Below are 72,089 nucleotides of genomic sequence, written 5' to 3'. Positions count from 1 at the left end.
TATTCCTTTCTGCAGAAGCAGAAATACAGAGCCCATTTTGATATTCTTCTTTTTCAATAAATACCGAATTTGAGAACCAGAAAGTTACCTGAGTTTTGTTAAACATTATGTGGTTTTCCACTTAGACATGTCTGTACTAACTGCTCCTGATCTTCTATTCTGTGTTATGCACAGAGGAATAGACTTCACATAACTGTAAGTGAAAACAGATATTTTTTTAACCATGGTTGAATTTTATATGTCATAGCTTTTGGAGAAGCAAATAGAAAGTTTAATTAAAACTGAGCTCAGTCATGTTGAACCTGCAACCTTTGAAATAAGTAGGGGTTTTATCCATTGGCTACTTAGTCTCCATGGGATTGCATATATTTATATATAATATATATTTATATATATGGGAGTTTACTTGCTGCACTTATGTTCCCTGAGAATAATTGCAACCTGTATAGAATACAACATTAAAAGTCATTTTCAAAATCAAATATAAGTAATATTCAGCTCAAACAGAAACCATTCTGCAATTTATACAAGTGCATAGAACATTTAGTGAAGGTTAGATTTGCAGTAGTGGTCTATTATTTTGCTTGAACCAAAGATATTTGAGTAGTTTTAAGGGCAAAACACTAGCACTATTCAGTACATTACTTATTGATTTGAATGGGATCAAGGTTTAGCCCCCATGGCCTATTTTCAAATTCAAATGAATTTATTGTTTGACTACTTTGAAAAGTCTCTTGTCAGTGAGCTGTTGCAAACATAATGGTTTGATAATGAAGGGGCATTTTTCCTCTCTATGCTGTACTGTCTGTATTTTCAGCTATTGTGGAATAGAAATATTATTCAGCAAAAGAACTGTATTAACATTTTGGAGGAAAGTTAATTAAAAGTCAGCTGTAAGTGCTGAGTGCAAACACAACTCAGTCCTTACTTTTTAACTTCATATGTAAACAAAATGTAACAAAAAGTGAAGCTAATCTACTATTTTATTTTATCAGAAAGAACTCATCTGAAAATGAGTTACATACTTCTTTAATTCTTAATCCATAAATATATGAAGAAAGATGATACCAATAAGGTGACTTGGGGAAATGGAAGTGAATGCGCCTCTGCAAGCCCATCAAGGGACTAATATTTAAGAGCTTGGTATTAAAGTTTCCATCTGAATATAAATTATCCCTGGTATGTCAGACAATATTTAAGGCCTAGAAAAGAGTATATATCCATGCATATCCTAGCTTCTAATTTTTTTTGCAGTGACACTGCACAATATCGCCTTTTATAGGCAAGAGTGAATCATCACAGATGAGAGTGAAAATCAACAGATCCCATCTCTAAAGTGAATTAAAAGAGACATCTCAGTAGGATGCTGAATTTAAAATAACGCTAAATGCTTGACAGCAGTCTTACACATTGTTGCAAGCTATGTTGAGGGAAAAAGTGATGTAAATTATGCCAAAGTTAAAAACAACATATATACCTGCGCATTTAAGCATGAGGGCTGGCATGCCTTTAAAATGTCCGATCCCAACATTTGTGATGCGTCTTTGGACAGACCCCAACTCTCAATTGATCTTGGGTCTTCAATTCAAAATTATTCTTGAAGAGCCATATTTAACAGCTCAGCCTCCAACAACTCAGCCTCATATCAGACTGTCTCCTCACATATATGACATTGGTCTCTATCAAAAATACAGGTCAACAGCAAATGTTAGTCAACGCAACATGGTCTCTCAAACAAGTTGAGCTTGCTCACTATTCCTGGAAACCTCTTATGCAGGATGCACAGCATAAACAGGCCCTCACTTCCTCCAGGCAAACCAGGAGAGATGTGACTGGCATCCTGGGAACAGGAGTGGAAATTTTAAATTATATAGAGTTTGAAGTATCAAGCAAACAACTAGTCAGTGACACCTAGTCACCTGAATAAACTGAAACACCCTCTCTGATCTTCCCTTTTGGCTTCGGGAACTGGTTAATGGTTTCTAACAGATACATTATCTCAGTGGGAGGGAATTAATGAAAAGGACCATCAGTTGATCACAGATGCACTTAACATAGTACAAAATAATGTTTCTTTAGCTCTTAGTCATATCCAAGCTCAACTGTGGATGCAAAAAACACCAGATACTCCATCAAGTATCATCTTGCCTACATCATATTCATGAAACTCCCTATTTAGCTGCAATCAATCATAACTATGCTGAGACAGATATGTGTTAAAGTTTAGTGTATGCTGATGGCTACTAATTTCAAGCAGCCTCTCTGACATTGCACCGTATGTATGTTTAACCAGGGAATTTGGCTTTCACAGCAGCAATGTGAGAAAGGTAAAAGAGTTCATTTTGTCCAAGTGGGAGCTGCTGAGTGAAACACACTCCATGTTCACTCTGGTAACTCCTCAAATGAGAGAGTCACAGGATGCTACCATTTGCTATGAATGCTTGTTCCAGCATGTTTCAGGAGAAATCTGTTCATGTTTGCTGACTGACTTAGGCCACTTAATGAAATTCTTTGTGTGTACAATAGCCCTCTGAAATGATATGTAGAAAAAGGGAAGAGCAGCTCAGTGGAATTGCCAAAAAAAAGCCAAAATAGTTGTTGTGCTTTACAGTGCATCAGGAATAGCTGTAGGTGTTTCTCATTTATATATGCCATGAAGAAATTATGCCATGGTGGACAGGTCTTGAAATATAAGGGAAGGAGCCATAGAACTGACAGTGATGTGGTTTTGGGGTTTTAGTAGTCCATGCCTCAGCAACAGCTCCATTGCAGAAGTTGGGCTATTCTCATAATCTTTTTCAAAGGCATAGGTTTTATGTACCTCAGTCTTCTCCCCTCAATCATTTGAAGTCTAGCTAACTTCTTGTGACGCTGATGAAATATGATTCAGGCAGGCTGAAAATGTCACCACTTGCAGCTGGAATAGTGGTCTTATTTTAACTTACATTTTAGTAGTAATGGTGTTCTTGCTGATAGCATTAGGACAGTTAGCACCAGAACTCCCACCCTCTCTGCAACCCTTCTGCAGAGCACTCAGCAGCAGTAGGTGACAGGGCACAGAGATTCTTTGCCTATTTTAACTATATAGAAAAGTAAATATATTCTTGACACATAACCTTGTCATCATTGTAGTTCAAATAGTGCACTTAAATTATGGAAAAAGAATTCTTCTTTAATAATTCCTGAATGACAACACTCAGAGATGAAGACAAAAAGTTATATATTTAAATTTATCTGTCTTCAACTATACTGCAAAACCAGTACTGGGATGTTTTTGGAAGTAAATATTCCACAGACCCTGGACTGTAAAATCAGGCCTGTGATAAGTTAGACCATTTATAGTTACTTTCTCCATTTTCTGCTATTAGTCATCTTCTACACCTCTTCTCTCACAAACCAGCAATGTACTGCTGGTAGCAGTGGGTGAAAATGAAAGAGAAAGCACCTTAGTAAACATACACTTTAATGATGCTTACAAAGGCTCCCTAAACATTTGCGCTGTGCTTCTCCATAATTTTTAATACGGACAAAATATCTAAGAAAAACATCTGGGAAAAAAAAAAAAAAAGAAGCAGCAGAGTACAAAAGCCTCCTGATTGACTGTAATCCTGAGATAAATTACACGTTTATGCAGGAGGTCAGTCACTTCTTTAGCAGAGAAAAGCTAAATATCTGGTGAGTCAAGCATAACAATTGTACTCTGAACCCTTGACAGTAGATAGAATTCACCATTTGATAAAACTGTTTACTCAAATTCACTTAGTAGGAATAGCCAGTATTTAAGTGAGGCTACATCTCACAAGAGTATAATCTATGGAAATGTATGTAGTATTCCATGAATACTAAATAAATTCATTATGATCAGCAGTATTTTCAAAGAATGTGTGGTGATGGAATCTTTAAATTAAATTGTATCTCTTGTTTTTTTTCTGTGTAATCAAGTTCATCAGCCCGTTCTTTTTTTTTTCCTTATTTAAGTCATCAAACCCATGAGCTCATCAACATACGAAAGCACATCTGAGTAGCTCAGCTCAAGACCAAAACGGAGGGAAGGAAACAAAGGAGTCATTCTTCACATCATGGAGCACCAAATTCTTTATTGTAAAAAGCACAGTGAAAAGAGGACAGGGATTAAGAAATACAGAACCAAATACTGATGCCAGAAAAATAGAAAGGACTCAATTTCCTAATCCCTATTCTACAAAGGTATTGTAATGCTTAAGAAGGATAAAATACCCTCTGACACTTGGAACAGTCAGCAAGATTTCTGAAAGACAGTTGTTATGAACCTTGACCAATTTCCTCGTAATGAGACAAGCTCCCAAATTATATGATAACAGAAAAAAAAAAAAAATTTTTTTTCATCTGTCTTTCAAACTTTTACCAGGAGCACCCCAGTGGTGCCATCAATAGACTGTCTGCATTTGCACTGGTCAGGAAAGAATTTTCTTCCTCTGATAGCAAAGTGGTTTTTTTAATTTGGGTGAATTATCTGCCAGAACACTTATCCAAGTGAAATATAACTTCTTTCATTTCTTCAACATTACAGTGGAGTCATCAGAGAAACAACAAACGATCATTTTAACTACTGTTCTAGTACGATAAGAAACCTTACTCTCCTTCATCTATTAGTGATGTTCCTTGTGACATCATATTCCAAACAGCACATTTCACCAGCTGCGTTATTTGCTCTTACAGTGCTCAAAATCTGTAAACAGTCACCAAAAGGCAAACCTACTAATTCTGTCTAACAGTTCTGAGATTACGCCTTCATATTTCTGTGTTGCTCCCAGTAGAATAATAGAACAAGTCAGTGTCAACACTCTTGCTTTTATCTGAAATGGAGAATATGCATAAGAACACCTTGAGCTTTAATGTCTTACATTTTTTTAAAGAGCACTGCCATCTGGAATGTATATTTTTAAGCAGAAAATTCTTCTGTACCTAGTAGAATTCTTGAAAAGAGCATTTACTGACAATAAATGACAGTATTTATCAATTTAATTGTATCAGTAATCTCTATATAAATTTCAATATTTACCCCAGTGAATACCTTCTCAGATTCTTTATTTCTCTGTCAGAAATTAGTTTGAGTGCTGTATAAAAAGTGTGATTTTATTCTCTCTATCCAGTGCACAAGCATATTTTAAAACAGAGCATCTCACTTCAGTGTATGTAAATTAGAAGTAGTCAAGGAATCAGAGAAACTTGATGTCGTTGTTGATGACAAGTGGTATTGATAATTTTCAACAAGTCACAACGGAATTGCAGCATTCTTATTAACCAGCAGGTCACAGTGTGCGCATTTTGCTATGTCAGCATTTAAAACAACTCTGTAAGTAGGTTTCCTGTATCCAATTTTTCATGTATTAAAAGGTAGAGATGATACTTTTTCTTTTAGTAAATGTACTTTCATTTCTCACAAATATTCTTTGGTATGTGTATAAGATACATAAAACTATAGACAGGGTTGAATTAAATTCCTTTGGAAATAGAAAAGAATCTTTAAAAAACTTTTTCTTTTTTGGTATTCATTTAGCTCTCTTACAAACATGGACGTATCTTCCTGATTTTTCATTTATCTAGTTTCCTATTCAATACAGATATAGAGAAGGACACCATTTGTCATATCAAATCAGCCCTGAGGTCCATCTAATAGTGTATGTCTTCAGTTGGTATGATAAATGTTAGATGCACCAGAGAAAGTTTAGGCCATGACTGAATAAACTGTCTCTTGATGTCTGTTAATGGAGACTGACTAAAATCTTGAGGATCAAGATAATATCCCTTTCAAAATTTATCACCACTTTGAAGTTCAGTGAGTGACTCAAATGTTCAAATATTTCATCACCTCTTCTAGCTAAAACAATGCAAAATCCTGAAAAAATTACCATATTTAATACTGTGGGCAGATGTCAAGTTGAGTTCTAATGTACTTGGTGTAGCCAACACCTGCCATCTCCTAAGTTCACTGAGCACTCTTCAAACACTCATGCTCATGTACCTTTGATTTGTTTTACTCTGTTACATCTCCCTAGAAGAATTAATAGGACAAAAAGTGTTTAGTGCATTGTGTGACCTTTCTCTTTCACTCTGGAGTGACTGCATTAAACACATATTTACAGAAAGTAGGTAATACAACAACAGAGCCGAGATATGTCACTGCAAATATAAGTGGCTTCATGAAATTACTTCTCACTTTCAATTGTCCTATGAGATACTGTGTCAACACAGATTCCTGCTCATCAGCATTTCACTGCTCTGAGTGTATTCTTCATTTTAACATGCTTTCTCAGTTTGGGCAGATGTGTATTTTCAGCAACACTATATTCAGCTATTGAAGTCCCTACGTGTGGCAGCAAAGCAGCATCTAGGCTGCCTGTGCCTAACTCTACACACAGGCCTGGATTTCTATTGCTGGCAAAGAAAATCTCCTTTTGATCATATAAAGAAAACAAAGCAATCCTTAATAGACTTAGACGCTGTACAGTTTCCATTAGCATTTATTAAGTCTCTCATCCAATACCCATACAAATCAGTAGTCATTTTTCCTTCTTTGCATATCAATAAGCATTTGGGTAAGTCCCAAACACATCTGTTCATCTTTTCTCAAAACTGTTAACTACTATATCACAGAGAATGTTGTTTATAGTGCTACATTATTAATATCTACAGAAGTACCATGGTGGATTTGACATGGCCCAAACAGAATGAATGATATGGAAGATGTTTACCAAGCCATAGAGTATACCTTTTTACACAACAAATATTCATATTAATAAAAAAAAAATTAAAAAGGTCCTTCAATCTAACACAAGGTTCTTTAGCATTTACTGTCTAAAGACATTCCAGCAGTAGTATTGACATGACTGTTCCAGATTCAGAGAAGGTAAATCTTTGAAATAGATTTATGTATACAAAGCAGTCACAAGAAGAAAAGTATTTGGAAGGTTTTGATTGGCAGGAGTTGGAAAAGATTACTATGTTTGACTAGTGGCAACTGATCAACACCTTTACAAAGGTAAGCATCAAATTTCTGTTAAGATCGTGATGGTAGAAAAATGTAGTATGAATAAAAATATTAAAAGTTAACTGAAAGCCAATTATACAATCTCTTTAAAAAATTTTGTGTGTGAGACTTCACTTGGCTTTGACTCCTTGAAAAGGTGTGCTGCTAAAATAGAAGAACCTTCCACTTCTTTAAGACTAAAAGTAGCCTTTTTGGTTTTTTTTTTACTCAAAAAATCCAGTGAACACCTGAGGAGGAAATCTTTGAAAAATTATATTAGTTGTAAAAACTTCTCAAAGTAGTTGAAGTATTTCAGGATATGATTGATGAACCCATGACAGCCTGAGTACTTTGAAGGGATGCACAAAAGCTAGATAATAAGTATGCGCAAGTGAGGTGTCCTATAATAAGAGAAAAGGTCCCCTGAGTCTTGCCTTTATCCTACCCTTCTGAAATGCCATAAGAACTCCCCCATTTTTAAAGAAATCCTACAGACACCAAGTATTTATGGAGCCACAACTGTCTCCCCAAAGTTCTTGTTGTCTTCTGAATAGGCAAAATACTTGATTTTTCTTGTAGTTCTTATGACTGTTATCTTCCTTTTCTTCCTTAACCATCTTGTTATCTTGAAATTTAACCAGAAACTGACATAAAGTTTGCCAGTCTACTAGCCTCTGATATTTTCTTCTAATTTAATAACCAAAATTTCAGAAGGCAAGAAAAGAACATACTTGTTTCAAAATGAAGGCCTTCACCAAGAAGCTTCTTTGCCTGTTATGTAAGAGGAAATATCTCTGACATACTTAGAAATCTTTACAATATCTTAACTGAAAACAAGTTGACAAAAGATTATATAAAAAGCAAAATAAAAGAACAGTGTTACAGCTCAATGTCACTTACTGTAGTGTTTCCCTGAAATGAGAACAATGATTGGATGCAAAGTTTATTTACACAAAATGATAGCTATCTCACCAGTGTATCAAGTGAGTTAGCATCATGGCACCAGAGAGAGTGGACTGATGTTTGAACTGAACTCAGAATTCCTTGTCAAGTTCAGTTAAAAAAAAACCCAAACCAAAAAAGGACATTGTGGCTACTGCCAGGATCATCCTTCTTATTATTATTGTATCCTTATATAAATACCTATATTTGGCCTTAGCAATAATGAAGATGAAATTTCAAGATAAACTAAACTGAGCATATGTATTGCTACTGAATCAGTGAAATGGTCATCATTTTTCAATTTGTACTGTAAACCCATCTCAGCTGGGTGAAACTCCCTGAACAAAATTGCATTTACACATAATGTCTTGAGTTATTTGGCACGTAGTTCTTTTCAACTGTTTTTATTGTCAACAGGCTAAAAAGTCCTACCCAGCAATATGCATACACAAAATTTCAAAAGGGTCTTAAATATCTCTCTTGAAAATATCAGCTATCCCTCAAAGGCCACCAAGTGTTCCTCTTAGATTAATTTTTGCCCAGTCAAAAATGTCCAGTTGGTTTACACAGGGAGCCACAAAGACTAGCAGTCACTGAAGCGATTTTCCTTTGAGCAAAAACAACTACAGGAATTGCACAAAACAGGCAAGAATTAGGTTCCATGGTACTGAATTATAAAGAATTTTCAATCAAACAAACAATTGAACAAATATTTGAACAAACTCTGTACCCTACCTTGCAGGAGGTTCCAAACATTTCATGGAAACAACAGAAGTACAGTGCAACTTTGAAGTTGGTTCTATCCTGAGGAGGGACTGGACCTCCAGAAGCCCCTCCCAGTCCAAAATGACCTATGATATTGCATATCTGTTGTTCTGAGCAATGAATGACAGCTGTGAAACCAGACATCTCATTTCTAAACCCTTGAGGAGTCATTATTTGCTGTACAGCTCTGTAACTATCCAGGTAACAACTGGAAGAGCTAATGTCTATGCATCAAAGTTCTGTTTTCTCAGACAAATATAGAAGGAGTCTGAAAAACTGTAATGAGACTACTTGACTCTTCTTTGTTTAGGAAGTCACAGTGTCTTCAGGAGATGACATATGCAAAAGGTATCTTGAAAAACAAGCTACTTAAATAAAATTATTTCCCTGGATTAAGTCATTTATTAGTATAGACATTTAAACTGCAGATCCACACATTTTCCTGTATGCCAGTCTTCCAGATGTTTGATGAGGTCTGCTAGTTGTAAGAGGATAAGCAACTGAATAAATATTAATAGAATTAAATTATTGCCACAATGCTAGATACAAATAAATGTGCACCACTTTCTAATTATAAACATTCAATATATAGAAAATAAAATCTATTAAAATAGGTACTCTTCTTGGCTTTTTTCTGAAAAAAAAAAAAAGAAGGGAAGCGAAAACAGAGGAGTAATTTTATTTCAATGCATGATTTAGAATGCAATATTGGAAGAATTTTTTATAGCCTGTCCTATACGAGAATAAAGCACCCTTTTTCTGTTTTCCAGCATGCACTTTTAGTGCTGATTGGAATGACTACAGTCATTCAACCTAATAATACAGCAAGTTATTAAATACTGTTTGCAAACTGTCTTGATCTGTGGCCTCCACGGGTCCCTAGCATTGTAAAAACTTTCTCTCCCTTTCTCTCTTTGTCTACTGTAGCTTTTCCCAAATCATATTGTGCTAATCAGTTGTTCTGTAAAATTTTAGATATTTTATTGTAAACTTATGGCAATTTTCAAAGTACTATTTTTGTAACTTTTGCTTTGGCCAATAAAACTCTAAGGAAACACAGCTAATGTCTCTTTCCAAATAATATGGCTTTCACTGTCATGTTATAGTTTTTTCTAGCAGCAGTTAATGTAAATATGCAAGTACTCAAGCTTTTAACTAATTTCTCATTTAAGTCAAATTCTAATGAATGCATCAAATACTATCACAATTGCTATAACATTTCTAAGTATCCTTTATTTAGTGGTCTCCTTTGAGTAAAATTCATGTTTTTTCCTAGGTCTCATGGCTGGTTAGAGCAATGGCAAGAAAGAAACAGTGTTAGCTCTGGGGTGTTTCTCAGCATAGCAGATTGCTACAGCAAGAGGCATCTACCTCTTCCATCTTACCCCCAATAGTTTGGGGACAAGAGGAAGGAGGGCAACCTGAGAGAAGCAAGCCACCCTGTAGGAAACAGCACACCTCTGGAGTGGCTCCCTGCAAGCCAAAAGAGGACTTGTTGCTCTGCAGATGCTGCAGGCTGCAGCTCTCCAGAGGAGAAAGGCTAACACTGATGAGGGGCAGGGGATTTACTTTGTCCCTATAGGGTACTAATGTCAGTGGGCAGTCCAGGCCAAAACAGGTAAGAGTGGAACACAGTGACGTCTGGACCACAAGATCTGTTTTGTTCTTCCTCCAGGGCAGTGGAATATAACTTTTACCTACACTACTGAGAAGACCTTAGCAAGCACTTCTCCTCCATGCTAATATAGGTGTTCTCTACACAGGTTTGAGTCATACTAGAGAACAACAGCTGAAATAAGAATCACATAATGTTATGCTCCAGAAAAATTTTTTGAGGAGGTATTTGCTTTCACAGTTCTTAATATTTGCTCAAAACAGTCTGATCATTATTTCTGTGTTCAGTCCCACCCTTAAGGGGAAGGGAGAACCCAAGATGCATAATGCTTGTTGTCAAAAGTAGCAACAAATGTCAGATGGTCTGCAAAAGCTTACTAAGTTCTATTAATAAATCACACACTTATCATGGAAACTGCTGTAAGTTAGACCCTGACTTCCTATATGAGCACACAGTAGTAGGTTTTGGATAAAGGGGCAGGGTGAAAGGGCAGAGAGACAGAGAGATGAATTAAAGATGGGGAGAAAGAAGGAGATGGAGAGAGAGGAGAAAGGAAGAGATGGAGAAAGAGAGATCACCAGTCCTGGCTCTATTGTCAGTCCAACTGATGGGGTGTCCCCAAGGAATACACATGCCTGGACTTTGTGTGGGCACCTTTTTGTAGATAAGTTTTCCCCACCCTGGAGATAAGTTTCTCTCTTTATATGCAAATCAATTACCATGTGCAGTCCATTGTTCTAGGCCTCTGTGGAAATGGTTCAGAGGGTTTTGGGGGTGGTTAGTGGTCCTAATTCCCCCTTACTGGGTCAGTCTGTGGTCGACAGTCCATGCTCACTTCTTGACCTCATTCCTGTACTTGCACTATACTGTGTTGTGCTTATGTCCAGCATCCAGAACTAAGACATTTGTCCCAGAAAAGTGCTGCCCTACCTCCGTATGGCCCCTTCTCCAGCCACATCCTGTTCTTTCTCACAGTGTGTTTTTACCAACAATCCTTGTTTTGCTCCACAGCTATCCGGCTACTGGTGTTTGAGACATACACACTAGCCCCCTTAACCTCTAATCTTCTACATTGTGTGAGCAAGAATGAGTGTCAGCAACCATTCACAAAAAAAAAAAAAAAAAAAAAAAAACCAAAAACCAACCAAACAAACAAACAAAAAAACCACAAGTTTTCTAACAAAAGAAAAATCTTTCCTTAACTCTATCCCTCTGCACTGGGAATGTGTGCGCAGCAACTGTTCAGACTCTCAGGACGACAAGCAGTCTAACATCTCACATTGCAGAAAAGAGTAGCAAGAGGTTTATTAGACAGTTCTGCATGGAAGAGATGTTTCTACGTGAACTCTTTAATGTTCAAAGATCTGAGTTAAAGTTTAAGTTGTGCAGACCCTGATATCACAGGTGGTATCAAGCTACATTAAAATGAGCAGCTTAAATGTTTCTTCTTTTTCAACTGCCATGTTTGTGAGGCACAGAGAGGATTGGTGGTGGTCTGGACAAAAAAAGACAAGAGTATTGGAGAGGCCAGGGAGTGTCATGGAAGACCAAAGAAATTGTAACAGATGAGGCTTGACTTTGTGAGGCAATGTGCTTCAGGAAATCTTGTATTCCTTGAGTTTTCTCTGTTTGCAGGGCTAAGTGTAAAATTTTCTATCCTGCTATTCACCAGTAAAGCATCATATTAGAACTTATAGCACTTTATTAATATGTCAGATTATTCCATTCAATAGAATGCGATTTCTTTCATCCAGAAAAAAAAAATGCATAGTATCCTACATAGGACAATGCTAGTAGATTTTAAATTCTAACTCTGTAGAGAAAATGTAAAGTCTCTTTTCCTTCTTCCAACTGTTGGGTGGGTTATTTTTTCATCACTGTTACTCTGTCTCACATGTTTATTACACATTCCCCCTCTTTTTCTGAAAACCCTGATTGCCTTCAGCTGTTTGTTGTTGTTTGGTTTTCTGTATCACCCTTCCTCTCTCTTTTTTCTATGAGACAAATTTGCTTTTCCTCTCTGCATTTGCCTTTCTCTTAAGCACTCCTCTCTTTTTCCCTCTGTTTTCTTTTATTAAATATTCTTCCCCCATCATGCGTTTACTACCATATGGTACTAGCACAGAAGAAAGTTATAAGACTCATTTATGGCTGCCATGTCTTATACAGTTGGAGTGAGAGGGCCTATGGTGGATTCAGGAGTTACTACTGTCATATGGACTGTTGTCCTGGTTCTTTGCTGTACATGGCCCAGGTACAAGATCTTTTCTCTGTACTCTGGAGTCATCACAGAGAATCTCTTCAGGAAGTCCTTGCATGGGGGACAAATGTCAGAGACATAGACCACTTTGGCCCTATATCTCTAACAATTTCCCCATTTGAGTCAAGGGTATTTGAAGTAGTAAGTGATAAAAATTTTGCATCTTCTACTCATAACGTAAAAAACCCTGTGCAATCTGCAAGTATAAAGAGATAGCACAATAAACAGAAAAAATACCAAAAGTAAATACCAAAAATGCTGGCTTCAATCAGATTCTTCCTGCCACTTCTTTAAAGTATCCTGCAGAGGGGACTTAGGGGGAAAGGATATGTGACTGCTGCTCCAGCCAGCAGGAGCTTGGTTGTTAACAACTGTGGGCTTTAACAAAATAAAGTACTTCTGCTACTCATTTTCTTTTTCCTATTGGCAAATAACACATATAACAAACATTTGGCCCCAGTGCTCTGTTTATCCCATCACTTTTATGCATTTCATTCAATCTTTTTTGCAGATCGTTGCTAAATGAAAAGGCAGTGGAAGTACATGCTTCCAGAGATCAAACTTTCCATTGTTCTTTGAATAAGAGATTGCATTTGAGTACAGAAGTTTGCATAAGAATTACTCTCCTTTCTTGTATCAAGTCAGCTATTTTGAGCGCAGTGTAGCAATCTTTGATTTCTTGGTTGTAACTATGGCAATAAGATTAGATAGTATTCAGTAAAATTCGTTTTACAAATTAACATGGGAGGGTGCCCGTGACTGTGATAGGAGAGATGTAAAAACATTGTGGAATGAGTTTAAAATTAAACCAGAACTCAGAATACTCCTCAAAATAATGATTCTCAAACTCATCCAGCACCATCTGGTAGTTTGTGAATGATTTACAGTTAACCACAATAAACATGATGGGATCAATGGGCCTGATGGGGGTTATATTTCTTACTCAAAGCCATTTTGAAAAGGCATTTTAACCCCATTTTGGGTCGGTGCTGAATTCTTTGATCTGGAACTTTTGTAACAGTAGCAGTCAAATCAATTTCAAACACTTTCAGTACAGTACAAATCTACAAAGCTCATTATGGTTTGAGAAGAAAAGAAAAGAAATAAAAGTCATCCTCTAGGCCTCAGGCCATGTTATAATGAGAGTAAGAATGAGCAGTGGTAGATACTATTTTGGATTCTGCCTCTGCATTTCTGCTGCATGGTACAGTCCTGTCAATTCACCAGAACAGCACACCTTAATTAGCACTCACTAAAGATGGCTTCCTGAAGTTTTGAATCATTTTCAATAAATCTTAGTATTAATTGTATTTCTTGTCTAATGAGTCTCCTGTCAATACCTAGCCTTTGCTGTTCTTAATTATATATCCCATCAAAGTCAGAAGGTAGTTAGGTTTAGATATGGTTTTTTTCCCAGAAGTTTAATGAACACCTTTTTTATTATTATTTGCCTTTGTCCCAAGGAAATAGTTACCTTAATAAGAAAAGTATTGGGAAAAAAGTCTTTTCAGAAAATAATTGACTGGGGTTTTTCTGTTGGTATGTTATGATATGATATTTAACTTTATATATCTGATACTGACTTAATATTGATAGGTTTCTTTTATTGTATATTAAGAAAATACCAAATTTCAAAAAATAAGTGGGGTTTTATTTTGCTTCTTCTTCTTCTAAATACAGTTGCTTAGATTAATCCTGCAGTCTTACACAGGAAGACAGTAGTATTGCATAAAATTTCTTCTCTCAACACAAGTTAAGACCAAATTACATCTTTCAGTATTGCATAAGTCCTGTACTAGCCCTCCATAAAGTGAGTTGTCCTCACAGAACAAACATATTCAAATTGCATAAAAAGAATAGGTAAAACAGAATTTTACCTTTATGAATAATATGCAGCAGCTCCGGATTCACAGTCTGTGCTGGTCATACTACCAAATTGCATTCCCAATTTACAGGATCATGGGTAGCTGAACCTGACCCTTCAGGAGGAAGGAGAAATAACAAATTATCTAGACTTATGCAGGACTTTAATCTCTGTCAGGAAAGGTCCTCTTCAAGTATTTTCTCAGTGCTCAGTCCAGACATAGCAAAGATCTTAGAAAGAGCACTCAGAGCCTTTCAGGATACAGCCATTATTTCCTGTTTGACCATTCTGGGCGTTCCCAAAGCAAATGAATGTTCAATTATGTTTACTACTTTTTTCTTCTAATACCTTCCTTTGAAGTTATTTAATTGCAAATCCTCACTGAAAGCTAGAAACAGGGACATTACTTCAGTAGACACATCATACATTATCGAAATTGCTTTGGGGTGGAAATTTACTTGCTCTCACTATTGGTTATCTGAGTAATTGTTTGCTATTCTAAATGAAAATAAATGGATGTTTGTATACAAATAATCATAACCCATTTTCTTGTTAGCAATACATACTCCAATTGCTGGTATATAAACCATCAGTTGCTCCGTGGCTCAGAAATTACTGTGCCTTTTAAAAATGGTCTGTTCTGCAGGATAAAACAGTTTCTAACAGTATAGGCAAGAGCTTACAGTCACAGTTTTAAACCCTCCATGCTTTTACAGCTCGGAATTCAGCAGTATGCTTAGTTTGTTGTGAATTTCTGAAATAAATCACATCATGGCACAAATCATCTTATACAGGGTATGCATTAAAACCAGGGGATAAAATGCAATTTGACAGCAGAATGACAGTGCACATACCAGATTACTAAAATCTGTGTAATATGCAGTTCTCAGTATAATGAGTTTAAATGAAGCAAAACAGTGGGAAAACTGAAATCAAGTACTGTAATTGAGGAGACGACATGACATCCATCCTAATTTCAAGAGCAAAAGGTGAAAGGATCAGTTGGGTAGGCCTGTGAAGGCTGGTCTCTTCCCAAGTAGGAAGAGTATCAGTTGAGGACATAGTTTGTCAGGCAGCAATCTAGGTGAGAGGAGTGGAATGAGACCATATAACACACGTCAAAGTAGTGTTGAGCTCTTAGCATTTACCAAAAAATACCGGATAGTCCTCCTAGGTTTAGTTTGTGCCATTTAGAAGAAACACTCCTAGAATAGGTAGGAACCTGTTAAGGACAACTTTTCAAGAATCACCATAAGGAATATCTACTATTACATTCATATGCAATGGAGAGGTTTGCCTTGGATTTTAGCTCTAAATCTAGTCTGGTATTCAGGTGTCAGAAGTACTGCATAAAGACATGTTATGGGTAGCACAGCTCCCTAAATAACTATCCTTATAGCAGCTGCCAAATAAAGCTCTTTACTTTTCCAAGCATCAAAGTGAATGCAGGTCCTCCAGTGCTCCCTGTTCCAAGAAAAAACATCCTGGCTTGTTTCTTTATATGAGTTAAATTAGCATGTGTTCATGTAGTAGGAAATTGCTGACAGTCCAGTCAAGAGCAGGTGAGGCAACAAAAAGTTGCTGAAAAAAAGCCTATCCTGCCTATCACGGGAAAAGTTGTAAATTTTGTGTATAAATAAAGAGAAAAGAAGTCCACCTTAAAAGAAGAACTAGTTTTCAGACACTAAACCGACCTGCAGACCTGCTTATGGCATGTCTCTCCTGTCTTAGCCAATCAGGGCAATACAGCCTTGAAATACTGTGGGACAATCAGGTGTATCGACAGCACAGACTGTGCTTCTGCTTTTAATTTGTGAATGCACTAACTGTTTCATAATGCCTGTCTCTGATAGAAGGAAATGCCTCAGTGTAACCAGAATGTGTGGATAAGGTTTGTTCTCCTGTTGTCCTTCATATACCAAGAACAATGCAGAAAATGAGTCACTACTTAGCTGACAAAGTAGCAGATCAGAAGTAGCTGATATTTATCTCTGATTAGGAAAGCATCACTATAATTCTTTTTACCTGAGCAACTTAAAAACTTTTTTTTTATCTGAGAGAAAGCAAGCTCTGCTGTTGTATGTAGTGGAGGATATTTTTTTTTTGAGTTACTGAATACTACAGGATCAGAATTTCCACGTGTCTTTGAAACCTGCTGAAGCTTTTCTGTTCTTGGGGACTAGATTTCTTTGTCTCCCTATAGCCTGTCCATCCTATTCTTTATACAATTCTCATGCAATGAAAGAAATAAATGGGGCCTACTAACATGTAGGGCACAAATAATGCTCCACTCTCTGTGTAGCTAGCTAACCTGCCAACTTTCAGTTCCTCCAAGTTTGGAGGGTTATAAGGCCTTATGTGCTTGTGCCTTTAGCTATGAGTGAAATAAAATACCAAAAACATCACCTGCTGAAAAAGATTTATATAACATTACATTTTGGATTTGTGGGGAACTCAGCTGTCAAAGGTTCAAAGAACAGTAAAAATGTATAAATGAGAAGGAAAAAAAGAGAAATAAATACTTTAGGGTCGGTGAGGTATAGAAATATTTTAGCAGTTTTAATCAAGCAGCAAGGAATATTATGCAATATATTCATTCTTGTAGGGTTCATATAGTTGGTGTTCATCATTGGTATGTGTTTGTTTGTCAGCAATAGAAGGTTTAACTGATACAGTGAGGTTCACTGTCTTTTTTTAATACAGTTGATACAAAGATGATTGGTTACCATTATCGCAAAAAACATGGGCTGATCATATATGTAAATTTTTTCTGCAGTCATGTGCTAGTTCACCAGACTCATGAGGAAATCAGAGCTTAGCTTAGTTTAGTTTTGCTCTGCTTGTGCTTTGGGATACTAAGGGAACGGTGTTTGATTCACAGGCATGAAGAGCACACCTTTAAGATCAAGTCCATAGTAAGAACAGGAGGTTCTGCATTGAGCCCATCTGGCTTCTTCTCTAAAAATTGCAACAAACCCTCCCTTGAGTATGAAAAAAATGCATGGAAAGGGGGAGGATCTTCTGAACAAGGACTTTGAGGAGTAAAAACTCATAAGAAATCATTGTGGTGAATTCATTGCTTGTTCTTTACAGTTGAGAATGCAGATCAAAAACTGCCTTTTCATCAGAATGCCCTTCAGCTGCTTAGTGATGGCAATACTTCTACTGCTGTGACTCATTCTCAGCTTCTCACTGTCTCATGGTTATTAAATGTATGGGTACAATCACTGGCAGCAGCCCAGCATTGGAAGTCTTTGAGCCACCTGCAATTTGGCAGCCACCCACAGGTCAGCATGCTCAGAGCACAACAGAAAGTGGGACCCATCCTGAGGCCAATACCCTAACTGTGTTGTCACAGATCGCTTCTGTTATTACAGCAGATCCTGTAGAAGTGCCCCAATTCCCCACACAATAACAAGAACCTCTTTTCTGAATACATATTATGGTGCAGTCAATTCCTGTAGGAGATGCAGCACTTTAATGTGAAAATTTCCTCATTCAATCTTTACTTGTTCTTTCTGAACCAGTGGAGCCACTCTTCACTGTAGAGTGCTCCTACTGTGCCCTTTCCTGATGTAAATCACATTACACCCAGCTAGAACTCTACTGCCTGCTTGCTTGCCAAGTCAACAGGAAGGCTCACACTTAATTTACAGGTATCTGCATTTGCTGACTTGTGCTATTAAGCATGTTGACTGGCTGTTTTACTAATTGAGAGTGCAATAAAATGAGAAAGAGGAAGAAAGAAGAATGAGCAAGCAAGTACAAACTGAGAAAACCCAGTCATTGACTTTCTGGAAACTTGTGGTAATTTACATGTGGTAACTCTGAAATGCCTGACTGTTTGATAGAAATTGGCTAATGGGTTCAGAGCTGCCAGTAAGTAGTGAGAGAATGCCAGGAGAGTAAAAAGGCAGTGTGGTTACATAGGTCTCGTTTCCCTGGTGAAAGCAGCAGGGAACAAAATAGCATTAAAATAAAAACTAAAAAAAAAAGAAGAAAAAGTTGTCATGGAGATTTTTCCTCAGAAAACTCTGGCCCTATTCAGCCACTTTAGCAATACAGTTCATCACTGGTCACAAGGTCCATGCGCCACCGAAATCTTGTATAATTTTATTTGAGGGTTAAGTACAACTCAAGAGGGATGAATTTTTATCGCTTATGGTCTCTGCTCAGGCAAGCATTTCGTTCTAGTTGAGCAAAGCTTGGTAACAGGTTGAACACACAGGACATCTCTCACTTGTCACTAGAAATAAGAATAAATTGCAGATACAGAAATTAGTTTTCATAGAGCTTGATGATGTTGGGATGCCTGCTGCGACTTTGACCTGTTTCTAACTGTCACAGAAAGGATAGGATTGAGTGAGAAATGTACCTTACCAGGGTGTGCTAGATACACCTAGAAAGAGTCATTAGACAGTTACCCAGAACAAGAGGTCATTGTCTCAAAACAGAATCAGCTCAAAAATGAAAGCAACCTAGAAAATTGATTCTTGCAGCTACTTTGTATTAGCACATATGTAATGCTGAAGAAGATCAATAATGTATTTTATTATAGGAGTTATGATAAGGAATATTGTACTGTTTTTAAATATTACTGCTTAGATATTATCCAAATATCATGCATTTTGGGTTTGATGAATAAAATGTAGTGTCAGTTGAAGTGAAATATAAAAATTTAAGCTTCTTAATCTCTTCTAAAGCAAAGCCATATCTGAACCAAAAGTTCCCATTTAAAACATTTTGGATTTCAGATTTATTGAATGACTTCTCTTTAACAACATTAAAAATTCACAGATGTATTCATAAATCATATGAATTTTGCAGAAAAAAAATTTACTTTCATTTGTTTGGGACACACTGTGGCCATATTTTCTAGCATTTTCCAAGGCGACAAGACTGAAATTCTTCAGAATGTATCGAATTTTTACTAGTGAAAGTCTTGACCAGGGCTTGTGACACACTGTCTCTTACAACAATGAGCTACTTGAAGGAAATACTCCAAATGGGCATTCCTTTCTTTTTCCTCTCTTGTGAAAATCTTAGCTAAACAATAGCCTCAAACACAGCAAAAATTAAAAAACTGAGTTGGTTATAGAAGATGTAGACATACTGAGGTATGGCATAGCATGCTGGTTTAGACTATTAGTGTCTATCAGAAGTGGACTGCATACGCAAATGTTTTTGTTTACAGCCAAAAAATGTTATCTATGGAACTGGTCAAACTGCATACTAACATAGATACACTATCTGACTATGAATCAATTAAAATATTTATTTTCTAATTCTGCTTTCTTTTCTATCTGTAAATATTAGTTCATTTTTTCTGTGTTTCACCCAATGCGCCATATAAACACATTCAGAACTCACCTAGACAAGACTCTGAACAGCCTTATTTAAGTTGATCCTGATTTTAGAGGGCAGTTAGACCTCCAAAAGTCCCTTCTCATCTATATTAACATACAGTTCTTTGAATTTACCTTTTAATTATTTTTTTTTTAATAAGTGCCGACCAGGTGCATATGAAGGAATAGAAATAACTTCTCTGTGCCATTACAGGGTTGATGATGGACAATAGTCCTAGGCACAAACTCTTAAAGCATGACAGTTGACTTTAGGGCAGGCATATGTTTACAGGTACAAGTTCTGAAGATGGAGTGGGGTGTAAGATGCATAGCTGAGAAGTGATGCTTCTTCAGATGCTTTCTCTCAGCACCCTACTGAGTAACAGCAAGGTGCTGATATTAGGACCTTTTCATTGGTCATGCCAAAGCTTTCCCTCCACTGAGTCTCCATCTAAATTGCCAAGTTTATCAATTTGTTAATTTCTATCAAACAGAAAACTTCATCCAGCAACAAAAATTTTAAGCTCCTTCATTTTCATGACAGCTGATATGTGGGGTTTGTTTTTCTCTTTAGGGGATGAGAGGGAGGGACAAAAAAACAGGTCATTTTTTTATATATATTGAGCCATATGTCACTTTCTGGAAAGAGTTATTGTTGGGCTGGAAATAGTTCCAGTCAGTGAGACCTTTAAAAGTTAAACAGCCCTCTTAGACAGCTCTGCCAGAGCCTTGAGCCACAGCCAGTGTGACCTGACAGGAAGTCTGGGTGGCCCTGTTCTGGGAGCACCTGAAGATCCCTGAGCCTTCACTGCCCTGGCAGCAGCAGGAGCTATGGGTTCACTCTGTGGCCCAGCAGTGGAAGGTTGTGGATATAGATAGTCTTCTTACCTCCATGTTCCTCTACTGCCCCATCAAGGACCTGCTGCCCCACCGAGGACCTGCTGCCTCACTGTGGGGACTCATGTTCCTGTCCTGGCCCTGCTGCAGCTGTCCAGCAGCTGCCAGTCCTTGGAGGCTCAGTTGTTCATGGGGGTCCCAGCTTACCTGCAATCCTTGTTCTCAGGTCCCAACAAGGAGATGGAGGAGATGGCAGGTTCCTCCACTCTGGGCCAGGGCAGTGACTGCTCAACTAGGGGGTCCCAGTACCCCTGAAGAAAAGGTGCAGCAGCCCCCCAACACTGCCCTGACATCAGCCCACAGCCTCCTTTAAAAAGACTGAAATAAATGGTGCTTTCTTCATTTGACAAACTCTCCCAAACAGCAGATACACCCTAAATCTTTGAGAGAGTGTTTGAAGGAAAGTTGATAACCTGGTCCACCTACAGTTGGTAATGAATTTGGTGGAATAGGGGATTGTTCTCTTATGAAAGGATTAGCTCTGAGAAGCAGTTTAGTTGTACCTGCTCTTCTCACTCCCAAATATTGGCAGCAGCTGGTAGGAGGCACCACACATAGATCAGCAGGATAAATAACATTTCTGCAAGTTTTTATTCTGCACAAGTGAGATTAAATATATTTACATGACTTTCTGCTACTTGAAAATTTCGTAGCAAGAACCTGGTTATCCCTTGCCTTGCTTTGTTTGGGTCTTTTCAAAGCGCATATAAAAGGTTGCCATTAGCAAAAGCAGAGATCTTATTTTATCTTGTGCACAGACCTGGATACACTTTATCAAGGTATAAATGATTATGCAATGTAGAGAAAAAGCAAAATCCCTATATAGTTATTCGCAGAAAGGACTGTATTTCCTACATATTTCTCTTGGGAAAATGAAAGATGCATGAAATCATAAGAAATAGTCTCTGAGCTATGCCCTTTTCTATCCCCCTTCATTCACCTCTCTGAGGCATTTCTGATCCACTCCAGTACAGATTCAGAATTTAAACTCTTTATGATAGGATCTGCGCTTTTACTTTCAAACAATTTGCAGTGTCATCATCTCCATTAGACTGTTCCTTCTTTCCATCTGAAATTACAGGCTAGTTTAAATCAAATTTTTGATTTTTTTTTTTTTAATGTAAAATACGTGTTTCTTCCACAGGTGATTTAACAGAAAGCACATTTTCCATGACTTTACATGAAATACAAATGCAATGTTTGGCCACTGCATTCATTTTTTTCTTTTTGCTTTCACATAGTCATTCCAGGTAGCATATTGTAATGCCACCTGTAGTAAAATTACTTCCTGTTTCTGTTTTATTTTAGCAATTTTGAGCCAAATTCCCATGTATTTATTTCTTATCAGATTCAGCTGATTTAATTTACTACATACAGCTGAAAAACAATTAATGAATTTCCTGTACCATTGGTTATATAGAGAGTCAGATAACAATCCTTAATGTCCACTGGCAAATTTGCTTCCTCTTTCATGACATGAAAAATTTCTTTGGAGGTGTTTTTGCCTTATCTCAAAGTTGAAGCAATTCATCATCAAGAACTACAGCTTCTTTAATCGGAAAACCCTAATAGCCATTGGCCCTGTTACAAGCACTGGGCATCTACCTTCCATCTTAAAGTGCTTGTTTCAACATTTGATAATTAGGAAGGAAGAAAATAACATTTCTGTAGTGAAGGGGAGGCTGCAAGAAATTTTGAACTCTCACTGAAAAAAATGTCATTTGTCCAGCAAAAGGAGAGAATGTATCCTTGGATACTGTTGGAAGTTGCATTCATAGTGTTTATCTGAATAGATGTGATGGAATATCCATATAAATCTAATATTTTTATTTAGCTTAAGACAGCTGTGGCCAAGATCAGGAACTCTTTGTACTAGTTTCTCTAAAGACATGTGTAACAGGCTGCTTGGCAGAGCTTACTACCTGAATAGGCAGTGAGCGAAAAGTGTGGGAAGAAGGACACATTATGATTAATGCTCATGTTTTACAGACAAGGGACTGAAACGTCAGAAGGACTGACCCTTTGAAGTGTAATAAACACGCTGGGAACAGAGTAAACTCTCAGGCGAGTGGTCTGGTTCCCTGCTTTTTTGACCAGTGCCTATTCCTCTGAAGGATAATGCCAGGAATCTGAAAATTTAGTGTTGTAATAAGGATGTTCATTCTTCAGAAAATGCACACTGTAGGCAGGGTTATAAATCCATCATTTATGCCACTGTTTGCTTTTTTGGGAGCTAATGGCAATGTAACATCTTTGAATATGACTAGTGAGCTCTCTCCTGAAAGAGTTCACCTGAAGAGCTTGTTCACCCTTGGGCCTGGTCGTAAGTACAGTCGGTGTCATGATCCCAAGTGTGCACAGTTGTGTCTGATTATGGATTATGACAAACACTGCCAGTCTGCCTGGATTGGAGCTACAATGGCCTCTCTGGACTTTCCTAACTCAGGTAAGATCTTGGCTGAAAACAGGTCTTGATAAAAAAAGCAAACAAACAACAACACCAAGAAGACAACTAAACAAAACAACTAAACATACAAGCTGATGCCTAAAAGAAAATTTAGGGAGGAAAAACTCCAAAGCAAATTAGTTTTGAAGGTGAGATAAGGAAAGGGTTTTAATTTGTGCCTTTGAGACATAAGGTTACAAGATGCGCGCCCTGCTGTTACAGATCTTATAATTTATAATACTGCTTGACCAATCCGAGATTTTTACACCCCCTGGCTTTTGCCCTGGACCACCCTCAATCCACCCCTTGGGAATTGGGGCTGAGGTCTTTAAGACCCTCTCTTCATCAATCTTCATCTTCTTCAGAGCACAAAGGGTACACGGTCACCCAGTTTCTGACCGTGTTCTACGGTTTAGGCTAAGGTACAAGCATTCTCCAAACAGAACAGGCCTATCTTAAAAAGAAACTGAACATTTCTAAGGGAATCCAGGGATAGAATTGATATAGGGAGCACAGAATGAGGTTAGAGGGTTGGTAATCTATGTAGCTTCTGTGTTAAGGGTAAAGGAATGAAATACTGCTGCTTCTAAACTTACTTCTGCTATATAACTACTTATAAAGCTTATAAAAATTAGAAAAATTGAAAAAACAGATGGACCTTAAGGCATCAAGCAAAGATCACCAGTGAGGAAATATTCTCACCCTTTGACTGATGGTATGTGCCCATTCACATCAGCCTGATCTCTTTCAGCCTTTCTCTGAAGAATTAGCCATCATGAGAAGGGAGCACAAGTAGAAGGAAGTCCTGCTGCACAGGTTGTACGTGGGGTACATTTCATGCCTTGAGTCTTTCTTCAGTCAGTTCATTTCTAGTTCAACCAAATAAATAATCATCCTTGAATAGAGAGAGGTTTGGTGGTGGGAAAATACAGATTCATTATTATTCTTACAAAGATAAGAATCAATATACTTCTGGACTAAAATATAAATGACTTTTGTGACCTCTTTCATTCTGCAGTATTCCTATTTTTGTTGAGTAGCAATTTCTTTATGTACTGAAGCTGCTTCTACACTATCCTCTGCTTCTGTTTGGGGGGTTTTTTTTGGGGGGGGGGTGTTGGGATTTTTTTTAAATTTTCAGGTTCATTTTCCCAAGATTTTCCAAATTATTAAGGCTTTTCACCTTCACAGAATTTGGGTAATTGATTCTTATTTACTCATATTGGCCTTTTCAGCCACCAACGCACTTGTAGCAAATGTGGGTAGAGCCCTTTCCAAATCTTTGTTTGCGAAACCCAGCCATGAACACTGAACCAGGATCACACATTACAGCAAGAATTACAGTGTCATCAAATTTTCTTCAAAATCGGGGTTTGGTGTGTATGGTTTGTTATCATGTCTGTGTGTTTCTCCAACGAAGATACAAAAAATCTACTTTTTGCCAGCTCTGTCAACATAGAATACTTTCATGCTTAATTATGTATTGTCATTACACCAAATGATTATTTCTGAGACATACACAGATATGACCTTTATTATTCAATTTTTTTCTTAATGTGTTTTCATACTGCTGTGCTTCTGATTCACGTAAAATAGTTTACGTTTCTTTCTAAAATTAGACCACTTAATAACAATAATGAATGTGAGGTTTAATCTGCATGCAGCCCTGGCCTCTTACTTCCATAATGTACTAAATTGGGATCTTTTCATGCATTGTAATTTGGGAAGTTGTTCCTGAGCAATTGCACACACAGTTAAGCTAATCTTTCTTCCTCAGGATGGGAGATTCCTTCCTGATGCAAAACTAGGGACTATTATTTCCTTTTCCAGGATACTTGACTTTGACCGATAGCAGCTAACCTATTCCTTAAAATGTTCCCTGAGGCTGATGCTGGCAAGGCCAGGGCTGTGTGACCTGCCCTCCTCAGGCAGAGCATCCTGTGCGTAAAACTATTGTGTCCCAGGCTGTGTGTGAGTGGCAATCTCCGTGGGTGCATATGAGGGTGCATGCAGAGAGAGCAAACCTCTTCATTAGGGTTGATGGAGACTTCCAGCTGAAACAGTAAGTGGAATACAAACATTGAATTACAAGGCAAGAAAGAAGAAAAAAAAGAGTATTTCAGCAGAACACAGATTTAGAAAAAACTGTGGGTTTTTTTACTAACATTAGCAAGAAAAACTCACCAACATAATTCACTTGAACAGGAAAACACATGTTCTTCTAATCTATTTATGACGTTTCTGAGTCAGTTCCTCACTGTTGTGATCTGTTTCATGGTCATTTATACCTGTGTGGAATAAAAGTCTAAAAAACAACTTTTTTCCTTTTTGCCCCTGCGTTCATGCTGCCCTTTCAGTTTCTGTTCATTCTGCAGCAACAACCATGGAGAATGAGCTTTCCCAGAGGTGCATACCAGTTCATTTCAGTATCACACATTCCATTCTCACCTTGATAGAGGGTAACAAGTTTGCATTAATGCCATCACAGTTGCTTTAAGAAGGGATTAATTTAAGACCACCTCCCACCCAGGCCACTGTCTGCCTGCTTCCCAGGCTCCCAACCCCCAACCAGCCAGTTCCTCCCTCCCTTCAAAGCCTTCAGACTGGTTATTAATTTTTCTCCCACACATTAGGCCCTTTTTTCTGCCAGGCCTGACTGGTATTCCTTGTCCAGCATCACACACTCTGAAATTTCAATGTCGTGTTATCTTACAGCCCCTTAATTTTTGACTCCCAATCCCCACTCCAGCTAATTCCATTCTCTATGTTAAGAAAGTAAGAAAGCCTCTGTCTTGATCCAGACTGCTCCAACCTTCTGCCAGCTGGTGTGGCATTTATCTCTTTGATGTAGCATTGCGTATCTGGGCATCTTCGGGGAGAGCACAGAAGACACATTCCTCCAACCCCAAAACATAGACCCTGCTACCAAAACATAGACCCTGCTTCCTGGCTCCTCAGGCACAGGAAGGACACAGAAGATTCAATCACTTCAGTCTCTAGCCATAGGCATAGGCACAGCACAGAGTTGCTCCTCTTAGAAATGCTATTCTCCCTCTCAAGTCTTTCTGGATCACACATGACCTACTGTTTCCCAAGGGCCTGTAATGTACACTCACCATGTGATTTAAAAGACCAGCTCCTCCAGTCTACTTCTGAATAACAAATGCTTACCACACAGAAAGTTGGGACCAGCCCAGAAGTTACTCACAGGATGAATATTCCCCAGTATAAAGTAAATCAGAGCACATAGGAAGTTGCCTTCTGACTTGTCACAAGCATGGAGGGAAGGGAGGAAGGAGCAGAAATTAAAAAATTAACTTGTGGCAAATTATTTACTTAGACCTAACAAAGGACAGATCCTCAGGTGACCAACGTCATTTTAATCCTACTGAGGTCAAGTCATATATTTTTAAACCAGATTGGACTTTTACATCATGTAATTTGACCTCTATCAGGGCACAGGACAGGAAATTTCACTCATTCATCCATCTCTTTATTGAATTTAATAGTAAATATTTGTCAGAACAGGCATTAATGGGTTGTTGGACTTGGTATGTTTTTTCAGTGTTTTATAACACTGTCACTATGGAGCAAATACATATACTTATATATATATATCTACATAGGTTTGTGTGTATTTACATTCACTGTAGGCATGTGATGAGTTCTTTAATGTTATGTTTATTTAATTAATCTCAGGAAGGGACTTTTCAACTTATTTTCAGACGGGATATACTGGTATGACTGAGTGAAATTCACATCTCTAACATTTTTTTTAACAGAGCCCTCTTGTTTCCCAGTCTCTGGCTAAACCCTCTCAAACTCCAGTAGTGCATAGAGTTTTTTCCAGACTGCTGTCTTTGTCAGTACCAAGGAAACACATTCTAAGTGGCTGGTGTGAACAGAATTTTAAAAATTTAGTGATGCATCTGTGAATACAATTGGAGAATCTGGTGAGGTACCACAGAGCAATGCTGTGTAAAAAAAAAATACCACAGAGGGAAAGTCCCACATCTTCAAGTCAGCATGTCATACAAAGTATAGATGACATTAAGTGATGTTCCAATATTAAATGTTTGCTCTCTGGGTCAGTATCACAGCTGCAAAGAGTGTGGATAGAGGCATTGATCTGCTGTGTTGCTTCTCTCAGCCCTGAGAAACAGCATCTGGATGCAAACAGCACAGCTAAGGCAAAAGAAGTACAGAACTGCCCAACTTGCTGAGGGCAGGTTTGACATCCTAGAAGAAACAGGTTATGTATTGGATCCGGCTGGGATGGAGGTAACTCCACAGCAGCCCTCACAGTGCTGTGTTCTGCATTGGTGCCTAGAAGGGTGTTTTTAACACACCAGGGCTTTGGCTACTGCTGAGCAGTGCTGGCACAGCACCAACCTGTATCTCCAACATTCTACCCCACCATGAGTAGGCTGAGAGTAGGCAAAATCTTGGGAAGGGACACAGCCAGTGCAGCTGACCCAAACTGAACAAAGACATATTCCATACTATATGACATCTGTTCAGATATAAAAGCTAGCAGAAAGGGGAAGGAAAGGGGGGCGTTCGTTATTTGCAGCATTTGGTAGAAGTGTGTTTCCCTGTTTTCAGTAGAAGTCACAGTGGCACTTGAATCACAGACAGAAACCTAGCTTGAACTACATACTGTGAATTGTCTTCAGTTTTTTTATGCTAAGTGCTTCTGTATCTGTACATGGTTGCTAATTTGTATATACGACAGAACAAAATATAATTAAATATTTTATATTAACTCTCACCATTAAAAATTGCTACAGCTGACAACCTGTTTTCTGGGTTTGGATTAATGGTGACATCTAATTCAGCTGTAACTGAGCTGCAGCTGTTTATTCATGTATCATTATGGGAGTGCCCAGAGTCACAGAAAATGCTGATAGAGATCACCCTGCCGTGTCTGTCCTCAGTGTCTTGTGTAACTTGGGATGATAAAATCAATCATATGCAATTAGGCATTAATTTCATTGTTGAAAATCTACCGCACAGCAAAATATGTCCCTTGTGCACATTAACAACAAATAGGGCACATCCTTTTCACTATGCAAATATTTTTGTCATCTGAAAATCCTGTTAAATGTCTTAACAATTTTTAAAGAGTAATTGCTTTTAAGAAATTCCCTGATAAGTGGATTTTGATTCTTCATGCATGGTCCAGTGCAAGTGAAAAAATGTTACCTATAAATTTGAATAAATATTCTCCCACTGCTGCTTTTCCCATATTCAAATACATCTTCTAAATTGCTGCTTGTTTGTTGTAATGCTTATAAGATGCTTTTTTACCCACACTCGTTTTTGTTGCATGATACCAGCCTCTCCTTAGTGACAACGTAATCTGGTTTTTGTTTTCATTCATGCTCTGCTGCTCCTAGAATTCTTCCTGCTATGTCTGTATGGAGGAGACAAGGGAGGAGGAAGGGAGTTTTGTTCTTTTATTTTACACTCTGTTGTGTCTGGCACGGTTCAAATTGGTTGCAATTCTGCAACTTCAGCTCAAATGCCTGACACCTGACCCACTGTCCACAGTGATCATATTATCTGATACTTTTTGGATTTTAGATTGCAGTCACTTGAGAGAAAGATCATGTCTTTGTTCTACTGCAAGTTGCCCGCTACATGTATGAAAAGAGTCTGTAAACATAATGATAGAAGTTCACCAAAAAAGCTTACAAAACTAAAAGCTTTTGAACTTCTCAGAGTAATTTTTCACAACAGTTTTACAAATAATTTTTCCTATAATTTAAGCAAGTCTATTGGTTTATTTTCTAACCTATCCTCCAAGCCTGTATATAGCATAAAAGTAAGAGCTTTGGACCAGCTCTATCAGAATGGTCATCCCTCCTTAATGCATAAATCAGGCTTTGTAATCCACAGCATTCAAGTGCTTTCATGAGGGTGTCACTCATTTAATTCTTAGCTTCCTCAAAGAAACCATACACAACAGCAGCAAAATATGAATTTGTATTTTGATCAAGAGATTTTAGTGGCAATATAAGGAACAAGAACGAATGCAGTGTGATTTTAACTCAAACTCACACCTATAAAATAATAAAAAAGATACACAGACATTCCAACGATGCACTCTAGGTGCAGTCTATTTATATGGCTCAGAGAAAATATGAAGAAAAAACAAAATCAGCTGATATACATGTTTACATTTGGAAAAAAATTGTTACATCACATGCCTCCATCCTTTTTGGTATCATGTCACTGAATTCCCCACAGCAATGCTTTGAACATGTAAGGATAATTGCAAATATGATTAGCTTTTCTCAAGACTTTGGTTAAAACTTGGTATTTCCTATCAGAGTCACACAAAGTGGATATTTATAGCATTTTAGCTCCTTCTGTATGCTTCATTGCATACTTGAAAGCTTCACATCATCTTATTCAGCAGTCACAGAATAAATAGCTTAGAAGACTACAGCATTTAGTTTTGCCAAAAGAGCTCTTTGTATTTCATTACTTTTTGCTATCTTTTATGTGAGATATTGATAGAATTGCTACACTTCAATTAACAATTACAAATGAAAGACAGATACAAAGCAGTGCCTCAAAATACAGGTGCTTTGTTTTGAATTCAGGATGGATTCACTCTTCTCCACTAAATAATGCCATCACTCCCCATCATACCTCTGTTTCTTTCTTCAGGACATACAGCCATATTGGGGTCTTAAATAGGGGCCTAGACTTACAGTGCAGTGTTCACATGAATCTCAGCATATTTCACCAGTAATAAGTGCTGGCTTAATGGTTTCAATTTTTGGCTGGAGTTATGATTCAGTTACAGTGGAGTAGCTGCCTTTGAAACCACAACTCACTTGCCACAGAAACAGAATAAGAAATCATCAGTTTTTCATGACACAGTAGCATGATGGGTCTCTGCTCATCCCAGAGGCTGAAGCCATAGTCTGTTATGATTAGGGAAAAGATGGTACAGAGGGGTTGAGGTATAGAGGCCAGTGCTGATCAGCCTAAAATGGAAGAGAGAATAGTTCAACAGGATGCAAAAAATTTGGGGATTGAAGGTGAGGCATAATGAGGGTCATCAAGAGGAATCCTGCCATCCCTCTCCCATCTGAAAAGCACAATAAAACCATATGCAGTCTCACTTCCAACTTTTCTTATGATTATTATGATACTAAGCAAAAGTTTTCCAAGCCACAGGAATTTGAGTGTTATCTTCTATTATATTTCCATGTGTTTAGTATCCTTTTCCTTCTGTTGCTCACACAAGAGCAGTCAATGTAAGCATTCCCAAGGACATTTTGCTCCAGTTCAGCAGCGAAAATTGCTATCTGTCCATTTGCAATCCAGGCATTAGATCACAAAATGGATAGTTACTATATGCTCTTTGTTTTACCAAAATTTCTCTTTTTGTCATGTGGTGATTTTCCCTTTGACATGGCATGATGTGCTCCACATTTCTCTTTAAACATTTGTCCATTCAGTAACAATATTTTTAGAGGATTTTACAAGAGAGAAAGCAAAGATAAATGCTTGAGAGCTTTGTCAGCTGACTGTGAAATGAACTACGTTCCCTTCCCCCTCTCCAGCTGATGTACAACCTCTCGAGTGGTGGTCTGACAGCATAAACAGGGACAGAAATTTCTCATTCACTGTCTCATAGTTAGAGAGTAATTTCTCCTCTGCCTGCACCACAGTGTGCTATGGAAATGCAGAGCTACTACAAGGGATGATGGACAGTCCTGCTGTGCGTAACTAACAGGTGCCACACAGATAGATTTCACTGGCCAAGCTGGATGTGTCTCTGCAGAGCGTCTCCTCACAAGCTGTCATGTAGTTTCTGCTCCTTCCATCAAGGCTTTATAAATCCATAGGCACATGTGTAATTTTCAGGGAGGAAAAGGAAGGTGACAGCAAACAATCTTCTATTTAAATCACTTCTCTCTCAAATAGGTTCACACGGCACAGTTTCTGATGTCATTTACAATGGTGAAAAGGTGGACTTCCAATACTGACCTCTCTGGAGTTATAACTGGATTTACACAGGTGAGGTCAAAAGTCATGTTTGCTTTCTAAAGAAATCTGCATATTTATCTTTCTTGCTAAAGTGATGAAAACAGTGGGCACAAAACTGGCAGTATGCCTTAGGTACCAACCAAAAATAAAGGCAGGAAAGAATGATGACAAGTTTAGAAATTATTTTTTCACCCACATTTGAGAATCAAATGGGTTTCTACTTCTTCAATTGTAAAACCAAAAAAAAAAAAAACAGAAAAGACTTAGCATTTCCTTAAGTTTGTCGCACACAGAGATGAGGGAGGGGAGGAAAAAGGAAACAGTTTTGTTTCTTTTCTCTTTTACAGTCAGTCTAAGTCCTCTCTGTGTAAAATGCTAAACTTTTTCTGACCTTTCCCACCATGAATTTAAAAAATGTCTCCTCTCTGCTCAGTCTCAGATTTATAGCAGAATGTCTAAGGCCTTGTTTGTGCATGCACAATTAAAAAAATAAGAATTGCTGTTAGTAATCCGTGTAATACTGTGTGGGTGAATTTGGGTGAGCATGAAAGCTCCAATGAACTGTTCACCTCCCTAGTAAATGTAGCAAACAATCCCCTCTAAGTTCACAAACTGAATGCTGGTTTCCCATGAAGAAAAACTCTTTATCATTCAGCTTGAATGTGCCCATTAGGATGGCAAAGAAGTTTGGGTCTAAAGAAAAAACTTTTTCTGGCATCTGTGGGAAGGGATTCTGCAGTTCCATGGCAGAGGAGAGTCCTCTCAGCCACAGACTCTGGATCTTCAGTGCTCCCAAGGACTGTATCCTGGCTCTGAAGCCAAATACTTCTGAATTTTCAAGCCTGATGAGTTGTCTCAATTTGCATCAGTGAGCCTGAGATCAGAACCTAGACTATTGTGAACATTCTGTCTGAAAGATTCATTCCTTTTCCCCCTCAATTTCAAGAAGCATCTGGACTATTGATAACAATCCCAGAGCCAGAAGCTGTGAAATGCATCACGAAAACCAAGCTGAGAGTACCAGAGTGAAACAATCATTAAGGACTGTTTTCAAACCAGGGACTCAACCATACCACCTGTTTGCTTGCCTAAACACATGCCATCAGATGGATTGGGGCTAGAATATGGCTTTAACACACCTTAAAGCACAAAGAGTTATCCCTAATTATAATTTGGACCTATCAAATGTAGCTGTGGATTGTCTAATTAGGTACATAAATGTTTAATTACTGTTTGAATCCTACTAAACCATTGGCCTTGGTGAGATTTAGTGGCAATGATTCACAAAGCTTACCAGTTGCAATTAGATAGCAGTAAGGCACACTCTGGAGGATGGTGACTGACACTTAGCACCAAGTAACTCAGTGTGACAGCAGGGAATTCAGGTTTTTACTACCAGAGATGTTAAAGGACTCGCTTCGTAATCCTTCTAGATATTTTAATCATGGAGCCCTACCTACCACAATTTCTGTATATAGTGGTCACTGTCAAGTTGTTTGGTTTCAAGAGATCACCCATCATTAGGGTTTCTTGGGTAAAAAAGGACATGCTTTTAGTTTTCCTGTCTAAATGAGTAGGGGTGAAAGGGTAGAAAGGTTCCTGAATTTCTTGGTCAGAGCCACCTTCCCTACCTCCTGTTGAGAAAGGTGCAGTGATGTCCAGAGACAAAGCACAGATGACTGGGATGTTTGTAACATTAAAAAGAAACTTAATCTAAAGCAGAGAGGATAGCTACAGTCTTTGCTTGACTAATGCCACATTGCACAGATGTCACCATCGAGCTACCCTGATGGACAACAGGATTCCTGCAGGGGCAGCACCAGGGAACTCACAGACAGTTAAAAGGTAGCATTGCTGCCTTGAGGAAGTCTCTGTTGCCTGATCCATTTGAGATGGTCCAGGTTTGCCTGGGGCAGAAGGTGCAGGGCTGGATCAAAGTGCTATATACAACTGGACCTGGTGGAGCAATGCACAGGGAGCTGTTAAAACTGCTGTCCCTTTCACCAACTCACCCAGCTCAGCAGGAGATGGAATAAAGCAGGTGTGCTTTTAGAAACACTGTCATCATTTGTCATTATTTGATGACTGTCCACCGAAGTCTGGATTCAGAGAATCATGAAACAGGCACAGGTCACCTGGGTTTGGGCTTGTTACAGTTGTTTGCCTTTCAGCTTTGAGATTCTGGAACTTGCCAGGTGGGTACAAGCTCACCAAGCAGGCAGCAATACAGCTTCCCTCCTAGGACCGATTCTTGTTACACTTCCCTCTACCAGTAGCCTGATGATTAAAACCACATTCATAGCATAGCAAGGCACATTACAGAGAGTTTCATATAGAAAGAAAGCAAATCATGCTTGAATGCCTGTGTCTGATCTGTCTTGTGTCTGATCTGTCTTGTGTCTTCCTTGCTATGCTCTCCCGTAAACCAGAATTTCAAGAAACTGTTACACAAAATGTAGCAACTGCTTTTCCCTCAATTTGTGACCAAAACCAGTAACAATAGTAGGTGAGGAAAAGCTTGTGAGAGATAAGCATTAGCTCTCTGAACAGATATTTCTGTGGAATTCTTTATCATCTCCTAAATATCCTTTTAGAGCATGTGGACAGCCATTGCTCTTAAAGCTGTTGCAGAAGAGCTTGGCTCTTGGAGCAGCTTGCTTAAGCTGCTGCTTGCCATTGTTTCTAAGCCTTATGCTGTTTTTCAAAGCCTTAGTGCAGGCCAAGAGTACATTTGTTTAATTTCTAACTCCTGCATGACAAACACACAAAACAGAAATCCAGTTCTTTCACTCAAAGGAATGAAGGGCTGAGTATAAAAGGTCACGGGCTGAGGGCTGTTACTCTGTAGATTAATGTTCCGGTGGACTTTGGCTGTACATTATAATTTCTACAGAAATAAACCACTCACTTTTGGGGCTCTCTGTCTGAACCACTGTTCCCTTTGCAAAGCAGAGGGCTGCTTCCCCCAGGCCTGCATGACCACACTGTGTGCGTGTTGCAGAGCTGCAGCATACATAACATTGCTGGAGACAGCATTGCAATTAGCCATCCTCCTTAGTCAGGAACAGTCCAGCAGGAGGTATTGTAACCCAGCAAAGATTGTAGGAGTGGAACTGGGAGAAACAGGTAACACATATGTGCTGAGGATTCCTCTGGGAACTGGGGAGAGGAGCCCAAGCTGTTACTCTCTGTACACCTGCTGCTTCGTGTCCTGAAAGATTGCCACTGAACCAAGCTTTCAGCTTCCTCCTGGCCCTTAGTGAGCACACTGGCCTGTGGCTCTGGGTCATATACAGAGTCTTTCCTCAGGGTGGGAAGCTTTCTTCTCCTTTCTTCCACTCTGACACGTGGCAGTTGTATTCACTCCCATTTTCTCCAGGTTGACTGTGGGGAAGCTGAGCAGTGTGCTGGTGCTCTTCAGAGTGAGGGGAATTCTGAAGGTGAAGACAGAAGCAGCAGGAGACTGCATATCTCCTGCATATCTCATTAATACATTTTTCATTCCGTTTAGCAACTGGCATAGTAAGCACTGTGACTTTGTTCCCATAACATTTCATCGTGAGAATGAATGCAGCTTTGGACAAGATATGTGGTAAATCACTTTAGGAGTTAGTTATGAACTAACTGAGTCAAAATCTTCTCTTGTTCAAGACTCAGAAACACTCTTCCTGCAAATATGTTTGAAGACTCTGATGATAATTAGACCTCTAACAATTGTGGTGAGTCAAAGAACAGACCTGTTATATCAGTCTTGACTGCAGTTTTACTAGCCCATTATTTAGCTCTGGTTTTTAACCATCTTTCTTGAAGGTTTGTGTCAGTTCTTCCTTGTCACTTATTTCTCTGTTTCTGGACCTGTAAATTGAAACACAGATCACTAGTAACATGTTTTAAAAAAATGAAATAGTGAAACGTTAGGCATCACTGAGTATTTAAGGGAGGAATATTTCATAAAATGTCACTCAACACATTCAAAACTATATCAAACACTTTCTGTACCACAAACATCTACAGACCTCAGTATTCCTTATGAAAAAAAAAGCCTCTTTCTTCTTCCTTCTTCCAAAACAGATAGAAGACTATAGATTGTGATTGAGAAAATGGGTTGCTTTAGAGGCTTGGCATTTTTTCCAACTGGAAAAATAGAAACTTTATGCATGCACAGCAAGGAAAGAGTAACCAGGAAGGCTGTATTACATGAAGGTTACTTTCAGTTCATCTTTGTGTTATTCTTAACTGATTCGTTAATTTTTAGGACTTCAAAGCTTTTAAATGTTGTTTGTCCTCTGGGCACCTGGATCTCTCTCAGCTATTAGTCTGAGACTTACAAATTTAAAGATGAGATTTTCAAAGCTGCAGGAAGAATTTGAATGCTTAATTTGGTTACTTCAAGCCCTGTTGGTATTAAAAGACCTATCGTAAGTGTTTAAAGCCAGACACCCATGCTATGTTAAATTCCATTATAATGGTCACAGCAGTGTTAAGCTTATAGATTTGTATTTTTCTTTTCATGCTTAAAGTGTTTATTTAGAAAGTTAAAAATGGATTTGAGTCTGTAGCTAAGGTTCTCGATATGAATGCTTTGCCCTTATTGCCAGTACATCATGCATACACACACGTACACACACACACACTCTTTAGTGTAATGGCAGCTGCTAAATAAAAGGCACACCACACAGACAGCTCTCACTCCTTGAGCATGCCAAATCTAGGAGCTGCAGACATTTCAGGGAGTGGAACAATCACTTGGAGCTTACTGGGTTACTGGCAGCACCCAACAAAATGAGACCATTACGACAGACCATTAAAAGACACTTGTGTTATAGATATTTTCGACTTCATAGACTTAATGGTTAGAAAAATGAGGTTTGGTGGCAAATGGTGCATGGTATATCAGTACTGAATTGCTGTAAACTTGGTTATCAGAAGCTTCGATTTTCTTCTTAAAATAGTCCTAATTAAAGCTCTTAATTGTACTGTGGCTTTGATATTTTAGGGTTAACAGTTAAGTAAGCCTTGTTTAACTGAGAAACAGCTTCTGGACAAAATATAGGGGAGAATAAATGATATGTTTATGTCTATGATATGTGTGAGGGAGCAAATTGCAATTAATCCTTTACTAATGAAATACAATCATATACAAAACTTACTCCTTAGCTTAGTTTGTCAGATGTGCTTCTTTTTCATCTAGAATGAGATTCCTCTTATTCCTTTTATCCCCACCCCAGCCTTCTTTCTGTATCTAGGAAATAAAATCATAATATCGCTTAGACATCTAGGAGATCATCTGATCCAAAATCAAACAAACTAAACATTATGAAATGCATTGTCTGCATGGTATCTTCAACCATGTTTAAGGTCTTGTACAGGTTGTTGTAATACATTTGTAATGTCCATGTTCTATGACTTTAAGAAATTGCAAGGACAAACCACTTCAACAGCACACTCAGTTTTTTTCATGGAAACTCTTAAGGAACAGGGATGGTGAATTCGTCCTAGGCTGGCGATATCATTCCATATGGCTCGACCAGCAAGAAGTATTACAGGTTCTTTTAATTCCCACAGTGGTATTATCTTTAAAGAAGAACATCCCGTGGTGAAACGTTGCACTTTGTTCTGCCTTATATAAATAACTGTATTAGGTTAATATGATTAACGCTAATGAGACTCTGAACCTCATCCAGAAATTCTGTCATTAAAGCACATTTACTACTGACGAATTAATTAGTAAAATACAAATCAACTTTTAAGCAGGATGTGTTCCAGGGCTATTCCTAGTATTTTCTCTGTGGTGCTTCAGCTTATATATCCAAGAAAAGTATAGAAGACACAAATACGCTGTTTGTGTATGTTCTGACACTGAACCTCAGCACCCAGAGAGCAAAATTTAGCACAGGGGGAAGGAAAAAAGTAGAGTAGATATTTACCAGCATCTTCACCTCAGGGGACTGCCTCTTGACACAGTTCCCACCTGTTTACACCCTCTTTTCTGTTATATTTTGGAGGAAAAATGAGAGGAATATTTGGCAAGATTTTGTGAATAGCAGAACATAATTCTGGATGTATTTGGAGTACTATAGGTCATGACTGACCTTCTCATGAGATGTCTTTGGGCAGTTCTCAAACAACTTACAAGAAAATTTTAGGAATCACAATTAGAACTGGAAAGATGTTTAGTTTCAATTCTCTGATATTTAAAGAGGTTTCAGTTCCTTTCTAATTTACCTAAACTCTATTGAAATTGAGAGATTAATCAAATTCAAGGTGATATGAACCAAAATGATTACGTTGTCAGGCTTCTCCTGGCATCACTGTGTTTCTGTAATATAAATTTTCCAGTCATTTTTCACCAAGCCTGTAGCTCCTTTTCGATCTCAGGCATCCACTTTTGACTCCACTACGCCTCCAGGTGAATTGTTCTTACAACTGATGATGCTGTTTTATTATTACCTATCCCTGTTTTTTTTTTCTGTTAATTCAAACCAAATCTCCCACAGTTTGGGTTTCACTGCAAGAGTACTAAGCTCAGTTCAGCAGCAAGAGAGGAGACTATGCCTGACCTGTACTAATCTCCACAAGGGTTGAAAAAATTTGAGTTGTTAATTTATGATCACATTCTTAAATCAGTTGTATGATGACCACTCTTAACTATTTCATGGCCTCTTTTAAAACCCCCTCTACTTTGTCGGCCTAAGAAGCAAGTTTATCACAGGATATGCATTTGCTAAGGACTGTTATCCTGATTTTCTGTAGTCATTATGTGAAGCTATATGGAGTTTGCTTAGAGGCTGGCTCATCTTTTGTTGATCCCCAGGAGAAGCTGGTTGCTTAAGAAAACTGGGAAGTGGACAAGTTTTAGCCTTATCAAAATGTTCACACTCTCATAAAAGAAATTAGCTAGTTAAGCTAATTGTGGACTGACAAGAAAATCCCAAGTCAACTTGAAAAACTCCCTGGTAAAAATGTGTCAGTTTCAGTTCACTTATTTAGTCAGGCTGTTATACTGACATGTAAAACCTTTAATCCATTGATACCAACCGAGGTAGGGCTATCTGCATTCTCCTGTCTGCTAACTACTTGTTTTCATTTAATATGTTAAGTATGTTTAGTGGTATTGTAGAAGGGCTAAAAAAGAGAGACTTGATATCATATACTGCAGTCCTTTCCACATAGTTGCATTAGGCAACAGAGACATGATTCTCTTAATCCTTTGCTTGGCATAAGAGAGCAGACACATGACCCAGACACATGTCCAATAGACACGGTATTGTGTTGATGCGTGGCAAAGGACAGAAGGTCAGGCCTGTGTGTGCAAATTCCCCACACTAGGGGATTGAGTGCTCACTATGCACACTGCAATTACATCTCTACCACACACAGGCTGCAAAAATTGCCTTTCTTGAGAAAACAGACATAGGACAAAATTGTGATGCTGTCACCAGTCCATTTAAAAAGAACTACAGGCTTGTTCCTTGGTACCTGAGAACCTGTAAGAGATAAACAGGCAGGATCACAGAGTATGCACCCAATTTACTCTCTAGCTGATCCACAGTGACAGGAAGGTACATCATCATCAGTCAGAAAGCACATATAGGGACAGCATGTCTTTGCAACACCTTGTATGTAATCAATTTGTACTGTAGAGCAGAACACGTAGCAATTACTCTCACCAGATGAATGTAGTTCATAAAATGAACTCTCTGGTTTGGTAGGGATTTTGGTCAGGGATTCATATCATACGCAACAATGTCGCTATCTTTTGTTTGTTATTTTCTTACAGACTCTAAAGGCCAAAACTTATTGAATATTTGAAATCCACACAGTTACCACCATTATATTTCCACATTAAGATACACCTTATCAAGAGCTTCTTTAAAATACACTTGCAAGTACAAAATACAGTTTTGCATATAATTTTGTATATACTTAGTAATATATAAATGTAAAGTCAGTAATTACATATGCAAACATACAGAGCTGTGATCAGCACTGAGAGATGTCTGGAATGTGTCTGACACTAAATTGGTGGGCCAAGGAATTTTGAATTAGACTGATGTTATTATTCTTCCAATTATATCCATCATCATTACCTGACGAATCTCATGTACAGGGTGTGTTTAACCATAATCTCTAGCTCCTATTCCACTTCCTGCTGGAAAGTTATTGCTCTCTGCAGCATTGGAAACACATTTGTTTCTAGTTCAACTTCCTTTCTTATCCTTTTTTTTTTACTATTTCTGTTAGATTTTGTGTTTGCTTTTTTTTAATTTCTGGGGTTTTTTTATAAAACAATTCTTCAGAAGAAAACTAAATCCAGAGTTTCTGGATGTGAAGGCCTGTATTTAGACTTCTGTAATCAGATTTATGGTTTATAAACAAATAATTCATCATCAAAGTTGTTGAGAACCCATAATTACCATCAACTTCAGTATGTATCTTGTTTCCACAAATCAGGAGCTGTGCATGCTGGTTTTGAAAATATGCAGACCAGTGATGGTCTGTTTTTAAAACTATTTGTGAAACTAGTGGCAAGTTTAGAACTGAGGAATTCCTAGCTTCCAGGTCTATGAGGGATCCATTTATTATTATAGGTGGTTACAAAAACACAGATAATTTGCTTAAAATTCTATCTTGTTTTAACTGGAAATTCATTAGTCGGCTAAAGTATAAGGTAATTGTACACCTAGCCCATGGACCAAACCTTTTTTTTTAACAGCATAAGAAGCTACAAACCCAAAATCAGTCTTGCAGATTGGCTCCCTGCTACGTGACTGTTTGTAAATTCTTACATATGTAATTTGTCATCACCAAAATGTTCTAGCAATATAAACCATTTGCTAATTTGCAAGAAAGACTCTTTGTATGTCAGTGCTAAACAAAAGCGAAAGGAAACTGTTGATGAGGACAGTCTCAAAACACCTACCTATTGAGTAAACTTGCAAGGGAGTGCAACTGGTTATTTAATATTTTTTCACAATGACTAAAATATTTTTGACTTTGGAGAGAGATACTTAATGGTCAGAGTAGATCACTCTAAAGGGATTATCTTTCTTCAGCTCTGCTTTTTGCTTGCCTTTTTTGTTTTAGGTACCCTGAAGCTCATTATTCAGTTTTTGTTGTAACTGTTTTGTTGTGCTACCCTCCTTCCATCACATCCTCTCTAGAACGATCTGCATGTTGCTGTTTGCTAAAGCTGTGTTAGATCAATTCTCTGTAAGGAGATGTTTCAGGTTTTCTTTTATTCAAAGCTTTGCAGGAGGAGGCATGGAAGCAAAGTCAGAAAAGTTAAGACTTTCTAACTTCTTTAGTTCCTAGACGTGGCAAGATGAAAGCCTGCAGAAAATATTCCTTGAGACAATTATGTGAAGATGAAAAAGGAAAATATATTAGTTTGACACTGGGAAATGCTTTGAAAAGAGTCTTTTCCTGATGGTGTAAATTAGGGGGGTAGTGTCCATTAACAATAGAACTCTTGCTAAAGAAAAAGACTTCATATCTAGATTCCAAGCTTTATTTTGTTCCTGTTTTAACAGTCTGTGATGTCTGTAAGTACTTTACTGATATTCTCATATGCTGAATGAAGCTGACATTCATTAACTAGTTTTTGGCTTCTGAGTATGCTTCAAGCTTAATTAATGTATTTAGGTAGTTAGGAGCTACATTTTCATGGAAATGAGAGTATAACCAGTGGAACACCTACTGATTGGTTTTTATGTATAAATAGAGACACACTTGGGAATGGACATGGTCAATGAAAAAGTCCAAGCAAAAAGTTTCCATGTTTAGGGTAAAACAGAAAGAATACATAGGAAAATATGAATCATTGAAGAAGTTATGGAAGAAATGTGACCATTATGGATGTTATAAGAAAGGGGGTTTGGTTGTTTTCCTTTTCATGTCATCTTGATTAGACATTTCATTACTGTGATGCTTTTCCAGCTTGTAGCTAATTAGCTATGGCTGATCAGAAGATATCAGAAAAATGCCTTGTACAGTATCACCATGTCATTGGAGGTAGCATAGGGCCAAAACTTGCCAAAAAGCTCCTGGAATCAGCCTGCAAAGGCTGAAAAACTTGCACTGAAAGGGACTAGGTGTCAGACACAGCACAGAATTACAAAATGAAATTGCTGTACAGGGTACATGGTACAGCAATATGCAAAAGGAGTTGGAACCTATGCGTGATGGTGACACACTGGTTTATGGGATGTTTATCACTAAAAGGGTTGTCAGAGCCTCTCACTAAAGGAAGGAAAGAAACAGAGCAGAGAGACCACACACAGACCAAGCTGGCACAGGAACAGGGTCATTTCTCAAGCCTTTTCTCCACATCCATTTTAGATTATTCATACTTCCATTTAATCTGCTGTTTGCTGCCTTGTATTAATGAATAATTTGCATTAATGAAGAGCTATTCAATGTCTAAAAATAAGCTAAGTTGGACAACCCTAAATAAGGGACAATAGTAGGGAAGCTTTTTCAGGAAAAGCGGTATTGTGCAAAGCAAGGTTGCTTTCTTTAATGAATGAATCTCAAAATTAGGATTTGCAGGCTCAAGCAATTTCACGTCACAGGCTTAACCTGCTATGTAAACAATTTTTATATCAAAATATGTACCTTGAAATACATGAGACATTTCTGGGTGTCAGATGTACGGTTGAAATGCACCTCTTGATATAAATAATTTGGAGAAGATATTCTATAAATAAATAGGAGCAAGGAAACATTTCTGTTTTGCTGAGATGAAATAAAATTATTTTGAAAAATTTATTCTGATTCATGAAAAATATTTGGATCAAACTGATCCTGTTAAGTGAGAGGTAAAGGGAAAAGACTTTTTTGCCCTCAGAATAGAAGGGATTATTCACTTGCTGATTTATTTCCTTCTTCTCTCTGTCTCTCTCCTTTACTTATATTATCTGAGGCTAAATGACACAGTGCTGAGTGGTGAAAGTGTAAGGGTTGGTAGTGGCAGTGTTGCTGCCTCTGTTGATTCCATTAATCTTTGAGACTCCACACAGGTGGCCTTGAGGGTGTCCACTGCAGCCACCCAGCTCATTAGGCTCTTGATGCAAATGCAGGACAGGCAGCATGAAGGTGCAGTGCCCTGACTGCACCGAGGCAGCTACAGAAGTTCACACCTACTAAACTGTCCAAGGGGAGCAGGGATTTTGGTGCCTCTCTCTCCTAACTGCATAACATAGGACTTCTATAGCAAAGAGGTCTCATTTCCACAGGAAGGGTAAATCTCAGAGCAGCCAAAATTTTGGGGTCTGTCTCTTCTCCAACAAGAGTATTTGCTCATGGTGCCATATTCATATCACAAGTTTTATGATTCCTCCCAGTGATGTAACTTCACCTGTGGTGTGATGCTGTGAAAGTCATTTATACAAATCAAGTAAGGAACCACTCAGGGAGACTGCATGGTCTGCCAATCGACTCATATCTGCATTGGGAGGAAACTCGCTGTGAATAAGAAAACAGCTCTGGTTTTTAGCTTCTCTTTTGAGACTGTTGGGTACTAAAAATACAACAATTTTATATCTCAGATCAGTGGTTCCACTGCTCTCCTATCACATGACCAAAAGGTTTTAGTAAAAGTTGTAAGAAGGAAAATTTAGGGACCCGTAACAAATACTTAAGCAATTACATGAGACAGAAGGAAATGTTTTTGGGGGGTTTTTTATGTAGGTGCACAAAAAATAAGCTTGGACTCATAGCTCCAACCATATTTCAGTAGCATTTGGCACTTAAATATATGTGTTGATCAGATAGGCATGGTGGTTTAATAATCTTAGGTGAGGAGGATGTGCTATGGTATAATGAGTTTTTTGTAAAATAAGTAACTGTCAGATTTATTTTCCTTCAGTCTATTAAATGTTTTGATAAAGTTGGGCCAACGTTTCGATAACTGTTAAAAAAATATATAAAATGAAACCACTGAATTCTCATGATTTTACATAAAGTCTTCTAAAACTGAAACTAAGCAAGTACAATTTCATGGTCACGTACACGCAGATGTGATTGATGTGATGTGATGGTAGATTACAGAAACTGGAGATCAGTCATTCAGTTTCTTCACTTGGCAAGACTAATGCCTTGTTTTAGGTTGCAGAGAAGAAGTTTAAAACCAGCTTTGCCCTCTAGTTAGAGGTCACAAGTTGTGATACTGGAGCAGCATTTCAGCTTGGACAGCGATCTAGAACACCTTTAAAACAGGATTGTGAAATTGTGTGTGAGTACACAGAAAACACAGACAGATGGAAGTTTACTGGGTTCAACGAAAAAATTACAGCAAAACCCCTGTCTGCTAGCTGAATAATTAAGTTTAGATTTCTTGCCCCCCCCAGGTACAAAAGTAATGTAACTATTTTTGAAACTCTGTTTTATTAAAATCTAATGATTTTATGGTGGAGAAAACAGACCAGGGTTTACAGTTTCCGTCAGTCTTCAGTATTTAACCTGTTCTTTGGGTCCCTGAAAACATCCAATGCCCTCAAATTCCCAGTGAGTTCATAAGATCTTTATCCTGTTACTAAAGTTTAGACAGTCACTTTAGGGAACACTACATGAACTTACTTAGGCTAATCAGGTGCTGAAATGACTGTAAACTTCCCATAGGTACAAAGAGCAGAGACTGTAGTCCTTAGGATATTAGATACAGCTTAGCCTCATTTTCATAAAGGTTAGGAAATGCCAGTACTTGGTTGCTGTTGACTGATCTGTGCTGATGCCACCCTGCAGGTTCTCCTGGCAGGCCCATTGCTGCTGCCCATCTGCTCCCCACTTCCCAGCCAGGTCTCCCCAGCTTCTGTGGATGGGCAGGAGGCTGGGGGAGGTGCCAGGCCTCGCTGATGTGCAGAAGTACAGAACACTACCTTAATCCCCAAGGTAGTATTGGGGATGCTCATGCAATACAGAGAGAAGAAGTGTTATCTCTGGCCCTTTTTGGTTGCAGAGGATGGCAAGCACAGCAAGCCGGTTCATGCCCAGAGACGTACGCCCAGGGTCTTAATTATCAATAATCCTGTCAGCTATCTCTAACTTTTTATACATACACAGTAGAAAGAGCAGGTATGTAAACACAGGTGAATGAGAAGTAGTACTTGCACACCTCCTGTACAACAGGTACAGGAGGTTTGCTGTTTCCTGCTCCTTGAGACAAGATGGTGACCAGCAGAACTGAATTGCTCTGGTGCCAGCTGAGACAGATTACCAAGTATCCAGACAGGTTTCAGGTGCAATCATAGGTTGCATGTTTTTAACTGGCACATCTCCAGAAGATTACACCATTTTTCAGAAGTACTTAGGTGCTGACATCTGGGATTTGCATCTTGGGTGGGCAAAAGGGGTTAACCACATTGAAAAGATAAATTCAGTGTAAAACATCAGCTCTAGAGAACTTCATCTGTGTTCTTTGGTTTTAGGAAGACTTTTTACTTCATTTGAATTTTTGGTTCACCTGACTAGTTTGAACTGTTTTCCATGATGATGATAATGACAATTGTTTTCCAAAACCAAACACAGCCTCAAGTTTTCTCCCCATCTATTTCTTATCATTTATTGGGCCATTACCGTGGTATTACTCTACTCTCCATTGCTGGCAAAATCCTGGCAAGAATACTCTTGAACAGACTAATACCCACTATAGCAGAAGGAATTCTACCTGAAAGTCAGTGTGGTTTCAGAGCCAACAGGAGCACCACAGACATGGTATTTGTCCTCAGACAACTGCAAGAGAAGTGTAGGGAACAGAACAAAGGTCTCTATGTAACCTTTGTTGACCTCACCAAGGCTTTTGATACTGTGAGCAGAAAAGGTCTATGGCAGATTTTGGAACGTTTAGGTTGTCCCCCCAAGTTCCTTAAAATGATCATCTCACTCCATGAGGATCAGCACGGCCAAGTCAGATATGGCAACACACTTTCTGAGCCCTTTTTAATTAAGAATGGTGTGAAACAAGGCTGCGTTCTCGCTCCTACCCTATTCACCGTCTTCTTCAGCATGATGCTCCAAAGGGCCTCAGCAGACCTCGATGATCAGGACGGCATCTACATTCGATACCGTACTGATGAAAGTCTATTCAATCTAAGGCGACTGAAGGCCCACACCAAGACCTTAAACCATCTTGTCCGGGAGCTGCTTTATGCTGATGACGCCGCCCTTGTTGCCCACACAGAAGCAGCCCTGCAGCGTTTAACATCCTGCTTTGCAGATGCTGCTGAGCTCTTTGGGCTGGAAGTCAGCTTAAAGAAGACAGAGGTCCTTTCCATCAACCTGCACCTCAGGAAGTCTTCCATCATCCCCACATCATCATTGGCCAATCAGAGCTCAAATCAGTCCAACAGTTTAATTACCTTGGTAGCCTCATCTCCTCAGATGGTAAGATCGACGGAGAGATACACAACAGGTTAGCTAAGGCATATAGTGCCTTTGGAAAACTCCACAAAAGAGTATGGTGTAATAAACACTTGAAGAAAAGCACCAAGATCAGTGTTTACAAAGCCATAGTGTTGTCTACTCTCCTATATGGTTCCGAATCATGGGTTATCTACCACCACCACCTGCGTCTCCTAGAACGCTTCCATCAACGCTGCCTCCGTACAATCCTTAACATCCACTGGTCTGATTATGTGACCAATACATCTGTACTAGAGCAAGCAGCAGTCACAAGTGTAGAGGCCATGTTGATGAGAACACAGCTGCGATGGGCAGGGCACGTCTCCAGGATGAAGGACCACCGCCTTCCTAAGATCCTGCTCTACGGTGAACTTGCCACTGGCTGCTGCATGAGAGGAGCCCCAAAGAAAAGATACAAGGACTACCTGAAACAACATCTCGGCCTTGGCCATATTGATCACCATAACTGGTCTACTCTGGCCTCAAATCGGGAGGCCTGGAGACACACCATCTATAACGCAGCTGTCTCCTTCGAGAACACACGCAGGATCACTCTCGAGGAAAAAAGGCAATGCAGAAAGAACCGTGTCTTGCAGAATACACCATCTAAGGAGTCTTTCTGCTGTACCTTTTGCAATCGGATATGTCTGTCACGTATTGGCCTCATAAGCCACCAGCGTGCCTGCAGCAAATGTGGATAGTGCCTTCCCAAATCTTCATTCGCGAAGCCTAGCCATGATGTGCAGTAATTAATGTTAGAGCAGAAACTGTGATTTGGACATTGGAGTACTCCTATCAGCACATAAGTTCAAGCACATTTTCAGTGCTGTGCCATTGCCAGTTTACCCATGAGCCAGGTTACGTATGTCACTGTGTGATTACAAGTCTCTCTCATGGCAGAGGGGGGGGGAGAAAACGAGAGAGCATTTTCAGAAAATCTACAGTTTCATCCTCAGAATGAAAACAAGTTGTCTGTCTGCCAAGTAGAAGGATGGGTCTCATATCATATCAGTGAGCTGACCATGCTTTCTCCTCTCCTCTGTAGTCTAGCAGTACAAATTCATGTTCATTTGCGCACAGGTGTTCAGTGTTCCCAGCAGTCAAGTGACAAGAGATTTGACTTCATTTCATTCCAGGATTTTTACTTTCCAATTTAATGTAGTAACTTCAGTCATTTCTTGAGCACAAAGGACTCCTATGGCTGTTTCCTGAGAAACCACTTGGATGGGAATGGGACAACATTTTCTGCTGTCTTTCTGCCAAGTCTCCAGCTTCAAAAATTAGCTTTTAGGATTTCCCATTAAAAAGCTGAAGAAGAAGAAAGAAAGATTGTCGCAACAATTACAGCAAAAAATAATCCTTCCGCACCAACAGCTATGGAACTTCCTGGTTCAACTTTGCAACCTTGGCCCTACTAGTCAGAGCTACGAATTAACCCCTACACTGCTTGACTGCTGCTACCATTTATTATTCATGTTGCTGCATGGACACTCCAGTCAGTGACTAAAGTCCTTTTGCTAAACACTGCACAAGTGTGAAGTATAAAGACAGCCCCTGACCTCACCTCAAGGGCCTGATAGTTGCAGAGTTTGATCAAACACCCCCTTTTTTACTTCTGCTGAGATCTTCTCCTTATGTTGTCACATTTATGCTCCATCTAATAGCTAAATAGTAATTAATAATTAAATAAGGGAAAACTGCTGAGGCTCTGTTGTGTCTGTTTTAACTCTGCATGAACCCAGTTAATTTATAGTTAAATCTCTTCTACACTACACCACTGTAGCCATGGTACCCTATCATGCACTTACATACAAACCTGCAAGAAGAGAGGCTGTTAATTGGCTCATATAGCACCTCTATATGATGGAAAGAACACAAACCTTGCATCCAAAGGTCTCTGGGCCCTCTTATACTTCTGGATTTGTTTCTGGGTTGACTTCAAATACTGCTGTGTGCACTATTACATCGTAAAAGCAGTGAAATCTGGACTTTATTCTTACTTTATTTGCAGGAAGAAAAAAGGTTTGGAAAAAAAAGTCTTTGAAATTGCTTATGACAGCTTTTCATGAACGTCATTGTTATCCTGTCAGAGAAAATACAGTAGCTTTCATTCCAATGGAAGAGTATCCGCACTGGACAGGTTCTGATCTAAATTATATAACATAGATACAGAGCAGTTCTTTAGTCTTCCTGATTTATTGTAGTACGACTGAGCTCAAAGTAGGTCTTACTATTTAATCTGCAGATTAATATTTTATTCATATTGAGAAATATTGCCAAAATGATCCAAGATATTAATAGGAAGAGACAAACACAATGAAGAAGTAGATTGTTTTCCAAATCTCCTTCCCAGAAATCTACTACAGACTGGCTGAAGATTACAGCAACATATGAAATAGTAATTGCTTCAGATGCCTTAGATGAAATCCACAGAATAAATGTATATTAAAAGATTTGGGTCAGAAATGTAACAGGTCCATATAGAGATTTCTGTGCCTATGTGAATTTTTAAGAACCTGCTACATTTGCAGTCATCCCAGAGAGGGAATCTCAGGAACTGTTCTTGCAGTGATATTCCTGGGCTGAATGGCGATGTGCAACAGAAAAGGGAATTTGGTTTTCTCTGTTTCACTAAATGTTACTTTTCCCCATTCCACTTTCAAAGGCAGGGGTTGGTCATATATGCAACTGCTGTGTATAGAAAATCACACCAAGATTAGATTGAAGGAGAACTCAATGTTGGACAATCGAGGACCCAAAGTTCAGAAGTACCAGCTGTCAGTCTCTCCTGTGTAGTCCCTGTGATAAATTTGTTAGGTGTATGCTTTTACAGTGGTTTCCACTTGGTCCCTGTCTTGCTTGTGAATAGACCACTACTTAGCTGATTAGCGGCTTTTCTGTGTTCTCCTCCCTTTGCTGCATGGCTGGGGCATATTGGGGTGATTTCAATGTGAAAGTCTTGCTCTATTCTTAGGGCAGTTTTTCTTCCTGGGTTTTTCTGAGGTGCACATCAAAATTTTGTGCCAGAACCAAAGAAAAAATGGATTTTGTGTTTTGACCTCAAAAGATTTTGTGCCTGCCCGCCAAACCCTGAGCTGGTTGGCTAGGTCCCCTGAATGACGTGTGTCATGAGGTACACATTGTAAGAGACAATCCCTAAGGACAAATACAGAAAGATGAACAAGGAGAGAAAGGAAGAAAAGACCAATGGGGAGAAAAGCAAGTCCTATATCTCTGTGGGGCTTAGAATGCCCTAGTCAATATGAACAGGTGATACCTCCCTACAGACAAACTCCACATCTTCCACAACTCGTGATACCTTCCTCTTGCTTGGGAGAAAGAAGCCCTATTCACTCCTTTCTTTCACAGTATAGTCACTAAAAGAAGAAAGTGATACACCTAACCTTTTATTGGAAGCAGTAGGAGTAGAAGAGGAACATGCATAGTCTGTTTCTTCTCTACCCAGGACAACAAAGGTATTGTCCCAGAAGGCTTACAAGTTTCCTCTGAGTTGGCAAAGAGATATTCTCCTTCCAAGTCATGGGAAATGAATTCAAAATGTCTCTCAGAGGAGGTCTGCAAACAAATGTTCATAATGGGAGATATTGAGAATAACATTAATAAGTCTAGGTTGTCCTTTTGTTGATTCTGTTGATACCTTATGTAACTTTTCACTTTCTCACCCTCGGTGGCCTAATCTTTCTAGTCTTGCTCAAGAAGAAGTAGCACTTTACTTCCTCATGTATTCACAGAGATGTGATGTGATGACTCCTGTGACTGGCATGTTTGAATGGAAGGATACAGGCTCTTTGGGAAGGATAGGCAGGGGAGATGAGGAGGGGTATCACCCTCTATATCAATGACCAGCTAGATACGGGGAACTCTGCCTGGGTATTGATGAGGAGCCAATTGAAAGCTTATGGGTCAGGATTAAAAGGAAGGCAGGGACAAGTGGCATTATAGTAGGGCTCTCTCACAGATCACTAGACAAGGAAGATGAGTCCCTCCATAGACCGATAGGATCTACTTCATGTTTACAAGCCCTGTGCCTCATGGGGGACTTCAACAACATGGATATCTATTGGAAGCAGATATCAAGCAGCACAACAGGGAATTAAGCTGCCCAGAAGGTTCCTGGAATGCCTTCACAACAATTTTCTTCTCCAAGTGGTAGAGAAGCCAACAAGGAGAGTTGCTGTGCTGGACCTTGTTCTCACCAACAAGGTGGGGCTGGTGGGGGACGTGAAGCTCAAGGACAGCTGTGGTTGCAGTGACCATGAAATTGTGGAATTTGAGATCCTTAGGGCAGCAAGGAGGGAGCACAGCAAGCTCACTGCCCTGGACTTCAGGAGAGCTGGCTTGGCCTCTGCTTGGTAGAATGCCATGGAATAAAGCCCTGGAAGGAAAAAGGCCCCAGGAAACCTGACTAATATTTAAGGGCCATCTCCTTCAATGCATCCCAATGAAAGTAAGGCCAAAACGTCAGGAGGTTTGCATGGATGAATGTGGAGCTCTAGGGCAAATTCAAACACTAAAAGGAAGCCTACAGAGAGTGGGAGCAGGGACAGATAGTCTGGGAGGAATACAGATGGCTTGTCCAAGTATGCAGGGTTTAGATTAGGAAAGCTAAATCCCTGATAGAATTAAGTCTGACCATGGACATCAAGTACACAAGAAAAGCTTCTATGGGTACACTGGTGATAAAAGGAAGACTAAGGAAAATGTGGGCCATTTCCCAAAGGAAAGAGGAGACCTGGTTAGCTAGCAGGTGGAGAAGGCTACGGTCCTCAATGACTTTTTCGCCTCTTTCTTCACCAATATGTTCTTCCGACACACCTCTCGAATTGCAGAAGGTGAAGGCACAGATTGAGAGAATGAAGGCCCACCCTGTCGGAGAAGATCTGGTTCAAGAACATCTAAGGAACATGAATGTTCATAGGTCCACAGGACCTGATGAGATGCATCCATGGATCCTGAGACAACCTCAGGTTAAGCCACTATCCACAATATTTGAGAAGTTTTGTCAGTCCAGTGAGGATCCCACTGACTGGAAAAGTGAAAATATAACCCCATTTTTAAGAAAACATGTGGAACTACAGGCCATTCAGTCTCACCTCAGTGTCTGGCAAGATCATGGAGCAGAACTTAGGCTCAGACTCATGGAAAACAGTCAGATTGTTGGTGACAGCCAACACAGCTTTACTAATGGTAAATCATGCCTGACAAATGTGGTGACTTTTTACTACAGGGTTATAGCATTGCCACATAAGGGAAGAGCAACTGACATCATTTACCTGGACTTGTACAAAGCCTTTCCCACTGTCCCACACAACAGGTTATTTGGTGAGAAGCTCACCATGTCTCAGCAGTGTGTGCTTGCAGCCCAGAAAGTCAACCATTGCTGGGCTGCACCAAAGCAGAGTGACAGCAAGTCAAGGAAGGTGATTCTCCCCTTCTATTCCATTCTTGTGAGAGCCCATCTGGAGTACTGTATCCAGCTCTAGGGTTCCTGATGTAAGAAGGACATGGACCTGCTGAAGAGAGTTCACACAAGGATCAGAAAAATTGTCGGAAGGATGGAGCACCTCTCCTGTGAAGACGGATGAAACATGTTCAGCATGTTCAGCATGGAGAAGTCTCCAGGAAAAACTTAAAGCAGCCTTCCAGTACTGAAGGGGGCTACAAGGGAATGGAAGAGGGACTTTTTATGAGGGCGTGTAATGACAGGACAATGGAGAATGGCTCTAAACTGCAAGAGGGTAGGCTTAGATAGAATGAGAAAGAAATTCTTTGCTGTGAGGGTGATGAGACACTGGAACAGGTTGCCCCAATAAGTTGTGGATGCCCCACCTCTGGAAGTGTTTAAGGCCAGGTTGGATAGGGATCTAAGTAACCTGGCCTAGCCGAAAGTGTCCCTGCCCATGGCTGGAGGCTGGAACTAGATGGTCTTTGGGATGTCTTCCAACCCAAACTATTCTGTGACTTTATGTTTAATCGTGCCAAAATGGTGCAAGTAGGAAAGACAAAGTAAAGGTCCTGTGTAGAAAAATTTTCTGAAAATAACTGATTATTCTGGATGAGTGAATTATTATTTTTCACTATCTTGTCAATTTTTTGCCTTTGAAAGGACTTTTAAGCATAAGGCCAAATCACTGATGAGTCATTTGTGAACAAAGATGTTCTGCAGTGTTGCTCTGAACATACAATTATTTGCTTCCCTGCAGACAATTAATCTGAGAATCAAGGGCTGAGATCACAAATTTCCTTCAAGCTTGCATTCAGCTTGTTTCAACTAGTGATTCCACTATGCTTTTCAGAACAAAACTACATTGCATGTTTTTAAATCACAAAATAGTGCTACTAGCAGTAACTCAGACTCTGAACGTCCTGTAAGAAAAGGAGAAGTTGCTCCCAGTCATAGTGCCTTACAATAAGAAACCTTGCAGATGAGTCTATAACCCCGAGGAAGAAGAAGAATGAAAGACAAAGGCCAGCAGTAGTAGTAGCTGATGCTTTTCCAAGGTAGCAACTTCAAGAATTAATTCCCTCTTTAGTTCTTACCCCTTTCCACCATTCTTCTTGTCGCTGATGTGACTAACACAAATGTGTTACTATGCTACATTTACAAACATGACATCAGAGCACATCATAAAAGGGGAAAATATTTTTTTAGGTAAAAATCAAAAAGGAGCCACATCAAAAAGTAGAATGGTGAGACCTCCCACTACAAGGTTAAAAGTCCATTTCAAAGTCTCGTTATAAATTGTGCTTTACTGTGCTGCTCCCCTTCATTGTGTGAGTTGTTTGCAGCATGGCAAGCTTCCAAAGCTATTTTTCAGATGCTTCACAGCAGATGTGATAATTACAAGATGCACCATCGTAGGACTTTGGCATTTATCTGCTATCCTTAATTTCAATTTTACTACCTCTCCTTTAAAGAATGCATTGAGACAATAAACTGCCAAATTCTGTATCTTATGAGGCAACCAACATCATGAAAGAAAATTATTTAAATTTTCAGTCAAATGGACAGAAATGAAAAATTCATCACAATTCCAATAGAAGCATTTAAAGGTTCCCAAGCGGGATTTCTTTTCACCTCCTCCAATCTTTGTAATTTTGGTAATAACACTAAACTAGACTTTGTAGAGAGAGAATTTTCATGTCCAAAATTAGATCAGGGTAATAATAGGATTCTAAAGCAATTCAAGGTTGTTTCTCTTCATCTTTGCCTTGGTGCTTTTAGGAACTTCCTTCCCCCAAACAATCAGGCTATGTGGCATGATTAATTCTTGCTGGCAAGAAACAAGAATGCTATGACACTTGCTAATCAGGAGGAAAAAGGTGGGAAACAGTCACTCATCTGCTCTGAAAGAAGGATTCCTGTATCTGAGGATCTAAATATTAATAAATCAAAACTGGAATTGACAATTAGAGTAGACAGTCTGTGGACAAAGCAGCAGATGAGGCTATTCTTTTAAAGTAAAAAAAGAGGATCTTGAGCAAAGGCACTGTGCTTCTCCCTCAACCCCAGCCCCCCATCAGAATATGACATTGTGAACACACACACACACACACACACACACACACACACACACACACACACACATTCATCACTACAGACGCAAATTTGTCGAGTGGCAGCAAAAGAAAATGCAACCTGCAAAGCACAGGGAGAAGTGGAGGGAAGGACATATGGTGATGTTTTGCTGTGCTTGATATTGTCTTGACATGAAAGACAACTCTGCAGGAGGATTTGCAATGCCCATCAACATGCAAAAGGCAGCTTTCAGCTAAGCAGTTCTGATAGCATTCAGTGGCTAACAGGCATGGAGAAGTGTAGGCCACCTGGGGTCACTGGATAATTAAATGCAATCCTGGTTTTCTCTCCTTCACTGTGGAAAAAATACCAACAAAACACAACAGAAAGCAAAACAAAACCGATGAGCCCTGACCTCAGAAAACCAAACAGATTCGAAGCTTTTTGTCATGTAATCAGTTACTTCTGCTTAAGTTTTTACAATCACACATAGGAGCTCTCACATCAGTTTGATATCTCTGTGCGAGATGTCGTAGGGTAATAGAAGAGCTGGTGGCAAAAGTTAAGGAAATGAAGTAGTGGGAGGGGAAATCCTGTTTCCACATGAACTGTTGAAACCACTTGCTCCAGCTGCTCTCGTCGAATTATTTTGCATCAGAGCTGTTTCAGGGTTGCAAAATATTCAGGTGTTAAAAAAGCACCAAGTATTTGCTGGGCCAAAGGTGATGTTTATGTCAGTCAGCACACTGGGATAGCACACAGCAAACCAGGTTTCCCTGCAATCACAAGAACTGTGAAGGCTTCTGGGCACCATAGGTTGCAAAACTGGGTGAGGGTTCTTAATGAGCTGCACCCAAGTAAAAGCCAACATATCTTTTGTTTTGTCTAACTGCAGCATGGCTCAGGTGTGAAGCAGATTTCAACACATGAAAGAGAGAGCACTTGGTTTTGAAATTAAGCCCCCTGTCAGGTATCTGAAGCTTTATTCTTGCACAAGAGTTTAAATTTGGAACCAAGGATTTTTATGTAGGTAGAATTTTGTATATCTAAACACTATGAAATCAAACTGATTCCATTAACTTTGCTTTATTAATGTAGAGATTTCAGGATTTTGAAAGTCACAGCTCTTGGAAAGACTCTCTTTTTGTTTCTTTTTTAAGCTACATAACAATACTTGGTAAAACTACTACTAATACTACTGCTACTAGTAATAATAACAATAATAATGAGCACTTATATAATATTTTCATTTTTTCATCTTGAATACAACTTATAAGCACTTTCTATGAAGTGGGAGCTATGAGTGCTATTTTTTCCATTTTACAAACTAAGAAGCTGAGGTAAAAACTAAAATTTCACTATTTTACCTCTAGTATAAAACCTTAGTTGCTGAAAATATTTTACCTTGCTTTCCTCTGTTGTTTCCACTAATTCAGCTCCAATGTATCAGAATCTCTAGTGAAGTTTTCAAGCTAGCAAACCAGCATTGCTATATCCTACTCAAGTTTTTGATCCTTCTTTGCTGATTTCAAACATATTGATTATTACCTTTCCCTTTTGTTAACCTGTAATGCGTTCAGCAGTTTCCAGCAGCAAAAGAACTTTCACTTCTGCATTTCCTTTGGCCTAGAAAGCACTTCTGACTATTACTGATATTGCTCTGCAAATTATTGAGCCTGAGGGCTCACTCATAAGTTACTTGCTGTCTTCTGCACAAATGCTTACCAAAAAGACAATTCTTTTTAGGAGAAACTGCACTGTACAATTTAAGTACTGCTTAGGAGGAACACCTCTTTTACTTGAGTTAAGGATTTATTTAATGTAGCTTGGTGTTTCTCATTGGAACTCATAGCAGACATGCATGAGACAACCCGCCCTTTACACACTTGCATTTTAAACAGGCCTAAATTCAAAACTTAGGTGAAAAGATATTTTCATCCTGCTTTGTTTGCATTTCTGCATTTCTCTCTTCTTTTAATATTTCAACCTAAAATTGTGTATTGGATTTTGAAAGGATTCAGGGGATCGTGTTAGCATGACATATATTTGACAATGTAAAAAAAGTGTTTCACTGTAAATTTTTGCCTTGAATCAAAATCTACAATACTTACTGGAAATGTTTCTGGTGATTCAGAGACTTTCTTCAGACATTCCTTAGCAAATGCCTGAGTATTTTGCTGTGGGGTGGGTGACTGGCTTAATTGTCACCAACTTGTTTTAGAACTGGTAATTCTGTATTATTCAGGCTATATTTTATTTTATGAAATACCAATATTAATGATACATATTTCCCCTTGAGAAAAAATTTAAGACAGATTATGTGCTAAAACATGTAATACCATGGAAAAAAGAGGATGCTGCTTGGAGTTTAAACAACGCAGGCATACCATCATTTCATCAGCTTAAGATATGCCTTGTTTTTCCTCATCCGTTTCCCCTCCTGTAGTACTGTACTTCATGAAATTACATTAAATACCCCATAAGTTACTGGTATGCAAAAGCAAATCAGACCGTGAAATGTTGCAACATACTGCATTATAACAGATAATACATTTTACAATCATTCATTTGTTTCATTGTTCAAGTGAGTATTTGCCTCTGGCTCAGAGTGACTCTTCAGCCAGTAGTATCCTTTGGCAGTCTAAGACAAAAACAGTCATCTTGGCAAGGGAAACGTATTCCATCACTCATAAACTGCAAACTGGTCTGCTTGCTGCACACTCTGTACAATCCGGCCTGAAGTCCCTGCTGCAGCTGGAGCACACAGCTTCAACTGCAGAGACCATACAACTGCATGGAGAGTAAAAGACATCCTTGGAGCCCCAGTGAACAGGGTGAAGATTGAGACATTGATTAACCAATCTTGTTTTGCACCTCCACAACAATGCTTACTGTTCCATGCTGGCCAGGCGGACGGCAACATGTGTGTTTGACATCAACACAGTGGAGTGTTTCACTGACCACTCTAGTTTTCTAATTAAAGAAAATAACTACAATTTTTATTTCCTCTGCAATGCTCTGAAAGTCATTTGGCCTCTTTAACAATGTAAATTAGGATTATTTCATTTTTCTTTTGCTTTCTCTGTCTGCAGCACAGAACCACGCCTTTCATATCAGGATGTCAGGGATTGTGACAGTGAGTATTTTGTGTCTGAGCATATTAATGCCTCTCTATTCAACACAAGCATGTAGCTTAAGGAGAAAGCATTTTTTCTATATTTTCTGACAGCCTTTTTTGAGAAAGAAATCTATGAATCATTCATTTTTTTGGTGTCTGAAACACCCCACAATTATTAAGACTCTACAGAGCTAGAAAGAGTAACATAAAACATACCCAGCAGCCATTAGATATTAAAGTCCTGATTAGATATGACTTTTGTCAATCTGTCTCATTCCCCTTTGTAATCACATAAATTATAAGTTTTATTTATTAGGAAATTATTTTTATTTAGTTTTAAACTGGCTGAGAATTCAGATTTGTGTTTAGATATGTGCATGGGAATTTCTCTCACCACACCTGGGGCTTTCTTCTTCCCTCCCTCATGTGCTGGAAATCTGTTGACTGTAAAAATTTATTGTAAACTTTCTGAAAAAAAAATTCAAGAAAGAAAAAGAAGGAACTGTTGAAAACAAGTCCAACAGGATATCATTGAACTTGAATGAAAATGTGATGTGCAGTATAGTGCCATATGCAGATGCCCTTACTCTTTAACTAAACAGGAGCTGTCATATCTGCAAATCCTACGAAATTAATTGTCAGTTTGCTTGGAATTAGTTAATTCTATGTAAATTCTCTGCAATCTGTAGTTAGCAGAAGATGGGGTTTATGTCTGACACAGATCACAATTAACTATGTAATCCTCCTAGGTACAATTTTTCCAACATCTTGTGCTATGACAGCTGGGAGTAACTTACCATCCTATTGGGATCCATGTAAAAACTGCTGAGTAAATTAACACCAATAGGCCTCCAGATTAAACAGAAGATGCTCTTTGGTTCAGTTACACAAATAATTAAACAATAAAAAAGTGATAAGACCAACATCCACCACTTTTAGTCTAGCATAGCCACACACAGGCTGCTAATTGTATCATAAACAGTATGACCTCATGACATTACAAAGATTATGTTTTTGTTAACCAGAAAAGAAAATGTCATGATGTCTTCCATTAATTTTAAGACACAAGTCTTAACATGATTACATCTGCAGGAGCTCAGCTTCCCCAGTAAGGCCAGCATCCTCAGAAAACCCAGACATCTTAATGAATCCTGAATTTTCCATAAGCATTCAGTGCATAGTGCTGCTATTGCATGGTATTTGTGGCTGTTTTTTTCAAAAGAGCTCAGTATTTAACATGACGAGGAAATGATTTCATGAATGCTGAGCTATTTTGAAAATCCTGGATGCGAAGTAAAGTTTTCAGAAATGCCTAAGACATTGTTTCAGAAGCTAAAATGCAATCTCAAATATACAAGAAGTTACTGTGAATAAACAAATCAAGCCTTACAGAATAATAAATCATCTGCATGTGCTCTGCTAGCTCTTTCTCACCTAAACCAATTTAAGGTGCTATTATTCAATAATGCCTGAGAGAGCATTTAGGACAGCACAAGCACCTCATTAACCCATTCATTGACTAATAAAAAGGGCATATAAAAATGACAAGATATCCACAAACACTCATAAGCCTTCAATTTCTATCAAAAGCAGGAAAGTAGATATTTTTGAAAGGAGAAAGAGGTTCCTTATCTGCAGGTTCTTTAGACACTTAAAACAATTTTAAAATGTGGTTCTAAAGCACATTTGACCAACAGTATATACATTCTTCTTCTACATTCTTCTACAAGTATGTATTTGTTAAACAAGGGTGAATAACTAAAAAACTTTTAGCTAATTCAATCATATTCCTTCTTTTCTGCTCAGACGTTGTCTACAAGGAGTTATATTCACAAAAGCAAGCAAATACATATGCTCATGAGTTCCATGAATCATTTTCCAATCTAGAGCCCATTCAGCAATAGTTCACTGCAAACATTCAGAAATTAAAACTTGTTACTTAGTTAGATAAATTACATGATATTGTTTCTTTTTGCCTGAATGGATGACTTGGATAAGTAAACTGCAACAGGAAGATTCTCAAAGTGCAATCTGAGTGTAAAATCTGACATTTGGAATTACAGATGCAATTAGAAACTTGCTGAGAGTTATGTGTGTGGGTATATTCCGGTAACGGGCTCATGTATGCACATGCACGTCTCCATGACCAGCTCTTTGGCTGGTATAAATCAGAGTACCTCTGTTGAGAGCTGAGAATCTGGTTTGTATGTATAAATCCACTTCTCAGAGCTATGTAAATCAAGTCAACTTGTATATGCATCTTCTTCAAAGTGCTGTAAGGAGTGCATTGCGGATTTTAATGGTTGGTGGACAGTGTGCAGCAAAGCAAGTAGATCTCCATGTATCCCTGTGGCAGTATTCACACTAAAGTAATAGTAATTAATGAATAATTAAAGCTATTTACATATATCCTAGTCCTAGCTCTTAGCTCAGCCATAGCCAGCTTCTAAGCCTCAGAATAGCACTGCTTCATGGAAGACACAAGTGATTTATTTTCTTAAGGGTACTTACTAGGGCATCCACAAGTGATACACCCCATTGCCCCTTGATCAACTTCCTAATTACCTAAAAGAGACTGGTGCAGCTGCACACTCCACACCTGATTCTGATTTTGCTTACTCTCAAGCAGGAACTGCTAAGAATACATCAGAATTTCAGAAGTCTAAACTGGATATAAATAACGATCATAATCTCCTCTGTGAAAACTTAATAGAGATCCAGACTGGCCTGTGCTCTGCCAGGGCATTAGTCAGTTTGAAAACGATGATAATGCAGCTTTAGTCAGCTGCATTTCTTCAGTCTGTATTTCTTTCCCTTAATGGAGTCAGCACACTAATGCAGATGACACAAAATAGTGTAGACTGAGTCACTGGTTCTCTTACCGTATTTGTTCATCAACTGATCTACCATTTGTGGGATGCCACTTCACCTTTTAGAGCTTACTCATGTGTTAAGGGTATGTATTAATATTTATTTCCCTTGAGAAGTCTCTCTGAGACCCGTAAGGACCACCAAGAAGAATCCAGTATCACTATTGTTGCTTCAGGGTGTTAGATTTATATGGTACAAAAGTTACCAGAGTGCCATGCTGATAAACATTGTGGCACAGAGTGGCTCAGTTAAGATGCTTAGAATGTTGACAAAATTGTGCATCCTTATGTTACCTGCAAAGCAATCTACAGTGTAAGTTACAGTTCTCTGTTTGGTATCTTGTAACATACACGTCTCGGTAGGAGAAATTTTGAAACAATCGTGTTGATGAACATTTCAACAAAAGCTCCCATACACTTCTGTGCTTAGCTGGCTGCATACCCTATATGTTGAGCTATATCTCCAGGAAATTTACTCAGCGGAAATAAAGCCAAAACACTTTTTCCTAACCAAAAGGCAGGCACCACAGCTTGTTAAGTGAGTAAAATTTCTGAAGGCAGAAAATTCTTGCTTGTGAGAGAAATACAAGTATCTCAAGCAATATGGGCAGATCTAATTTCAGCCCTAGATCATTTTCAAAATTTAGCCATGGGAGGAATTTGCAACCACCGTTAAAATACAAGAGTAAATCAGAAAAATTGTTCCTCTGTGTGTATAATTGAAGGGACAATTAAAATAATTAGAGAAAGAGGTGTACAGAGAGCTGTTCATAACTCAACTTTTTATCTCTCAAAGTCCTTTGAAAAATGTAGCCCTAGCAGGATTTTCTGAAAATGACAACATATTTCTCCTTAAAATATACCAAACTATACTGTCTAGCATTCTACATGTGAAATAAAGGCAGATTTGAGTGCTAATACTCTAAGACAGAAATATTATACCTGTGAAATAAGTGATAATGTGTGTGACATGACAGCAAGAACTCAAGTGCCTGGGAGAAGTCCTCTCTGGCAAGAATCTTTTACCTGTAACCAGAGAGAGCTGAACTCTGTGAGAGGGAGAGATACAGTTCAGGGATAGTCCAAATGTATTTGATGGTAAAATTGTAGTGAGGGTCTCCAAGTCCTGAGCAATTTTTTTCTGGCAAAACTTCATTTTAGAATTGTGAAGCCATGTACAGGATTGTACGTCTCCAAAAGAAGTTGCAAAAATTGAGTGTGGAAGCCTTGGTATGGATACCTGATCAGTTACCTTAAGGAATAATAGATTTTAGCAATAACATAGAGGATAAAGTCCTTTCTGGAGGTCTCTTGACAGGCTTATTCATTCTACTGGCTTTATTTACTTCTCTGTTGCTCTAGTTTATGCTTCAGTCCTTGAAGTTACTCCAGCATAAAACTTGAGTTAGGTGTGAATCATCTCTTATGATTCTGTAATGCTTTCAACTCAGTTGTGGCTGCTAAATCTTGCTGTGGCTGACTCACTATTGATTTTGCCCAAACATTCCTTTTAAATTATTTGAACTATATATATTTTACAGCAATTAAGGAAATAAGAATTGAGAATCTAGCAGAACAACATAGTGGACCTCTGTAATCAGGATGACAGTTTGTGTGGTACATTTTTGTTCTGTGTTTACTGGTATATGTAAATTATTAGCCTTTGCAGATCTCCTTTTACTGTGATAGATATAAGAAATTATAATGATCTAATAATTTTCATACTGCAAGGCAGTTATGTATAGCTTTTGCAAATTTATTTAACTAAAATTATACAGATGGGACCTCAAAGTTATTGATGCTGACCACCCATGACTCCCGCTGAAACTCAAAGAAGTTAAGGGTACTCATCACTCCGAAAGTAGGCTAGTAATGTATTCATGACAAGCTTTTTGTATGCAAGCCATCCTGTGATTAGCTGCACTAATTAGGTCTGATTTCAGGAAGACTGTGTTCATACTTGCCTGCCCTGAAATAACTCCCAATCCTTCCACCATGGGTCTCTCTCACCTCTATAACCTCAGTTCCCCCTGCTCTGTTCCTAGAGCTGCCTCGACCCATGCTTCCACCTCTTCCCTTATGTACCCCCTGCCCCAATCCCTCCTTAATATTTCTTGCTTCTCCTACACCTCCCCTCGGGCACCATACACTTACTTCTTACCTCCTTTCCAGTTCTCTTCTATGCCAACTGAAAAAAAGCCTGATTCATCATTTGATGATGGGCCTGAAGTCATTTGGCCATGTTGGCTGGCCAGCTGGCAAGCAAAAGTGAGCAGGTAATTGTTTGATTTGTGCTGAAACCCTCCCCTCATTAGGAGTACTTATTTAGTTCTCTTTCCCTGTCTAGCTGCCAGTTTTCATGAAACCTGGAGAAACAGAATATATCTAACCTCTCTGTTAAATTGAGTTGAAATAAGTCAACAGAATCAGAAGTTATTTGAGGGCAGGATAAAAAAAAAAAACAAATGAACAAGTGGTACTGTTACGCAAGTCTTATTTCCTTAGGAAGTCAGGCTAGTAAAACAGATCGGCAGCTGTTCACTGTGTTTTCCTTCTCATGACCTTTCCTGTCTCCTTGGATCCCAGTTCCACAATTTCATTCACATTGGAAGACCCATTTGCCCATTTAGTATCTCAGTTACACCAGTGCAGCTACATGCAGACATCACCTATAGGATGTAGGATAGTAGACTATAGGAGCTTTAATTTCCTTTGGGCAAGCCATTTGTTTTGGACGAGCACCTTTCTGTGACAGTGACTGTTCATGATCCACCTTGATACTGCTAATAACTTAGAGACCAAATACCTCATGCACTAAAAGCTTCCATCGTCTTCTTCCTTGATACTGCACGAACTACTGGGAATCTAATCCATTAACAATAACTTTACTCTTAGTATTATTATTCTATGGTATGCTTAGAGTTGCAAGCAATGTGGGGGCTTTTTGTTTTCTTCTGAGATAGCAAAATAAATATTTTTGTTGCTTTCTTCTATTACAAAGAAATTCTATTACAAAAAAATGAACTTTTTTTTTTTTCTTCTCCCAGGAGCTTTTGCAGGTATCCATAGAGATGTGACATACAGATATAAGCTGAGCGGTGGTTTTTCCTCCTTGTGTGGGAGCTGTGGATGTGAGATAGCTATTGATCCTCAGAATTTCCATAGCAGTGTAAAAGTCTGTGGGAGAAAGCCTGTGTAAAGGCTGGCCAGTTGTAAACATGGATGTGCTTGTTTGCCTAGGGCAGTTGCACTAATATGGTTGGCACAGCAGAACTAAATTTTTTCATGAGTAGTAAAATATAGTTCGTTGGTGGTCCTGTGGCTTATTCCACAAAAGGAAGGACTTTTGTCCTACTGTAGACAAATTCCATACCGAGCAATTTGTGGAAAATTAATGCAATATGGTTTTCTTCACTTCTTGCCTGCAGAAGTTGGAACTTTCTTTTAGCCTCATCTAAAACCAGTGGAGTGAACTGGGTTTAGAACAGACCCTCCAGGGACTAATGCATGCTGCTCATGAGACCAGCTCTAGTTGAGTACAAAACTCACATTAATACCATCAGCACATCCTAAATATGGCACATGTGTATAGCAAGAGGATTTTAATTACCACAAATGGTTCTGATTACAGCTCCATATCACACTTGAAGTGATATCAGTTGTGCCACCTATGAGGAGATATTGTTTTGCACAGACTTACTTGTCCACTACCCCTTTCACCACACCTAAGGGCACTGATATGTCTCAACTACAGCCACTGCACCCAAGCAGCTCATGCTAAACCTCAGTGAAGCAAAGTACAGAAGAGGTGTTGTGGCACAGTTAAAGGCTTCCCAGCAACCCCTATCTGACTTCCCAGCTTTGAGTCTGTTGGCCTGAAGACAGACATGGAAAGAGCAGAAGCAATTCCAGCTACAAGTTCAAGGAGATGCCGCTGTCACCTTTGGTGTTTCATCTCTCCAGGTGGATACAGAACCCATCAGGAATGGCTGGGCACTTGGTCCTCAGTCTGCTTTTCTCTCAGCCCAGGCACTGATGTACAGAATGGTTAGTTTATCAGGTCTCCCCAGCAGTAAAGGCTAAGCAAATTTTGCTGACATGCAGGTGGAAAACTAATAACTTCCCTGGACAGGTCCTCATTTTGTCCAGATTTAATTTTTTCTCTGAGGGAACTGAGACAAGCCCTCTACCAGACTGAATGGATTTTGCCTTTCCCTGAACTGTGAACTTAGAGGGTGATGCAGGGATGGCAGATGGGAAAGTCATCACCACCTCTTTTCCTCCTCCATGGGCCTTGTTTTTGAAGTCTCAGCAGCTTGTTACTTGGCTCCATCCAGAAGCAGCTCAGTCCTGCCATTGCTAAATGCCCCCCTTGAGAGGGGAAAAGAATGTCCAGTGGTGAGGGAAGCGCGTTCAGCAGCCATTGTGCAAGCACCAAGGCCATTGCTACTCCTAATTGTGGTAGTCTCTGTCCCAGAGTTGTCTCCCAGGGGATGTCCCATCTGCACTGCCTGCACAGTCTACCCATGGCCAGAACTGGACTTAGTGGCAGCCCATTTCACTGGAGCCAGATTCGGTTGCTTTTGACCACAGAGCTGGGGCAGCAAATAAAAATGATAATATAAGAGGATGCCTCCTTCTGATGCAGGTACAGCTTTCTCTAATTGCTGAGGTAATGCAATAGCTTCTAGCCCGACCCAGCACACACACCCATGGTTTCTGACCATCCTGTTCAGCCACATTCCCCTCGGAAGTGTACCAAATCTTTTGGCAGGTGTGGATGGTTGTCTGCTGAGTACAGCAGGGAATGAGAGCTGTTCTGCTCCTTGCACTTTTGCTTAGCTCATTCTGCATTCTGTCAGCTCTGAAGGTGGAAATCAGTATCTGGTTTCACACATGCAGCAAAGAAGTCTGAGTTTTTCTATAGAGAGACAGCTCTTCAGTATGGCAATTTAGAGCACTATTAAACCACTCCTTGGAAAGGTCTGCCTCTTACTTGAGAGAAGGCAAGTTGGGGTTACAGAAGAACTTAAAATCTATAAGATCCATAAGATTATCCCAAGTATGTATTGTCTCAGACCCAAAACCTCTTGCTGTGCTTCTACGGAACAGGAATGCAGCCATAAAGCTTAGATGTGAGTCACAGAAAACTCAACTGACGATAAACTCAAAGACAAGAGGTAGCCTCGTGCCCTACAATCAGTTTATAGGCAAACTCAGGCAAAGGAGATCATCTTCCTTGAGTTGCCTAAACTAATGAGAATCCCACACTTTTGGACAGACCCTACAAAAGACTTATGACATGATCCATAAAGACCTGGTACTATCTAGTGTATCTTTTTCATGTTTTATTTCCACGTAATCTCAATGAAGAGGGTCTTATATGATGCAGTTACCGCTTCTGTGGAAAATCTCTTTGCAAAAGAAGACTTGCACAACTGTCCTGAAAAATAAAGATGGTGGAGAAAGCTATACAGATACTACTATGTACTCAGGCATCCTGTATCATCAACAGTACTGGGTATTACAAGCATAAGTTAAAGGAACCATAAACAGACCTGTAGTTAATACTAATTTCAGTTATTAACCTACAATTGATTCTATTTCATCCCAGCTAATACTTGAGAAATTTTACAAAATAAAATCAAATAACATCACTTGACTTACATGTTTGCACAATGTATTATAACTAAATTATAGAGAAGCTTTTGTAATTATCTGAATTATGCTGGAGCCCTTTTTCTTTCTTGGAGGTGAGTGCAATAATGGAAGAGGAAGAGGCAGGGTTCTACTTCCCAGAGCTTCTTGTCTTGGCCAGCACCAGGTGACATTTGTGACCAAGCACAAGGAGAAACTTTCAAGAAGGAATTTGACTTAGCCGTGGCAGTCCCACAAGCCAGAGGGACTCTAGGGATCCTTGAGTGCACAACAATCCGGCAGTTGTGTACTCTGAATATTTATAAATTACTTTTATGAATAACAGTGCTGATGGTGCTTTACCATATTTCTGGCTTTTCTTAACTTCTCCCCAGGTCTCTCTGTAATTGGCTAGAGTGCCTTCCAATAAGGGGACCTTCAAAGTTGAGGCATGGTCTTCTTTTTCTCCAGCCATGAGGGTGAAGGCCTGATGATGCTTTTCAAAGTGTTTGGATGGAGGCTCTCTATACATGGGTGTTGTCTCTGATGTGTGCTGGACTGAATTCCAACCTCTTTTTTTTCCTAGCTTTCCCCAGTTGCAATTCCTTTTAACGCAGATGATTGTCTACAGAGTTAGCTCCCAGGTTCAGAAGATTTTATTACAATAGTTGTATCTTGACTAAAATAGTTCACCTACTAATTCCACAGCCTAGAGATCCTACATGTTCTTTAATGTGTACAATAATAACACAAAAGCAACCCTCTCATTAGCCTAGCAACAGCCAAATTGTACCAAATATATGAAGAAAAATGGCATAGACTGCTAAGCTTTGCAAAAACAAATCCTTAGGGGAGACTTAATCACAAAATGCTCTGAAGCTGCAGCTGAACAAAAATAACAATCCAGCGGTTACAGGCCAGAAGAAGGAAAAATTAGAAGTCTGTTTAGCCAATAGTAACACAAACAATAAATACTCTGTGGGACTAGAGAGCTTTCATTGTGTGATATGAAAATGCATCTTATTCTTTCTGCTTATATTCAGTTCTTGGTGAAACCACTTGTCTGTCCCTTCCCCTTCTCATTCTAAAAAGGAACCATTTTTATTTCACATTTACTAACTCATTTTGTTTCTAAAAGAAAAGAGAGCTCTGTCAGTTGTAATGTCTCTTCAATACTAAACAGCAAGCTGAGGGTCTGGAAAATATACATTATGCAACAAGTTAATAATTTATAGTATTTCAAAAGTTACTTTCCTTCCAAGTTTGCTAAAGAAATATGAAAGGCTGCTAAAACCAGAAAGAAATCAAATCCTACCACTGAGAAGAGTAATGAAAAGATGTCAGTAGTAAACTCTTAAGTTTAACTCTCAGCTGCTATAACCATTAGTGGATGAAGAGTGAATCTTTTGTAATTGCAAAGAACTTGGTTAAGACTTTTTTTCTTAACCTTTTCAGCGCAAGAATGTAAAGAATGCTGTTCCTGGTAGCAACTCTTCAAGTCAGTCCTTCAGTGAGATTTTTAAATACAGCTATGTGAAATGGTAGGCTTTTATCTTGCAAGAGTTGGTAGGCTTTTCTTTTTTTCTTTTTTTTTTTAATGTTTGTGAGAGTTTCATAGGAACCTCCAAATCTCACAGCTAAGCACTTGTAAAGCGACCTCTCTCTGGATAGTTTTGGTATCAGATTTATTAAACCAAAACTGGGGTCAGATTCACCAAAAATCTGAAGTTTCTCTGAGTTATCTCTCTACCAAACCCTCTTGGCTAAATGCGGGACTCAAAGCAGACTGAAGGCTTCTTGCAGCCCTGGGGAGCTCTTTGCTGGCAGATAGAGGAGGGAGCCCAGCCTTCTTCCTCTCTTTCCCAACCGAAGTGTCAGGATTGGATGCAGATGCACTGCACCACCTTCCAAGTTCCTGCACTAACACAGGAGTCAGCGAGACAAAATTAAAAGTCAGCACAATGCAGATGTGAAGATCTCTCTGTAGTCCTGGGGCTGGTCTGATGGCCACCAGGAGAAAAAGTGAGATGAACTCAAGCTATGCTTGCTGAACAAATAGTTCCTCCCTATAGGACAGCAGTCTGAAAGGTAGTTCGGTCACAAGCATTTCAGCAAATTCCACTTCTGTAATACCAGAAAACTTATATATGATCAAAGTGCTCTTAAAACAGTGGGCCAAATTTCTGAGCTCAGTTTTACAGAACATGTCCAGAAAAACTTCTTAAGCCAGTAGAGTTGCTGCTGCTTAATATCACTATTAATTTGGCCCAATGCAATTGGGCTAAACTTGCTGAAATTATGGCAAAACATGTAAATGAGGAATGATTTTAGTGTCTTAGCTCTTCTTTTGAGGGGTTTGCCATTTCCCTTTTGGCTCCTGCTTCCCATTTAATTATGCCAGGCTCTAAAACACATTCTCAAGGGCAAGCCAAGATTTTGAGTAATTGCAAAGAATGGAGGATTTCTTGTTCCGACACACACATTAGCTAATTTTCCTTCGGTTTCGATACTAACTATCAGATTCCACCACCCCACCCCCGTCTCCGGGCTGGGTTGGGTTTTTTTCCACTTGTTTTCCAATTGCGAAGCAGACATCTGGCAGCTCTCTGGTGGCAATAGATGATACACACTCACTCTGCTTACTGCACTTTACCATTTCTCTATGGGAGGTACAATAAGAGGCAAAAGAAGCCATGGTTTCAGATTCAAGCCCTTATTTTTATCCTATGTAATTCCATAGGATATGGAATTATTCCTCCTACCACCCTCAAGCTTGTGCTTTCTATTATCATTGACAGACCAAACTAGCAAAAAAGGCTACCCCTGCCTTTTAAATCAGGGAAATTATTTCTGATTTCTCCTTTTGCAAACACCATTTGTTTCTTCTGCTCCTAAACCTCAGATGAACTCCTCCTTCTTCAGCAGCCCCGGAGGCAAGGGGCACCTGAACTGGGGCGGGGGATGCCTGATTCAGCACTGCCACCTGGCCTGCCTGATGCTTGCTGCCTTGGAGATCACAGCAGTAGAAGAAGTGATGTGGAGAGCACCTACCATGCTGGTTTTCTACCCCTAAGGGACACACTGACATGCGGGAGGGGGAAGAGAGAAGGGAAGCAATGCAGGACTTTATCTGCCATAATTTGCCCTGTTTGTCCGTGGAGTTCTTGAAGGAGAATAAAACAGACCCCTCCATGACCTCAAGCTTTCACCTTAATATTTAATAATGATTTAGATTACTGTGATGATGATTAAGATTGAGTAAATATATACTACACATAAATGATTTCATTCTAAATCAAGAGCCACATTTTTTTCCCTGTAATGATCATCATTAGCCTGGAATATTTTTCATGCTTATAATTTTTTAATAGATTGAAATTATTTGCATTGTGAAATAATCCCCACATGTCCCTGTGTAATTTCGAATATTAATTCATTCCTATTCCCATATCTGTGACAATCCTGCCTGAAGTCATTTAGGATCATATGAGAACAATCAGCTTTCATGCTTATGCAAAATATAAGCATGATCTTTTGATATCGATGCATTTCAGCTTCAACACTGATGCTGACACAAAATAATTGTCAAGACATTTCAAGTGGTCTGTGTAAGAGCCTAACTTCATGTGAGACTTTCTTCGTTCTCCATCATTGTTTACATGCCTGATAGTCTAGAAATTATTTCGACAGTTGGCTTCAACTGTGCAGGCTTGTACACATAATGAATAGATATCTCTATCATGTTTGCATTCTACCATGTTTACCTTACTGTCTTTATTCCAGCTTAGTTACATTGCAAGAAATTGCCCCCTGATGTCTAAGAAAAATGGGAAGTACCGAATGTCGATATTAAGCAGACTTATGTCTCTGCAAGAATAACAACTGTGATGTGTCAGCCTCAGATAACACCTTCAAGTAATTTTCTGAATAATACTGATAATTCAGTCTCAAAACTGCATTTTTCAATTTCTAAACAAGTCATCATAATTTTTGGAGTTGTCATATGTATATGTATTATAAAGCTTTAGTACCTCAGAATGTCTGAATGTATAAACATGAAAAAGAACATATAAGAAAGACTAAAATGCTTTAAAAATAGGCTCAACTGTTTGAAAACTCTGGCTGGAAATTTCTGTATTGTACTCTGGGAATTCACAGTAGCAATAAGCCTGGGATGTTGAAGATGTGCCATTACTTTTTACCCATGTAATCTCAGTTTGAGACTGTCAGCAGCTCCTAATGTACCCTAGGATCCTACTAGAATATGTAGAACAGGCTTGGTGAGTAGACACACAAAGAAAACCAAAAACCTGCAGCCCACAGTTCTGGCTTCACCACAAGTGGTAGTACTAATCGTCACTGTTTCCTTTAAGCTTGATCACAGGGCAGGACAGTGAGGGCTTGCAAAGAAGGCTTTAAGCAGAAAACCGAGCATGAGGCAGAGTGAAACAGTGTCAAAACAATACTTTTGTGGAAGTGTCTTTTATGGTAAGCATATTTCTGTTTCAGTTTAAGAAAGGTTAACATAACACTCCAGCTAGAGAAGGGACATTCATGTTCTGCAGCAGCAGAATTGGTCTGATGCTGGTAACAGCCTAAGGGTAGTTTTCTACCAGCACGGGGGTTTATTTATCCAAATCCCTGGTCCATTAGGACCATTCTAAGTTTCAGAGACCAGCAGTGCTACAGCTGCTGCTCATTTATCCTGCTCCCTGCTACAAATCTCTCTAAGTAGGTCCTTCCTCAGTGTGGGTATATGGGCAGATTACCTCTTCTGTCTGAACAGAGTAGGCAAGGTTACACCTGACCTGTCTGTCTGGTGTGTCACTTCCAGCACAAAAAGTTTAGCCAAAGCTGTCGGCACAGGTGGATGGTATACACTAGTGGTGATCTATTTGACTATTGTACTGCTTTATTTTATGTCTTCCTACATTACGGTGCCTAAACTCTAACGTGTGTAAAGTGCTGCTGTCAATCTTAACTCAGGGTGAGCAGTCTCAGCAGGTCTCGCTAATCTTGAGGGATTGGTGTTGGTTCATTGTCAGAGTTTCAATTGCTTTTAAAATTACTTTGATTACCTACATATTTGAGGACCAAATTAGCGAAAAAGTATTTGTCTCCCTATGTAAGCTCAGGTACTAAATGAGATGTCCTCACCCTCACCAAAAGTATAGACTGGAGTCATAGATAGCATCCCTGTGCTGCAACTGTTATGCATCCCAGACCCAGATCTGTAAGTCAGTTACAGTCAAGAGGGAAAAGTTAGTTAACTCATTTTAGAGGCAACTTCCATTGTAGTTATTTTTCTCCAGTATTGCTTTTTAAATGGATCAGTTCTGTTCCCTGGAATTTCTGTCCCCCTCAGCTTTTTTAAAAGTGATCTACTATATGTTTTAGATTCAACCTGACTTGTTTCTTGCTTGTATAGAAGTTAATCATACATTGAGTATTGGCTAAGTAAGAAAAAAAAGAGACTCAGAAAGAGAGTTGTAAGCACTTACATTTTACCTTACATTTGGGACAGACTAAGTGAATGTATATGATTGGTTACTGTGGCTCTCCTGATGTGCACTAACTCGTTGAGCTGCAGTAACCTTAGCATCTGTCTGAGCCCTGAGGGTTTCTCTACACACGGAAGTTGTTGTGTTTAACCATACTATTAAAGTGCAACATTGCCCTCAAGGACAGATGCAGTCAGTTTGATATAAAAGTATGTAAAACCACAGAACTTAGTCCTGTAAGAGAATAGTAGTAAGCTAGTAACAATAGCAATACGCTAAAGGTAGAGTAAGTATCTTTATGATAGATACTATGACATTATCTATAGGAAAATATGCCAGCATATCACTACTATATGTAATTAAACCAGCTAAAATACTGTGCAGAAACCAGGCTTGAGGTAATACAGTACCACGTCTGGTTAAAATTATAACTGAATACATATTTCAAATCCTTTCACTTCTGTGGAATGTGCCACTCAGAAGGGAAAAATAAAATTCACCCAAACTGCACTCAGGAAAAGCGTGTGGGGTGGGAGGGAAACACACAAATGATAAAATGTCACAAAGACTCTTGTACAAAAGATATTAAACATTTTTCTTCAAGTAAAAAATGGTGTATTAAAAATTCAAGACTGAAGAACAGGAAGGAATCTGAATCAAGGTCACACTGAATTGCTAAGCTTCCTACATTGTTTTTATTTGATAATTCATGACAATTAGGTGACTTTAGGAAGGTGGAAAATATGACAGTAACATGGTAGTAATCAAACAAGTTTTTCTGGAATTCTTGTGGGAGCTAGATTTGAGACTTGAAAGCCATATATCATGTATTCAACTGTTTTACAGAGGAGCAAGAAAACATGACCGTTGCACACGCATTGCATGGGTAGACCTAAAATCTAATATGGAATATATGTTATATGCTGAATACATGCATAGAATGTGGTCTGTTAGGAAGCTCTTTGTGCTAGAAGGACAGCATTTCTTCTGGGATGGATAATAAATTACAGACCATTTCTAACATGATTTAGAATATTTATTGCAAATATCTGTCATAATATAATCTGTTGTGTGAAATAAATTGGTAAAATGTGTAGGGTGTACTCTTTTTTGTTCTCTGAGAGAAGTGTGAGGTCTGAAATTCAGTGTAGAATATGTTCCTGAAGAGGTTGGGTCATCGCTGTCAAATGCAAAATGATAGCCACTGTTAGAGGTAAAATGGCCATTCTTCATTGCTAATGAACAGCTTTACGCTGTTGTATTTCCTTTTCACTTCCAAGATGCATTTATATCTTAGTTGCTGGGTTTATGTGGTGAGGTTTTGGTAGCAGATGGGCTGCAGAGGTGTGTGAGAAACTGAAATGTTAAGGGTTAATGACTCAAAAAATCAGCCATTTGCAAAGCAGCACATGCTTTGCTGAGGCCAGGTTTGCACCACCCAGCCAAAGGGGAAGAAGAAAGGTTTTGTGGTTTGGAAACCTCTGATCTTCATAAGAATAGCCCAGGTGCAGAAGGGATGAGCATCCACCTCAGAGGATGACTACACAAACCAATAGTTGTTTAGCAACAAGCTGGGTTTTGAGGCAGATAAGGAAGAGGCTGATGAGAAGCAGATTTTGTGAGGTGGGATAATGCCTTCTGTCTACCAATGTCCTTCCTTACACAACTGACTCAGGTGTAAAACTCCCCTCCAGAGGAGGTATAGGAACATTAACAGGTAGGCCTGAAGGTACTGATCCCTTCTGATAAGGCATAGCTGGCTCAACTACACTGACGTGAGAAACAGCAGTCATGTCTTAGGAGGTGTCATAAACCATCAATGACATCCCAAACACCCTCAGACTCATTTCCAATACCTTCCACTGGACGT

The sequence above is a fragment of the Chiroxiphia lanceolata genome, chromosome Z (assembly GCF_009829145.1).
Source record: "Chiroxiphia lanceolata isolate bChiLan1 chromosome Z, bChiLan1.pri, whole genome shotgun sequence".
In the NCBI taxonomy this organism is placed as follows: Eukaryota; Metazoa; Chordata; class Aves; order Passeriformes; family Pipridae; genus Chiroxiphia; species Chiroxiphia lanceolata.
Note: the sequence above shows the minus strand (reverse complement) of the source record.